Genomic DNA, 72,089 nt, shown 5'->3' on the forward strand with positions numbered 1-72,089 from the left:
ATTAGAAGCTACGTGTGAATGCTACAAAACCAAATGGCAACCAGGAGGCCTATGATTTTTATACTCGCCCACATGCAAGAACTCGAAAAGACTGCCAAAGAGGTCTATCGTCAATGGAAAAGCTGTGTCACTCCAGATAAGACATCCAGGTTCACTTTAAAAAGTTGGAGTTCTGCACCATCCAATTAGTTTCCAGAAAGGCTAACTTAATAGAGGAAAGGATTAAACATGATTTTGAAAGACTAACAAAAATTGCAAATGAAAGCCATCCAGTTCCAACCGTGAAGAATGAAACCAACAGCCCTTCCTAGATTTGCTGGCTGCAAGCGTGAGTTCCATAGGTGGAGAAACGATTGGGAAGCACTACAAAGACAAGGTGAACCGACAGGATCAAAGGAGGTGAAGAAATTCTAGTTCTTGGACAGTCTGGATGACAAAATCATAAGAAGCCTGCAGCTAACAACCTAAAACACAGCAGATGACATCTTCTGTGTCCTGTGAAACCGGCTTGGAAACCAAACATCAATTGCTATTGAAATAGTAGAGCTGCAGAAAATCCCAGCTGTTAGAGGTTATCAACCACACAAAATAGTTGAATTAATTCAAGCGGTGGAGAAGGCACTTCAGGATTTGACTGATCTTGGAGAGACAGGTGCAATTAAAAATCCACTGATGATAGTCAATTGAGAGTAAGCTTCCAGGAAACCTGAAGAAGGAATGGCTGGTCTATGCTGCAGACGAGAGGAACGCTGTGACACTCAAGAATAGATTCTACAGTCTCCTGTTATTGCTCAAAGAGCAGGAGAGCATATATGAGCAGCTGGAGCAGCTGAGTGAGGAAGACCCAAGCAGAAGAGAAGTTAAAACTGAGCCAAGACATGCCAGAACCAGAGCTGCAAGAGCAGGTAATGACTATCCAGATTGTGTAGTCTGTGGTGATGGAAAGTACAAGAGCATTCTCTACTTTTGTAAGCAGTTTCGGACACTAAAACCAGTAGAGAGGAAAGCTGCAGTGAGGAGGCTTGGAGCATGCATGAAATGTCTTGAAGTTCATGATGACCAGTCATACTGCAAACCTGGCTTTCTATGTAGAAACCAAAAGTGCAAAAAAGAGCACATCACGGAGCATCATTAATATCTATGGCCCAACGTAGACGCGAGAAAAAGCAGTGGGTGTCTGGAAAAGAGCAAATTGGTTCTGGATAAATAAAAAGGCAGGGCAAAGTTTACAGAGTTCTTGAGCAAACTCTCACCAGCACTTAGCAAAACAATGTCGAGAAGCATTTTCAAACATTGCATCAAGGGCCTTTAATACTGAAATCGCTTTGACAAACCTTTTGAGCGAAAGTGGAATGCAGGAGCTTCCAGGAATTATGATGCTTCTCAATGTAACTACAAATGCTGGGCAAAAGGTTGTAACATTAATTGAGTTGGCCTCTGACACCAACTACATTACCAATAAAGCTGCAAACAAACCTCAGAAGTGATGAAATTACTCTTGTCGTGCATGGAGTTGGAGGAATGAAGTTCCACGTTGAGACGAGGCAATATCTTCTCAGGATCAGAGTGAATACTTTAAAAGGCACACTCGAATTACACCAGTTGATTTGCTATGGGCTGGACAAGATTGCTGATGTTCACAGACATGTGACCCTAGAACAGCTGCAGGAATTCCATGGGTGCCTCTAGATGAACTCGAAAGGCCAAGAGAAATAAATCTGCTTATAAGCCATAGAGAAGGTCAGCTGGCACCCCAGAAGATCAGGGCTGTTGGAGATCTTGTGCTGTGGGACGATCATCTTGGGAAAACGGTTGGAGGCTCACATCCTGAGCTTTTTGAGAATCTTACTGTGGAAACTCAGAGGTCTAAAACATTTTGCAAGATGAATGAGAGCAGCTGCTTCAAAATATGAGGAGATTTACAACAATGTCCAAAGACTACTTCCTCCAAATAAACAAGTTGAGGCAAGTACAGCAACCACCAACTGGGATTTCTTGGATTGGTGGAAGTGGGAAAGTATTGGGGCTGCATGTGTGCCTAGATGTGGTGGTTGTCGCTGTGGGAACTGTCAGCCGGGTGGCAAGGAGATGACGCTTGCTGAGGAGAGAGAGCTCCAGGTGGTAAGAGGTCTAACCTATGTCAAAGGGGACGACGACCATAGCAAAGAACCACACTGGCACGCAAGATATCCTTTGCTGGATGACCCGACATCCCTGCCAAACAACAGAGGAGCTGTGGAAGCCAGATTCTTCTGAACAAAGGAGTGGCTAGCCAGGCAGCCTGACTGGAAAAGTGCCTACGAAACACAAGTTCATGACATGATTGATCGAAAGGCTCCAGTGAAATTTTCCAAAGACGTTATTGCCAACTGGAAGGGACCAGTCTGATATGTTAGTCACCTCATTGCTCCTAATCCACATTCGGTCACCACTCCAGTTAGACTAGTAAGGAACAGTGGTCAAAAGTGTGGTGGCATATCTTTGAATGATTTGCTCATGAAAGGCCCAGACTTCCTCAACCCGATCACAGCTGTCCTTCTACGATTCAGGGATGGAGTCTTTGCTGCTCTGGGTGATATAAAAGAAAATGTCCATCTCAGTCCGGTTGGAGGATCGAGAAGTGCATCTTCACATTTTTTTTTGGCGAGACTCAGAAGAAGATGAGCTTGGAGAGTATGTGATTACGAGAGTGAATATTGGAGATAAAGCGCAGCTGGCAATGCAAGAAACTGCTAACCTCCCTGGTTTCACCCACCTCAAAGAGGAGAAATGTGTACTCCATAATGATAGCTATGTTGATGACATTCTCGCATCCCACAACAGTCTCGACCAGCTGAAAACCATTACAGTAAATGTGGAACGAATCCTGATAGCTGGGGTTTTGAGCTCAAGCCATGGGTCCTGTCTGGTCAAAGTGGGAGGAAGGAGCTCTGTACAAAGCTCGGGAAGACGGTGGAAAAAAATCCTGGTTTTACCAAACTAAATGCGTGAGGATGACAAGAAAGCACTTGGTCCTGGATACATCGTAGAAGAGGACAAGCTTCATATCATGATTGGCATCAACTTCTCAAACAGGAGGAAGCATATGCGACTTGGGAAAGATCTCCTGGTGGAGCAAATCAGAGCCCACACTCCTAATCCATTGACAAGGAAGGAACTTCTCAGCCGGGTGTCAGGACTTTATGAACCCATCGGCCTGGTGATTTTCAAATTGTCTCAGAGAGGATGCAATTAAACTCTTTGAGGAATATGTCCAACTTGAAAACATTTTATTCACAAGAGCACTGACTCCACCATGTTACACAACAAGCCCTGGACAATCACCTTTTCTGATCGAGCAAGCGTATGGAGCTGTGCTATGTCTGAGGTGGGATTCAGATCAAGGCCCAATTATCAAGCTGGCTGAAGTCAAAGCCAATATTACTCCCTTTGATCACAAAGGTGATGCCATTAAAGCAGAGATGTGTGGAGCGGTGTTGGCCTCAAGCTTAAAAAAGTACTTTGAACTGCACAGCCAAATCCAAGTGGAGCAGTGTACCATCTAGTGGATAGTCAAACAGTTATTGGTGCAGTGCACCGGGAAAGCTACGGATATCAAACGTTTATTGTCAATAGGATTGGGGAGATCCAAGGTGGCACAAGAGTCCAAGACTGGTGCTGGATTCCAGGATCGAGAAACATTGCTGACATAATTACAAGAGGAGCCAGCCTCCAAGACTTAGAAGAGAACCCGGAGTGGCAAAATGGGCCGAAGTTCTTGAGTTTGCCATTAAAGGGTTGGCCAATCAAATCAGCAAAAGAAATAGCAACCGTTACTAGAGAGAATATTAATACATTGCAAAGGAAAGCATTTGTAGTGGCACTTAGAAAATAGAAGAAAAAGAAGAACCAAAATATGCAGAACTACGAAGACCTCAAGCAGGGTCTGCTATATACAGTCTTTTGAATGTCTGCTCCATTTGCACACTGATTGAGGAGTATCTGTAACATTTGCACAACCAACATTGTCCCAGATTATCGCACTACTCGTCACTTTAAACCGCATACACTCCTTGAAGTCTCAGCGCCCTTTGCACAATGGTCATCGCACCGGACTATTGCAATATTAGTCATTCGAACTGCTCTAAGTGCTAGAGGACTCTGCATCTTTTTGCACAATTGTTTTTTTTCAATGTCTTTATGTCTCCAAAGTGTTCTGTAAATTGACTGTCTGTTGTACTAGAGCGGCTCCAACTACCAGAGACAAATTCCTTGTGTGTTTTGGACATACTTGGCAAATAAAGATGATTCTGATTCTGAAAAGGTACAGCCTTCTGTCAAAATTGGTTAAAACGGGAGCCTGGGTTTGGAGAGCCACAAAGCAGTTTCTTGGACAAAAGAGAGCCCTAAACAGCCCAAAGTGGGAGGCAGTGTCGTTAATACGAGACATTTTATTCAAGGAATGAGAGGATCCCTTGAGAGACATTTTCTTGCTGCACAAATGGGCAAATCTGTTCCAAGTACCACAACAGACCGGCTGGTAGTCTTCCAAGATACAGATACTGGGATGATGGTATGTGGTGGCCGATTCCAGAGCTTTGACGAGGACAAAGTTGGTGTCCCCATCTTGCCCTATGATTCCTGGGTATCTGTGCTACTAGCTCGTGAAGCTCATGATAAGAGTAATGATGAAATGGCGGGAAATTTGTTCAAAATGAGAAAGAAGGCGAGAATTGTTAGGGGATGAAGAATTGCTCAACGGATCGTTGATCACTGCATTTGTTGCAGAAAAGTAAGATCTGAAAGATGCCAACAAATAATGAGTCCTCTTCCTCCTGAAAGAACGGCACCTGCTGCACCCTTGCAGTTTACAACAGTTGACCTCTTTGGACCCTATTATGTCAGAGACGATGTCAAGAAAAGAGTTACGCTTAAAGTCGGGGGAGTTGTTTTCAGCTGCATGGCCAGCCGAGCCATCCATGGAGAGCTTGTCAGCACCATATCCACTGAAGGTTGCCTGATGGTTTATTAAAGGTTTACTGCAATCTGTGGACATCCAAGGAAAATCTGGTCAGATGCAGGCACCAATTTTATGGGAGCAAAGCCAGTATTGGAGGAGATGTACAGATTCCTGGACAGCCAAGATAAAGCAGCCCTAGAAGAGGATGCTGCCAAAAACGGAACAATGTGGATATGGAAAATCCACCCAAACAATTCCCCACACCAGAATAGTGCTGCAGAAGCTGCAGTGCGTGTTGTTGAGAGAGCACTGCAGAATCTTGGATGATAACTTTCACTCAGCTTCTGTGAGTTCCAAGCAATTCTCTATATGGCCGCCAACCTGGCAAATGAGCGACCAATTGACGCCAGGATGCAGAGCCGGGAGAATTGCATTCAGGATGTGAACCTCAACAGCCTTTAGCTCAGCTGAGTATCTCAGAATGGAGACTGCAAGGCTTTTAACTTCACGACTTATCCCTATAAAAGACTCAAAGCAGTGCAGACTGAGGTGAACAAGTTCTGGAGGAGTTGGAGCCAACTCGCAGGTCCCAACTTATTCGTCAGGAACAAGTGGCACACAGCCAGGAGAAACGTCACCATTGGGGATGTTGTTTGGTTCAGCGACCAAAATGCACTAAGATGACAATTCCGACATGGCAGGGTCATCAGCACAAATCGAGGCATTGTAAGGGACGTCAATGTGAGAATCTTCCCAAGTTACTGTGTTCCCCTCACAAGAGTTCTGAAAAGGAAGATGGCTCATTGCCAATTTGGCTGGCGACATTCCTTCTGTCTATTAGTCTGTCCTGAGCTCTATGCATTTTCCTGTTCTGGGTGTAATTCAATCATTGGCCCAACTATGTCTTCCTCCATGACACTAGATGGTGGTGTTCCTTTTAGCTCTTTTCGCTGTGGCTCTTTATCAAGGAAATTGGGGTTGGTAGTTGTTGCATATCACACATGTTGAGTGGTTAAAGGAATAACTTTGCAGCTCCTGTATTTACAGCATCTTCGTATCAGCTCTTATGATTATGGTGAAATTAAAAGTTAGATGAAATAAGTCACTGAGAGCTCCTGGAGTGTGTCAGCGCTCCACTTTTGCCAATTTACCATGAAGGGCCTACTGTAAATATTGGATGTTGATCAAAAGTAAAAACTGTTGGGATTAATTGTTTTAAATGAATTCTAATGACTTGCTTTCATTTAATATGCGAAAAATAAACTTCCACAGACAATATTTGAAATGCATTCATCAACTGTACTGTATGTTCATGACATGGACATTATTGTTTCTCTTACTTGACTAATTAAATTTCATTAGATTCACTGATTACTTATTGTGGAGGGTGTGGCACTCAAAACACTGACATTTTTTTTGTGTAACGAGAGGCACAGTTGAATACAATTTCTTTCATGAACAGTAGTAGGGGTAACCCCCTCCTTGAGCCGTCACCTTATCGTGGTGGAGGGGTTTGAGTGTCCCAATGATCCTAGGAGCTAAGTTGTCAGGGGCTTTATGCCCCTGGCAGGGTCACCCATGGCAAACAAGTCCTAGGTGAGGGACCAGACAAAGCATTGTTCCAAAAAAACCCTATGACGAGTAGAATAAATGGATTCAGGTTTCCCTTGCCCGGACGCGGGTCACCGGGGCCCCCCTCTAGAGCCAGGCCGAGAGGTGGGGCTCAAAGGCGAGCGCCTGGTGGCCAGGCCACCACCCATTGGGCCCAGCCGGGCACGGCCCGAAAGGCTAACGTGGGTCACCCTTCCCATGGGCTCACCGCCTGTGGGAGGGGCCATAGGGGTCGGGTGCAGTGCGAGCTGGGCGGTGGCCGAAGGCGGGGACCTTGACGATCAGATCCCCGGCTACAGAAGCTGGCTCTAGGGACGTGGAATGTCACCTCTCTGGCAGGGAAGGAGCCCGAGCTGGTGTGAGGTTGAGAAGTTCCGACTAGATATAGTCGGACTCGCCTCCACGCACAGCTTGGGCTCTGGTACCAGTCCTCTGAAGAGGGGTTGGACTCTCTTCCACTCTGGAGTTGCCCACGGTGAGAGGCGCCGAGCAGGTGTGGGTATACTTACATTATACTAATACTTACTTACGGCTGTACGTTGGGGTTCACACCAGTGGACGAGAGGGTAGCCTCCCTCCGCCTTTGGGTGGGGGGACAGGTCCTGACTGTTGTTTGTGCCTATGCACCAAACAGCAGTTCAGAGTACCCACCCTTTTTGGAGTCCTTTGAGGGGATGCTGGAGAGCGTTCCCGCTGGGGACTCCATCGTTCTGCTGGGGGACTTCAATGCTCACGTGGGCAATGACAGTGAGACCTGGAAGAGCGTGATTGGGAGGAACGGGCCCCCGATCAGAACCCGAGCGGTATTATGTTATTGGACTTCTATGCTCATCACGGATTGTCCATAACAAACACCATATTCAAGCATAAGGGTGTCCACACATGCACTTGATACCCTAAGTCGCAGTTTGATGATCGACTTTGTGGTCGTGTCATCGGACTTGCAGCTGCATGTCTTGGACACTCGGGTAAAGAGAGGGGAGGAGCTGTCAACTGATCACCACCTGGTGGTGAGTTGGCTCCGATGGTGGGGAAGATGCCGGTCCGACGTGACAGGCCCAAACGTATTGTGAGGGTCTCTCCCATCTCCGACAGAACTTTGCTCATGTTCCGGGGGGCGCGGGGGACATCGACCATGTTCCGCGCCTCCATTGCTGAGGCGGCCAACCGGAGCTGTGGCCGCAAAGTGGTTGGTGCCTGTCGTGGCGGCAATCCCTGAACCCGTTGGTGGACACCAACAGTGAGGGATGCCGACAAGCTGAAGAAGGAGTCCTATCGGCCCTTTTTTGCATGCGGGACTCCTGAGGCAGCTGATGGGTACCGGCTAGCCAAGCAGAATGCAGCTTTGGTGGTCGCTGAAGCAAAAACTCGGGCATGGGAGGAGTTCGGCGAGGCCATGGAGAAAGACTTCTGAGCGGCTTCGAGGAAATTCTGGTCCACCTTCCGGCGTCTCAGCAGGGGGAAGCAGTGCACCATCAACACTGTGTATAGTGGGGATGGGGCGCTGCTGACCTCGACTCGGGACGTTGTGAACCGGTGGGAGAATACTTCGAAGACCTCCTCAATCCCACCGACACGCCTTCCCATGAGGGAGCAGAGTTTGGGTTCTCTGAGGCGGGCTCTCCTATCTCTGGTGTTGAGGTCACCGAGGTGGTTAAAAAGCTCCTCGGTGCCAAGGACCCGGGGGTGGATGAAATTCGTTCCTCAAGGCTCTGGATGTTGTAGGGCTGTCCTGGTTGACACGCCTCTGCAACATCACGTGGACTTCGGGGACAGTGCCTCTGGATTGGCAGACTGGGGTGGTGGTCCCCCTTTGTAAGAAGGGGGACCTGAGGGTGTGTTCCAACTACAGGGGGATCACACACCTCAGCCTCCCTCGTAAGGTCTATTCAGGGGAGCTGGAGAGGAGGGTCCGTCGGGAAGTTGAATCTCAGATTCAATTTCCCAATCTCAACTTCAATCTCAGAAGCGGCTGGGATGAGAATCAGCACCTCCAAATCTGAGACCATGGTCCTCAGTCGGAAAAGGGTGGCGTGCCCTCTCCAGGTCGGGGATCAGATCCTGCCCCAAGTTCAAGGAGTTCAAGTATCTTGGGGTCTTGTTCACGAGTGAGGGAAGAATGGAACGGGAGATTGACAGGCGGATCGGTGCAGCGTCTGCAGTGATGCGGACTTTGTATCGATCCGTTGTGGTAAAGAAGGAGCTAAGCCGAAAGGCGAAGCTCTCGATTTACTGGTCGATCTACGTTGCTACCCTCACCTATGGTCACGAGCTGTGGGTCGTGACCGAAAGAACACGATCCAGGATACAGGCGGCCGAAATGAGTCTCCTCCCCAGGGTGTCCGGGCTCTCCCTTAGAGATAGGGTAAGAAGCTCGGTCATCCGGGAGGCTCACAGAGTAGAGCCGCTGCTCCTTCACATCGAGAGGAGCCAGATGAGGTGGCTGGCGCATCTGATTCGGAAGCCTCCCGGACGCCTCTCTGGTGAGGTGTTCCGGGCACGTCCCACCGTCCCACCAAATTACACACACAAACATGACAGTTCACCCCCACCTTAACGGCGGGCTCCTGATAGTCATGTTCTCGGGGGGCAGGAGAGACACTACTGGCGTTACTACGAGTTATGCCTGCAGCCTAGCGCAAGAGCGTTGACCGCAACAAATCTAAAAACAGCAGGGAAAGTTATGAGCGCAACCCCACATGAACCACAATTTTTATTTTTTCATCCCTTTTCTTTTTACTTTATGTGCATCTTCTTCAACTAAACCTGCCTCCTGAGACAACTGAGAAACTCCAGCCCAGGTGATCTACTATTGTGAGTTAAACATTGCAGTGATTACTAGAAAGTACAAATTGGTGCAAAGTAACTTGGGGTTAAGATCGAGAGCTCACACAAGTCCCAACTTTATTCTCCCTCACTATGATTCAACTCATTTCACGCTCACATTATGAGTTCAGCCATTCATCCTATATCTTGTTTTTTAAGTACATTGGTCTGTAATTTTTGTCGTAAAGTCCCTCTGCATTTTTCTAGAAACTCCGCTGTTGTTTTCATAAAAAATTCTCTAAGATTTTCGCTAGAATTCCACTTCCTGTTGTGTGTTTGAGTTTCAACAGTTGACCACTGTATAAATATTATTTCCATTAATGTAGCGAGACTTGTAGATAACAGAGATTGATAGAGGTTTTTCGTCCCGTTTCCTAAAAATTACAAACATAAAAAGAGACGTGGTGCCCTATACGAGACAAGTATAGTTTTATTAGAACCTGTTCAAGTTCGTTGAATTATACCGGACGTCGATGCAGGTGTCTACGTTCCGATTTAAATTTTTCCGAATTAATTGTGGTTTTATCCAAACCCAATATACGCTACACTGCATTGGATGCGCCGACAACAACAATGAGATGAAAGTACTTTTTGAGCGTGAAAACCAAGCCCCTATTTACGAACCAGAGAGGATGTGGGGGCTTGGACGGAGGAACCAGAGGGGACTCTTTGGTGGGCTTGAGCAGACTGATGTGGGGTCGACCTGCATTAACCTTGGAAGCTTAAGCTTAACCATGACTAGGTTGATAACCTTAGAGGTGGGAAAGGGTCTGATGAACCTAGGAGCGAGCTTCTTTGACTCCACCCTGAGGGGAAGCTGTTTAGTGAAGAGCTATTTGCGCTGTCCAACCCTGTAATCAAAAGTCGGTGCTCTCTTGTGATCTGCTGCTGTCTTGTAGCTCTTACATTGGTGTCACAGGCTAGCTCCCAGGTCGTCCTGCTGCATCTCACAAAGGTCAATGCGAATGGGATGGAAGACTGGAAGGTTTCGGGTGGAAAACAGAGGGGGTTGGTAACCATGCATAACATCAACTGGTGACAGACCAGTGGATGATGAGAGAAGAGAGTTGTGAGCATCCCCTACCCAAACCAAATTTCAAGACTGGTTTCCTGGATTCTGGGTTGAGAGACTTTAGAGTACTGTCTCCTATTCTTGGTTGAGTTGCTTCGCCTGTCCATTGGTCTTGGGGATGAAAAGTGAATGACAGACTTACTGTTGCTCCCATCCCCTTCTGGAATTGAGAGATGAACTCTGGACCCCACTGTCTGATAGCACATTCCTGGGGATCCATGGATTCTGAAAACATTGGTAATCATGCCTCAACCATTTATTTGTCAAAGGTGATCTTATGGAGTGGAATGAATCTTATGGAGTGGAATGAAATGAACCAGCTTGCAAAACTTTCCACGAAAGTCATAACTTGTTCTCCCTTCTGCGGGACGAAAACCTTTCACAATGTCCAGAAATATGTCAGACCAGGGACACTGTAGTATCAGCAGCGACTGTAATTTTCCAGGGGTCTCTGATCAGAGGGTTTGTTAGCAGCACAGATTTTGCTTACATTCTCATAATCAATTTTGTTCTTCTTAATACCAGGCCACCAAAAGTGCTGCTCAACTACGAACTGCATCTTGGTAATGCCCTGCTGGCAGACTGATTTACTGGTATAGGCCCAATGAATAACTTCCCCTCTTCGGGAGGGAACCACAAAGAGGCTGTTGTCATGAATAACTTGGGAATGTCATTGTTTTTACCATGTTTTATCAATGTTGCCCGCTTTGACCAGCACAAGAGTGGAACCCACACCTATCCTGTCCTCCCAGAGTGGGATGACACTCCCATCCAGCTCCAGCAGAATCAGAATCAGAATCATCTTTATTTGCCAAGTATATCCAAACACACACAAGGAATTTGTCACCAGTAGTTGGAGCCGCTCTAGTACGACAACAGTCAGTCAGTTGACAGAGAACAGTTTGGAGACAGAAAGACATTGACAAAAAAAAAACAGTCACTGAGCAGTAATGGGTTGCTAGTTATCTGGTAATGCTGGTACATGATTTTTTTTTTTTTTTTTTTTTTTTTTTTTTTACAATTGTGCAAAAAGATGCAGCGTCCTCTAGCACTTAGAGTAGTTCGAATGACTAATATTGCAATAGTCCAATGCAATGACCATTGTGCAAAGGGCGCCAAGACTTCAAGGATTTTATGCGGTTTAAAGTGACGAGTAGTGCGATAATCTGGGACAATATTGGTTGTGCAAATGTTGCAGATACTCCTCAATCAGTGTGCAAATGGAGCAGATGCTACTCTGGCATGAGTGGCCAGTATCTGCAAATAGTGCAGCATGGCGAGACAACTATAGTGAGTGCACGAGTAATACATAATTAGCCCCACAGAAATGTGACAACGAACTCAAGTCAAGCACCAGGTATGAGCCACATTGCACAGTTTACGCGAGGCAAGCAGCGGGTCCAGATGGGGTGACAGGAAGAGTCCTTATGGCATGCGCAGACCAGTGAGGAGAGGTTTTCACTACCATCTTTATCATCTCGCTGCTGCAATCTGTAGTCCCCACTTGCCTTAACTCAACCACCATCGTCCCAGTATCCAAGAAGAAAAAAATATGAACACCTCTGTGAAGTTGCTGTTTGGATTTCAGCTCTTCATTTAATACAGCTGTACCCCACAAACTGGTTACAAAGTTGAGAAACCTGGGCATCTGCAGCTCACTGTGCACCTGGACACTGGACTTCCTCAGCAACAGACCCCAGAATGTCAGAATGAGAAACAACACCTCCTGCACTCTAATCCTGAACACAGGAACGCCAGAATAACATAGGACTCATAGTGTCTAGTAGGTGTGTTAAATACAGTTTTCTATTTATCATTATTCTAACAAGGTGATAAGCATTTCTTAAGTCTAGTTTAAAGATCACTACCCCATACAGGAGTTCAAAGGTGGTAGAAATGCATGGGAAGGGGTACCTGTTGTTCACTCTGAATTAATTGCCAGGGGGATCTTATTTTTTTTTTTTAATGAAATATCCTGCTACAGTAGTAGACAAAGATGGATGAATGATACCTACTGCCAAGGATTCTGCCATGTACTTCTTCATGGCCAGAGTTGAAGGCAAGAACAATCTACCTCTTCGGGGATGTAGATCCAGGCAGCCGGTCAATAGCACAATCATGTGGTCTATGGGGTGGCCAAAGTCTTAGCTCTGGCCTCAAAAAAGACCTCCTTAAAGTCACTATAGCAGGTGGTGAAGGTGAAGGCTCAAGATCTGGTAGCTGGCACGAAGCTTGGATTGGATTGGATTTAATCTATCCATTAATGTTACATTGACCTTTGAAACAGTAACTCTCGCAGTTACTTCCCGATGAAATTACCTATCCCATTGTAGGTGTTGTGTAACAAAACCGGATGCAGGGGCGGCTGAACAACTCTGAAACTGAGGGGGCACATTACAATGTTTTTTTTGGGGGGGGGGTGGTGATTGAACATTTTCTGTCCAAAAACCAATCATCGATGGGGGGTTAGTGGTAATCGGAAAATTTCAGGTGCACTTTTGCCGCTCCGAGGGCACTTTTTTTAGGATAAAAAGTGGGGAGGCATGTGCACCCGCAGGCCTCCCCCGGTTCCGCTGCCTCTGATCAGATCGTAGCTCATGGTGTTGAAAATGTGACAGCTCATTCACTCAGAATGTGGGTAAGGAAATTATATTGTGAGGGATTGAGTGTGGTGGGTTACTTTGCCCAAAAAAACTGCATTAACTTCCAGCAGTTGCCTAATGAGAAAAGAGTTTTGCTTCACAACTGTGACAAACTACTGCCTTGCTTCTCACATGGAGCCGGTGTACCCTCAGTGAAAAATGCATCCCATAGGATGGAGAGGGATGAGAGCCAGCACTAAAGTACAGTAAAGTGAGAGAGGACTGACATTTAGTTGCTGCAGCCAATGAGAGTTCTGTCATGCATGTTGTGATCACTGTGATTGCGAGGTTAAAATTTCAGCATCCTGACACTCTCAGGCTGGTCTGTAGAGACTTTAATTATGTTCTTCTCCTTTATCTACCAACAACTTCATACAACATATGATTCTGTATGCCAATGTGAAGGGAGCATATGACTCTTCTTTGCTCCCTCTGTGGATTCTAACCACAACTTCATACACCTTGAGACCACTAATAGGCTGGCAGGCGAACATTGCAGGAGTGTTTATATGTCACCGACAGGTTTTATGTACGTATTATGAGAATACAATATTTGATCTATTTTTATTGTCTTTTATCTTTTATGTTCAGTCTTTAATATTGAGTTGAGTTGGCCCCAAAACCCAGTCCTAAAACCAACACTGCTTTGTCTTCTGCCCATGTGAATTAAATTGTGTTAGGGAGCGCCATAAGTCCACCACAGAGACTGACAAATCATAGCAGCCCAAGACTGAAATACTGGAGATTTGCTGTAAATGAGACCGTCCTATCTATGGATAAATTAATGAAGAACGACTGAATAAAGACTAAAGAAAAAATTTGATTTTTATTTTTAACTTTTTTATTTAATTGATCACGATAGAGCATGCATGCTGTAAGAGCTGTGCATATTGTGACATTGGTGCAAATGATCAGTAATATAAGTTTTTTTTTAGGCATGCACATGTTAGTGTGTGCTGCATGTATGTCTGTCAGGAGGGTCAAGGTGCAGTGGAGCAGATAGCTCAGGTCTATGCATACAAAACCACCATTGCCACTGGCAGCAAAGATAGAAGCGCAGCGGGGAGGGTGGGGTGCTGGTGGTGTGGGAGGTGGAAGAGGCAAGCAGGGAAGGACATATAACCCTTTCTTATCACACTTCTTACGTGAGTTTATCTCATGACACATGCCTAGGAAGACAGAAGAGAATAAGTAGACAACAAAGAAAAAGACAGAGAACAATGTGGGGCTCCACAACCAAATAAAGCAATGCAGTCTTTGCAAATTTGCAACAATATCCTCTTTCCATTTCTCTCCCTGGTAAAAGAGCACCTACACTTGTAAACAATTCAATGGGAAATGTAGTTATTGCTCTCAATCTTTAGTTTATGTCATTCAATCAATGTTGACACATGTAGAAAACACAATATTGCAGTATTTGAATAATAAAAAGGTACAATATATTAATTATCAGGTCATTAGAGTACATCGAGTAATGATTCACGGCAGTCACTCATGCAGCTGGTTCTGAGTCAATTCCAGGACAATGCCCCATTCACTATTGCCCTGCAATTAACCAGCAATCAGACCAGGGTGTTATCTGCCTTTCATCTGCAGTCTGCGCGAATTGGCTCCAGCTCCCCAATGACCATGAAGTGGATAAGTATACATAGATGGATGAATATAAAATTGCTAACTAAATACTGTAAATACAAAGACAACAAATACAGTACAATTGTAGCTTATTTTATGAGTCTGATAGCCTATTTAGAAAGCAGCTTTTTCTCAGCAAACTAGCATCTGTCTGTCTGTCTGTCTATCTATCTAACTATCTATAGTAACTCAAAATAGCAAGTACAGCCCTTGCATTTTTGTAAGTTATGTATTTTGTTCTATCTTTTCATGGGACAACACTGAAGAAATTACGCTTTGCTACATTGTGAAGTAGTAAATGTACAGCTTGGATTATAGTGTAAGAGTGCAGTATGTATTTGTCTCCTCAAAGTAACTCAACACACAGCCATGTCTAAACCGCTTGCAACAAAAGTGAGTACATCCCTAAGTGAAAATATCGAAATTTTCCCCAAAGTGTCAATATTTTGCATGGCCACCATTATTTTCCACCACTGCCTTAATGCATTGGTTGTCTTGGGGGGGTGTTTGGGTCCATTATCATGTTGGAATACAGCCCTTTGGCCCAGTTTATGATGGGAGGTGATCATGCTCTGCTTCAGTATGTCACAGTACATGTTGGCATTCATAGTTCCCCCAGTGGCCATGTGGGTACCAGATTTCATAGGCGTTTCTAGCCCATATTAGGGGGTGCTGAAGCACGCCTAAATTTAATCCCAGCACTCCTAAAATTTGAGAGATCAAAAAAATTTTAGAACTGTATTTCCTTTATTAACAACCTATAAAAGTGTAAAGCTATCCAGTACTTGGCTGAAATGTAATATTTTGACAACAAAAACAGCACTCTCCTTATTGCCTAAAAATGGTTTGCTCCACCCAATCTCTCCCACCTCTCTCCGACTGGGCTCTGATCACAACACCTGCACACAACAATACACTTTCTTTCCTTCCAGGGATATGATGTAAGTACCCGGCCCTAACCAGGATGTGTGGCACGTTTCTTAACCTCAACCACTAAATATGACACACTATTATCGTTACGAGTCCTCTTTTTTCTGCATTAATCGTAGCTCACTCTTTATGTTGTTAGCTACGATTTAGCTGTTTTTTTTTTCTAGCTCTAAAACATTTTAGGTGGTCACAGACAGCATCACTGTCCTCTGTTTGAATTGGAATGACAGAGGTTAGTTGTTGTGTCATTTATATGTGACAATATTAAACCCGAGGTGCTACTGAATAGCTTACTAACTGAAAACCCATTTACATTTTTACTCCTTTTAGGAGACAGAGAGAGATGAGCAGAGAGGATTTCAAATACAATATTCAAAGTACTCCCAAAATTCTGTTTCTTTCAATGTTGTGCATGGTATTTCAAATAAAAGGCGCAAAATAAGTCCAAGGGCCATTTTTGGTACTCACTACGAGGAGCGGTTGACTCCCGAAAAAATTTAATAATTTAAATCTATATGTAGAGATGCTGCTTTATCAGAAAATAGGGTTACAATATGTTTATTATGTTTATGTTTATAGGTTTATTTAATTATATCGATCCGTTCCTCTTTTGCTGTTGCTTAACATTTAAATAACCTTAATCAGATTTGACAGTTTAGTCGCATACTTGAAATGCGTATTTACCTGAGTAAGAGTAAGAAAGTACTCAGGTAAAAAACTACCCAAGTAAAGAGTAACTGGTGAGTAAGTTCTGATTTTCAAAATCAGAGCGTCAGCTAAATGTCGCTTTTTTTAATCGCTTTATTTCTCCCCACATTGTAATAAGTGTGTGTTTAATGGCGTTGTTCGCTGCAGCGTCAATGATTCCTAACTGACCAGCTGTGTTATACACCCGTATATATATATATATATATATATATATATAGTCTGATTCTGATATATATTTTTTTATATATATGTATATATATTATATTATTATATTTATATATATGTCCACATTAAGGTAGCTTTTCTTCAGTTTAGTACGGTCAGTAGATGTCTTTATATTTGTTTTTAAACTGTCTTGTGTTGTGGCTTTTCTGCACTTCCACACTTATTCTACAATTTACTCCATAAATGCTGATACAACAACTCGATTTGGTAGTGTACATGCGGCGGACTTTGAACTTTAACTGTCCCCTTGAATTACAACCCCCTTCCTTTTTAGAATACATTACCTGTACTGTATATTTTCCAGCAATATATAATTTCTAGCTTTGAAGATTTTTTTGGGCAGTTTTGCGCTTCATCTGATCAGGAAATTTGAAAGTTTTAGGCTGTGTGAATAATTTATTGTGTTTATAAAAATGTACATTATGGACAATTATTAATGTAAATTGAATTATACATTATCTAAATGGGAAATTTTTGAACAAAGCACAAGGGTTGTAAAGCACTTTTGTATGCGTTTTCCCAGATCTCTGAAAAGTAATTTAAATATGGTTATATTAATAAGTTATACAAAAATATGAAGTGCTTTATTATTCAGAAAGTACATGGCTTTGGACAGGACTGATATGCTTCTAGATAGTTTGGATTGTATGTTCTAAATTAGGTTTCCAGTCAATTCTGTCATTTGTAATTACTCCTCGCCCTCTATCTATACCTGGATGTATTCTGATCTTTTTTACTTTCCAAATATCAGGAATTTAGTTTTATTTAGATTTCGAGATAACTTATTTCCGTCAAACCATTCGTCCATCCATCCATTTTCTGAACTGCTTATCCTCACAAGGGCCACGAGTGTCTATCTCAGCTGACTACAGGTGGGAGGCATGATACAGCACTACCCCTTTGGTTTAACAGAGACGATGTCCAAGCATTCTGACATATCCATTTATCATCACATCACTCACTGCCTCTATTTTGAAGAACTGTAAGGAAGTACAGCAAGTGTATATGTAAATACAAAAGATTTTATCCAAAAAAAACTTGCTGTAGTTTAAATATAGCAAGTATAGAGTATCTCTTTCACATTTAATACCGAAGTGTAATTATAGTCAATGAAATCTTAACTGTATTATATTATTAGATTTGTGTAATTTCCAGTAGATGTTGTAATTTCACTGGGAAACTCAACTCCCATTCTGCTGTGTATCTGTTTCACACCACACAGAGAACAGCGAGACCTGGAAGGTCATGATTAGGAGGAACACCTCCCCTACCCACTTTGTCCCCAAGCTGAACCTGAGTACTGGTTTGAGTATATTCTGTGCCAGTCACAGTTCTAGGCAGCAGTATGATGAGCAACTTTGTAGTTGAGTCATCCAGCTTGCCACCACATCTTGGACACTCGGGTGACAAGGGGGCAAAGCTGTCAACTGATCACCACCAGGTGGTGTGTTAGCTCTGATGGTGGGGTAGGATCCTCAGTAGGAGAGGGCCAAATTCCGTGCCTCTATTGTTGAAGTGGCTGATCAGAGTAGTGGCTTTAAGGTGGTCAGTGCCTGTACTAGTCCCTTAACCCATTGGTGGCCACTGACTGGGATTCTGTCAAGCAGAGGAAAACGTCCAATTGGGTCTTTTTGGCCAGTGGCAATGCTAGGTACTGGCAGGCTAAATGGAATGCACGATTTGTAATCACTGACTCAAAATCATAGGTGTGGGAGGAGTTAGGTGAGGCCACAGAGAACAATTTACAGATGGCTTCAAGGAAGTTCTGGTCCACCATCTAGTGCCTCAAGTTGAGGTACCAGTACACCATCAACACTGTGTATAGTGGGGATATAGCTGACCTAACTTGGGACATTCCGAGTGAGTGAGTGAGTGAGAATAGTTCAAAGACCTACAATTCCAACAACATGGGGAACCTAAGGTGGGCTGTCCTATCTGTGGTTAAAAAGCTCCTCAGTGGCAGGCCCCCCGGTGTGGATGAGATCTGCCTGGATGTTATGGGGCTGTCTTTGTTGAAACTCCTCTCAAACATCACTTGGATATCGGCAACAGTGCCTTTTGATTTGAAGACCAGGGCGGTGGTCCAATTTTTTAAGAAGTAGGACCAAAGGGTGTGTTTTATTGGGGGGATCACACTCCTCAGTCTTCCTGGTAAGGTCTATGTAAAGGTTCTGGTGCGAAGGGTCAGTCGGGAAGTTAAACCTCAGACTCAGGAGAATCAAAGTTGTATTTTTTCTGGCTATGGAACTGTGGAACACCTCTACATCCTTGTGTAGGTCCTGGAGGGGGCCTGTAAGTTTGTCCAACCATTCCACATATGCCTTGTGGACTTGGAGAAGACATTCAGTTAGGATCCCTCCTGGATGCCTCAAAGCGGAAGTGTTCTGGGCATGTCCTACTGGTACGAGACCTCAGGGAGGACCCAAGAAATGCTGGAGAGACTATGTCTAGGTCCTGGAGGGTCCATGTGAGTTTGCCAAACCAGTCTACAAATGCTTTGTGGACTTGGAGAAGGCGTTTAGTTAGGATGCCTCCTGGACACCTCCCTGGTGAGGTGTTCTAGGCATGTCCCACTGGTAGGAGACTTCAGGATGACACAAGACACGCTGTCTCCCGCCTGACCTGAGAATGCCTTGGGATTGCCCTGGAAGAGCTGGACGAAGTGTCCAGGGAGAGGGAAGTCCGAGCTTCCCTGCTAAGGCTGCTGCCTACTCGACCCGGCCCCAGATAAGATGAAGAAAACGGATGGCTGGATACATACTGTAATAAAACTATACGGAAATAACCCAAATACACTTAACAGAGAAAGAAACCACATGACCCTAAAATTTAAAAGAATGTTCTCAATGCAAACTCACATTGGCTTGAAAGAGAACATCCATGCACAAGGGATTCTGAAAAAAATGAGAAGAAAAAAACGGTAAGTATAGTTAACAAAAAGTTAACTAACACATTATTGCATTAGTCCATACTATATAAAATATGTTCAATGTATGTGCGTGCACACACACACACGCACACACACACATACGTGCAAGAGTGTGTTTGATCAAATAAGGTCTTGATATCTCACAAAAGATTTTCTGTATGATCGAGCAAGGGTGTGTGTGTGTGTGTGTGTGTGTGCGTGTGTGCGTGTGCGTACGTGTGCTTGAGTGCACGCACATGCACTGGAACATCCTCTTCACTGAGAGGACCCAGGGGACAGCCTAGTCTGCTCAGCCTTCTCATGATGATTGATTCTGGCAGGCCCCACACGCCCCAGCCACCCAGCTAAATTAAAAGCCTATTTTGTAATGTTATAAAGCGAACAAATGGTTGGAGGGTTGGTTTGGTTGTGGGTGTTGTGTGGGTGGGTGGGTCACAGCCGGGGCAGTCTCCAGTGTCTTTAGTATCACCTACCCCTCAGAGGATAGCCAGATGGGGTCTCATCCATGCCTGTTACTCCCGGTGTTTGTCATTGTTTTCACAAATATTCACACTCACACAAATTCACGCAAACATTTTCACAAACAAAAAAATATGTGATATTCCTATAAATGACAGAGACATGGATAATTTATACAAAAATACGTGAATATGTATATGGATCATTTTCATATAATTTGATCAATAACAGTCAAGACATGACCCACTGAATTTCCTTTTGAGAATCAATTACTTTTACTCACATGAGCATTTGAATTATTGGCAGTTGTTATCCATCAAAAGGTCATAATTGTTTCTAAGAAAAACAAATACTCGAAGGTATTATTTTTCAAACTTTAATTGCCAAAATGTCTTTACCATTAAGAAATTCAGTTTCATGATTTGCTACATGTTTTCTGAAGATTTGATTACACTTCTGAAGATACAGGACTTTAACTAATTAACTAACTAACTAAATGAATAAATAAATAAATAACACAAATGCATTTTAGTGTCTTCAGAGTTTTGGGTTACAAATGGTCCTTCTTTATCACTCAAGCCTCTTTACCATTAATGTCACTGGAGAGAGCCTCTGTATGTTGTTGCAACACACCAGAGGGATCTGTGAGCTGAAGTGCCAGGATGAGGCAGCCATTTTGCATTCACACAATAATAGACAGCAAAATAAATGGCATTACAGTATTTCTGAGATATCAATGAATATGTATGAATTTGTGAAAGTGTCTTTACCGTTATTATTAATGCATAAAGACAAGAGTGGAATGGGTTTAATGAGTAGTTAGGACTGTTTATGTACTTGTATCCGCAGAGTCTGAAGGGCAACTCAAACGATTTTTAGGAAGCTGTTTGTCTTTACCATTATAAAAATTAATCTATCCATCCATTTTCTGAGCCGCTTCTCCTCAATAGGGTCGCAGGCGTGCTGGAGCCTATCCCAGCTATCATCGGGCAGGAGGCGGGGTACACCCTGAACTGGTTGCCAGCCAATCGCAGGGCACATACAAACAAACAACCATTCACACTCACATCCACACCTACGGGTAATTTAGAGTCTCTAATTAATGCAAGTTTTTGGGATGTGGGAGGAAACCGGAGTGCCCGGAGAAAACCCACGCAGACACGGGGAGAACATGCAAACTCCACACAGGTGTGGCCGGGAATTTAACCCCAGACCTCAGAATTGTGAGGCAGACGCTCTAACCAGTCGTCCACCGTGCCGCCCATAAAAAGTAATTAATAATAATAATAATTCATTTTATTTATAGTTGCTTTTCCAGCCACTCAAGGTCAACGTACAAACATAGTTAATAAATTAAGCAATAGGATAAAAATAACAACATAAAACAAATTTAAACTCCCAGTGATATGGTAAATGTTAACGTGAGTAAGCAGTTGGGAATACACTAAGTGTGTCTTGAGTTTGGATTTGAAGAGGGTTAAAAGAGTTAATGAGTCTTGACAGGGGGGAGAGTGGCTGAAGGCTCTGTCCCACAAGGTGGACAGATGTCAATGTAGGTGTATCTATGTGGTGAGGTCAAGAGATTGCACAGTTGAATGAAAAAGGGAAAAAGCTAACGTGAGCATTAACAACGAGTATTTATAGCGTTCTCTAGAGATGGGGGGGAAATCAGCCCAGCTCCTTCCTAGCGAAAAAGAGGGAGTCTTAAAAACAAAAGAAAACAAAAATTATGTTTGAAACTTACGCAAGTAGTCGACCAAAAGCAGAGGTGAAAGACAGTGGTCTAGTCTGGTGTCTTTGCATTGGTCATGTCAATTGCCTGAGTTTCTTAAAATTAAATTTGTTCAAGCCTTCTGGGGTCAAATTCAAATTTGTGCTTTTTGAAAAACTTAGAAATCACAATTTGGCTCTCGTAACTGCCAGACGGCAGGTTGTACCCAGTGAAGTCCTCAATATGCCAAGTGGCATCACTGATTGAACGAGCGGCAAGGAAGGCTTTTCCTCGGAACTCAGGTTTGACATGCAGAGCTGTGGTGATTGTAATGAAAACTTCGAGGTGGGCTGGATTAGTGGGGTCTGTCAGGGCCGTAGACCGAATAATTTAAATTAAGCCGAGGGTTCCCAAATGCGGGAGAATTTTATCTATTGTTAAATTGTCTAGAAAGGGAGTGCTTTCATATAGCTTGTCGTTCATCAACATGTTAGCTATCTGCATGTGAGCATAAACCATTAGCAGCACAGACAACAGCGTGGTTATGGCGTGCCTATTTTGGTTTAAAGCTACACAGCAAATGTCGAGAACTAAAATGGCTATCCTTAGTGTGTTGCTTAGCAACCAGGAATCGGTTACTTTGTAAGCCATGGAATGTCCTGTGGTGGGGATTTAGGTCTGCAATTCCCGAATTTGTGTCTCGATAGTAGTAGGGCTACAAACGTCACGGGTGGAGGCGCTGTGGATGCGTTTTATTTTGGTCATTATGTTATTGGTTTGCGTCAGAGCTGCGCCAGACTTTCTTTCACCAACTTTCGCAAATCCGCTCAGTTTCCCCCCTACCCCCGAGTTACTCACCGGGGTAGCGACTGCGGTCTATGCCGCATGGAGGCGAAGACGACGCCACAGAGGGAAGAGAGCCGGCATCCAAGTGAAGCTCCGCAAGAGAGGATACAGATTGGCATTCCCGTCGATCCGCCTCGCGAATCTACGCAACCTACCCAACCAAATGGACGAGCTTCATCTTCTGATAGAGACCAGTGAAGACTTCGGACGTACCGCCACCCTGTCCATTCCGGAGACTTGGTTTATGCTTCCTGTTTCCATCTTCACTGGGCAGATATTGTCATGGAATTATCGGGGAAAACGAAAGGCGGCGTTTGAAATGAAAAATAATGTACGGACATCACGGAACTCAGCACTCGCTGCAGCCTGCATTTAGAGACACTGTTTTTGAACTGTAAGCCATTCTACTTGCCGCGTGAGTTTGCATCTTTCATTCTCACCGGTGTTTACATTCTGCCTCAAGCTAACACAAACGCCGCACTGCCAACGCTCGCTGAACAAGTAAACGAAATTGAAAAAAAAAACACCCAGACTCACCCCTCATTATTCTCGGGGACTTTAACAAAGCTAAACTCAACCACGAACTCCCTAAATACAAGCCGCACATCGACTGTCCAACCAGGGAAAATAAAATTTTCTGTACTGCTGTACTACGCTAAATAACACATATCGTGCCATACCTCGTGCAGCCCTGGGCTCGACTGATCACTGCTTAATTCACTTAATACCAACATACAGGCTAGAACTTAAATGTGCAAAGCCTACAGTGAAAACAGTGAAAAAGTGGACAAATTAAAGATAGAACTTCAAAGCTGTCTAGACTGCACAGACTGGAGTGTCTTTGAAAATTCAGCTTGCAGCCTGTATGAATATACGGACACAGTTAGATCCTATATCAGTTTTTGTAAAGAGGTGTGCGTACCAACAGTCATTTCACACATTCAATAACAACAGACCGTGGTTCACTTCCAAACGTAAGCAACTTCGCCAGGCTAAAGAGGATGCATATCGAAGTGGGGACAGGGCCTGGTATAATCGCACTATAAACCAGCTGACTAAAGAAATTAACAGTGCAAAGAGAAACTATGCAGTAAATTTAGATTTTTTTTTTTTTTTTTTTTTTTTGCGCTAACGACTCTAAATCAGTCTGGCATGCTAACCAATTACAAGCGACGATCCCCCCAGGCTGAGAACAATCGATCAGAACACCTTCTACTGTAGATCTGAAAAGGTCACTTTCACACCCCACACACACCCAACAGCACCACCGACCACAATCACACCTCTGGCTTCTGCGTTGACTCTGCACCTTTTTGCACAATTGTCAAAAATAAATAAATAAAAACAATTGTACCGGCATTACCAGATTACTCGCAACCTTTTCTTGGTCAGTGACTGTTTTTCTCAATGTCTTTATGTCTCAAAAGTATGCTCTGTCAATTGACTGTCTGTCATACTGGAGCGGGTCCAACTACCGGAGACAAATTCCTTGTGTGTTTTTGACATGGCAAAATAAAGATGATTCAGATTCTTTAATACGATACAATCTATTGTCAGTAGTAGCGCAAGGAAAGTCTTTAAGGTACGTGGCTGTGTCGTGTGAGCCGTCAGATTTAGGTTTGAATCTTGGAATGTTGTGTGCAATTCTAAGTCTTTTCCGCTCATACCTGTAGAGACACCAGGGTAAGAGACAAACGCATGGGGGTCATGGAGGCGGGCTGCAGTTCGCGTGTCGGCAGTGCCAGGGTCGGAGAGGGCCGTTGCGAAGTGGCAGGGGCCGTTGACCGTATCTAAGCGAGATCGGAACCAAGCTCTGCTTTGTCGATACTAGGAGGCAGACTGACAGGTGTTCGCTTATTGATTTCATCAGACAGTGTTTGCTGTAGGAAGACTTGTTGTCGGTTGACAACTAATCTGCGGGCTGCCTGTAATTCCCGTCGAAGAAGTGTTATTTCGGCTTCTGTTCTAGCCTTAGCTTTTGAAGACGGTGCATTATAGATTCTAGTACTGTCACTTGTGACATGAATTCACATGAGCACTCAACGCTTTTAGCGCTTTCCTCTTTGAGCATCTCAACGGTCTGCTTGACCTGTCTGATGTCCTCAGTTGCATTACGCAGGGGCCACTCTGCATGCTTGTTAGCCGCTTTGTTTTGGGGTAATTCGGCTTCTGAGGGGTGATCAGTCAACTCTGACAGATCGCTTTTGAGTTGCAAAATTTCGGATGCGGGGGCTTGTAACAGTGTTGTCTGTGTGCGGTTAGTTTGTGTGCACGAAGCACAAGCTTGTTTGAGCACCTTTTCGCGGGGCAGTGCGGCACTGGGGGTGATGCGCACACTGTGTGCCTTTGCATCCTCCAGCTGAGTTTTAACATCAACGACATCTGTTGCTTGCCATTTACTTGGTGGAATGTTATACTCGGAATTAGCTAAAAATGTCACAACCGTAACAAATTGTAACGTTACGGTTGTGACATAATCATTACGGTAGTGACATGTAATGTTCCACATATTTAAGGCAATGTTTAATCATTATATACATACAAACATACATACATAAACATAATAATAATAATATTATTATTATTATATTATATTTGATTTGTAAAGTATATTTCATTCTTAAGAATCTCAGAGTGCTAAATAATGTATGATATGATCAAAGATAATATTGATTTATATTTGACATTATACAGTTACGCTGGGAGAAAGCAAGCAGCAATGCCAAAAGAACATAAAAAGAGTGGAGCAGAGAGGGTGAGAGAATACAGAAAAAGATTGAGGGAAGACCCAGAGAAGTACGAAGAATATTTAAAGAAGGAAAGAGAACAAAACAGGAAATGAAAGGAAGAAGGAAAGGTCAAATCTATCAGTGATTTATCTGACAGGGAGCAAAGGAATGTCAGAAGATCATGGTGTAAAAGACTGCAACATCACAGGGTATGGGTGAAAAGTCAAAGAGAGATGGAAAGATTGTGCACGGCTTCTACGTCACCTCGCACACCTTCTGCCACGCCTTCTGACGTCTTCTCCCACTCCTCCTCACCTTCCACACACTTCTAGTGAGACTGTTACTCCAAGCACTTCTAATGTGACGAATAAGAGACGTTCTGTAATGCGTGTCGACAGAAAAATAAAGACCGTTGAGCTGAGCATTAAAGAACTTGAACGGAAGAAAAAAATAAATAAAACGGTGCCATAGATTGTGCGTGAGGCCACAGAAATCAAAAGTCAGAAAGATGTACTTCTTTGTCCAGATCAGCCCCAGAGTGTTCATATATATGTATATATGTACTGTGTATAGTGGGGATGGGGCACTTCTGACCTCGACTCGGGACGTTTTGGGGAGAATACTTCGAAGACCTCCTCAATTCCACTGACACGCCTTCCCATGAGGAAGCAGAGTGTGGGTTCTCTGAGGCGGGCTCTCCTATCTCTGGGTTTGAGGTCACCGAGGTGGTTAAAAAGCTCCTCGGTGGCAAGACCCCGGGGGTGGATGAGATTCGCCCGGAGTTCGTAAAGGGTCTGGATGTTGTGGGGCTGTCCTGGTTGACACGCCTCTGCAGCATCGCGTGGACAGTGCCTCTGGATTGGCAGACTGGGGTGGTGGTCCCCCTTTTTAAGAAGGGGGACCGGAGGGTGTGTTCCAACTCCAGGGGGATCACACTCCTCAGCCTCCCTGGTAAGGTCTATTCAGGGGTGCTGGAGAGGAGGGCCGAGGCATAGAGGGGGTACGGCTTGGTGGCCTCAGTAAGCTCTCAATTTACCGGTCGATCTACATTCCTACCCTCACCTATGGTCATGAGCTGTGGGTTGTGACCGAAAGAACAAGATCCTGGATACAAGCGGCCGAAATGAGTTTCCTCCGCAGGGTGTCCGGGCTCCGCAGGGTGTCCAGGCTATCCCTTAGAGATAGGGTGAGAAGCTCGGTCATCCGGTCGCTGCTGTGATGTGTTAAAACAGAAGTGTTTAAGAAAAAAAGTAAATATTCCGTTGAAATATTTCGTTTTTACTGGTAAATGCCGTTTTAAACCGTATCGCTATGTATATTAGTCTTATTGCAAACTTGTTTGACTTCTTAATCTTAATGCCGATCGGAATATTAGGCGTCCTAACCTATCCTTCTTCATGCTGATATGGTAAGATCTGTTTTGTCCCTTCATCAATACTGGAGAACCCTTTTAATGTTGATAAGATGCAATGAAAAAATGTTTCATTAGTAGATGTGAGTTGTAAAACGCTATTTCAAAAACCTCAAAGGAGATTTTACAACATACTTTTCTGCTAAAAGCTGGTAGACTCCTCTCACTGACCCTTGTTCCCTGACCAAACATGTCACGTGTGACCTTGCATGACCTTTGCCATAATTACACCATGTGACCTCACGTAACCCTGTCTGACCTCGCGTGATCCTTTGAAGTTAACCAGACTGTGTTTGATAACCCTTTTGAAATAACAGTTTTATTGTGTAACCCCTTTGAAGTGCCAGCTGGCAGCTCATGACCCTTTGAAGTACTGTTTTTATTGTGTTATGACTGGTAGAGGCAGCCATAATGTTGTCACGTGTTCAAAACAAACCCCCTAAAGGTCAAAGGTCAAAGTCATAAACCTGTCAAAACAAGGCCCGAGGCCAAGGGTCATAAATCATTACCAGTGACGACACTTCCGGTAACAACTGAAGACACCACTTCCAGTTGGGGATGTCACTTCCGACCATCCATCATTTTGACATTTGCTGGATAATGTACTTTTTTTTAAACCTTAAACCACTCAAACAGTGGGCTACTGCCATACCCCCTTTTATACCAGAAGCATCAGGCCAAGGCAGTCAGCGGAGTGAGGGTTCCAAAGCTGTACTGCTCCCCATGCTTTAGCACTGTACCAACATCCCTTTCAACAGTGGCATGGATGAAAAGTCGCAGGCTTTCTCTTCTTATGATGAAGTCAATAGGCCTGCACTTTGTCTAGGAACCGCCACCTCTGATTTCTTCAACAAAGCCAGGGGGTTCTATTACATCAAAAGTCAATCCTCTCTCAGGTCCTGCTGGCAATAGTGGCATTAAAGTCTAGCATCTTGCCAACGTTTTCTGGCGATGTCATGGGCCACATGGAACCAAACCTTTTACCAGGCCTATGTCAGAGATAGCGGTCCTTGTCCCTTCAGAGCTATGGAGACTGATTAAAGAACATTGTTTTGTGTTTCATGAAAGAATGACGTCAATGTCGCCAGATGGGGAGTGTTCGTTTTTTTTTGGTCATTTTTTTATCTTTTGGTGTTTGTTGTCCCTCGTGTGGACTCACGGTGGACTTTACAGCAGCAGTGGGACATTAATTGGAGGAGAATATCGATGTTTGTGCCTGGATGCGCCCTCTCTGCACCAGGTTTGTAACACCACCGTTACTTATGAGGGGAATGTCAGCGCTGTTCGACTGTCGCCATTTGTTTTTCCGCCCTACTAGCCAGAACTCTTGAAACAGCCGCATAAAGGTCAGAGCTGGCTATCATATGTATTAAAATAGGCAGTTAAAAATTTTGCATTTCTCCGCAGGGCGTCTGTGGCTCAATAGGTAGACTGGGTCGTCCAGTGACTGAACGGTAGCTCCTTCGAATCCTGGTTCCAACTGTCCACATGTCGAAGTGTCCTTGGGTCAGACACTCCACCCTAATTTGCTCCTAGTGGGCCTGGCAGCGGCTTGCATGGCAGCAGTGGTGTATGAATGTGTGTGTGAGTGGGTCAATGTGAGGCTTTGTAAAGCGCTTTGGGCACTGTGATAGTGTAGATAAAGTGCGATATAAGTGCAGTCCATTTACCATTTCTCTTGAATGTGATGCACTTTTGCTGAATGTTTATGGTGGCTTAAGGTTGGTAAAGGATTGATGCACCTGAGTCACTGATGATGTAGTGGTGCATTCGCCTGACTTTGGTGCAGGCAGCGTGGGTTCAGTTCCCACTCAGTGACAGTGTGAATGTCAGTGCGAGTTGTTGTCCATGTCTATATGTGCCCTGCGACTAACTGGCGACCTGTTCAGGGTGTATTCCGCCTTTCACCCGAAGTCAGCTGGGATAGGCTCCAGCACCCTGCGACCGTGAACAGGATAAGCGGTATTGAAGATGAACAGATGAATGATTGCACTTGTGGCAATGTGCATTTTCACCATCAACCTTGGAAAATGCAACCACACATTTGACCGTTTCACTCTCTCTGCCATGATTGTCATTTACTCAGAGCTCTGGTCAGCGGTGGTATGCTAAATGTGAGAGATTTGCTTGGGATGTAATCGTTTCTATCATGCAATGAAAATTGTTGCGGTCGTGCCAACTTGCTTTGGAAAAAAGTGTTGAAAAGAAAAGACGTCATCGCTCAATCCTTCTCCAGGCATGAACAATTAAACCAAGAATAACCAAATGTTTACAGTGTAATGGCTGGATTGCTTGTAAAACAATGAGTCATGCTTGGAGATTGAGATGCAGTGATAACGGCTGTTGTGTTGTGTAAATGTTCGGATGCTACGTTAGTGTAGCAAGAGCGATAACCCAATACTAAACCCACACATCAAAATAACAATATGGACACTATGGGGTTAAATGGCATGATGGACGATTTTATATAATACTTTGAATCATATCGTAATATGATCGCTGCACAACACTACACAAGCACGGAAAGGAGCCAGCCGCGCCTCTGGAACGGGGCGAGATGGCTCCCCGCCGATTATTGAACATGCGTCTTAGATCCATCCTTCCATTTTCTGTTCCCTTATCCTCACTACGGTCATGGGCGAGCTGAAGCCTATCCCAGTTGACTCTGGGCGAGAGGTGGTGTACACCCTGAACTGGTCGCCAGCTAATCGCAGCCTCATCTTTTCATTGTTAGCTATTGTGGCTTTATATTTTTGCTGTGTGCTCGAGACATAATTTGAGGTGCTTCAGCCCGTCAACCCCCAACAAAAGTTCAATGCTCATTGCTTGGGTCTGTTTCTATTTTGAATAATATTGATTGGGCCATGTGTAAGCCATTTATCTCCTTCAAAAGACCAATAAAGTAGTCCTCCCCACCTCTTATGCCCCCCACCACTGTTTCCCTGACAGAGAGAATATACAAAACCATACAACAGACACATGTTCCCGCAAGTTTGATTAATACACCAATTATTACCAAATATTTAAACCCCAGACACAAACAATTAACAACAGTAGAAGCAGCTGGGGTCCTGTGATTTGGGATATGAAAAAAATAAACACAAGCCTATTGCAGGCACATTGATCGAATTTTATCCTACTTCAGAAACCAAACACTGTCTGGTGCGTCCTTTAAAACACTTGAATTATTATTAAATAATACAACTAATTTTTCATTCATATGGTCCTCAGTCGGAAAAGGGTGGCGTGCCCTCTCCAGGCCGGGGATAAGATCCTTCCCCAAGTGGAGGAGTTCAAGTATCTTGTCTTGTTCACGAGTGAGGGAAGAATGGAACGGGAGATCGACAGCTGGATCGATGCAGCGTCTGCAGTGATGCGGACTTTGTATCGGTCCGTTGTGGTGAAGAAGGAGCTAAGCCGAAAGGCGAAGCACTCAATTTACCAGTCGATCTACGTTCCAACCCTCACCTATGGTCACGAGCTGTGGGTCGTGACCAAAAGAACAAGAACAAGCGGCCGAAATGAATTTGAAAAAAAAATAATTAACTGTCACGTATGGGGAGTAGCTGGATCTTTGTACAGGAGGCAGGGTGGCTCAGAGGCTGCGGGCTCGGAAGGCGTACTTACAGGTGGAAGTTTGGATATCATCGTCGAGGAAAGGAGGGATACTTGTTGTGTGAGAGAGTGTAGGGATTCCATGAGTTCTTGGAGAGTCTTTTCTTGTCTTCCTATGTGGGCTCGTTGGAGAGTGAGTGCGTTCATTACTGCCTCCGGAGTTGCTGGGTCCATAATGGCCAAAGTATTCTGTCACGTATGGGGAGTAGCTGGATCCAAGAGCAGGTGGAGGCAGATGTAAAATGATGAACAGTTTATTGAGGAAAGGAAATGGTGGTGGTCCTAGGTGTGTTGGCAGGCGGTGGTGAGGACAGGCGGCTGGTTTGGTGGCAGGAATGACGTGGATGAGGAACACGGGGGGAAACATTGAGAACAAGGAGACACAGGAGTAAAAAAAATAAAAGGAAACGAGGAATAGAGTTGCTTACGTGAGGTAAATGGGCCGTGGTACCGCTGGAAGTAACTGCAATACTTTGGCGAGGATTTCCTGGAACAGGCAGGCTTATATACCATTGGTGATGAGGCTGATTGGAGACAGGTGCTGAAAACAGAGAGGGGAGGGGGGAGAGAGAGAGGACGCAAAGCGCCCTCCCGGCTGCAATAATGGAACTGTAGGGCAGTCTATGACATTAACATTTTACAAAAGTACATCTGCATATATTAACCCTCCTGCTGTGACACGACACAAACTATTCTTCTAACACCATAGAATTTTTAATGAGTCCAGATCACTTGCTGCTTCATAATAACTAAAATAAACCAGTAATCTGGATTTTACCAGATTTTTACATACCAGAGCTGATCCAACAACTCAACATTTAGGTTTTCCTTCATTTTTTTTGCCTGGCCTTAAGCAAAATTTAAAAGCTGACACACTGTTATTTGAAAGCACAAACAAAGACCTCCTGAATAAATCTTTTATTAAAACTGGTAAAAACAACTTGTAAAAACTAGAGAGAGAGTGGGAGAGAGAGAGCGCGCACGTGAGAGAGAGAGAGAGAGAGAGAGAGAGAGAGAGAGAGTTTTGGCAAATCTGCAAGCACAAGACATTTGGGGAACACTGTGTTTGATCAGCACAGTGTATGTATTATCATGACTGCCTTAAAGGATTACCCTCTGGTCTTGGACTGCTGCCCATGAGACACTTGAACACACATACGTATACAACAAAGCAAATCCAACAGGCGTATATGTGTCTTTGTTTCCATCTTTTACTGACTCGGTTTTCTCTTGAAACTATAGGCAAGATGCAATTTTCAAGACAAAGCAAGAGTGTTGATGGTAATGCAGAAATGCAAAGAAATTAAAGAAAACTGTCAGAATTAGAAAACAAGCAATATAGGAAATTTGTAACTTTCTTCCAACAACAATAAGGTGAAGGGTGGCGGTCACTCTGCAGTGAAGATCTTGCCTCTCCATGTAAGGGTAAGACTTGAGCAGATGGTAAAGTATTGGCATTGGTGCTCTACCATACGGTGCATACTGCACATGGAAAAGTTTGCCTAGACATGGGACACAAGCTTACGTCCTGTCCCAACTATGCCTGACTTAAAACAAAAGAAAGTAAAATTGGTGCTGGTGTGACAAAAATGCACCTAAGGTTCTCTGAACACCGCAATGCTTACAGTATTTCTCACTGGTCAGCTGAATCATGCACAATTTTCTGCTCCATTCACACATTTTGTGAAAAGAGCTTTACATTTCATTGTGATGAGTAACACATTTACTGTAAACTTGTAAAAAATTAACTGCTTGAACTCTCTTTACTGTTCTGTATCTTCTTTCCAAATACCATTTTGGTGTTGACTATGTTTTGTTTGTGCTTCATTTCACAATCGATACTGTGGACCGCAACATACAGCATTGTAGTCTCAAATAAACAGTGATGAACATAAATGCTTTGCACACGCATTCATTTATTCATCTTCCATACCGCTTATCCTTCACTAGGTTCATGGGCGTGCTGGAGGCGGGATACACCCTTGAACTGGTCGTCAGCCAATCACAGGGCACATATAAACAAACAACCATTCACACTCACATTCACACTTACGGGCAATTTAGAGTCTTCAATTAACCTACCATGCATGTTTGTGGGATGTGGGAGGAAACCGAAGTACCCGGAGAAAACCCACGCAGTCACGGGGAGAACAAGCAAACTCCACACAGGCGAGGCCGGATTTGAACCTGGGTCCTCAGAACTGAGAGGCGGATGTGCTAACCAGTCTACACCGTGCCGCCTTGCTCTGCGCATGAGCACTGAAAATAAAAGAGCATGAGACTCAAGTATGTCACTGAACATTTACGTACCAAGCATTGTGCATTTAAGTTTATTTTTTGGAGTGGAGAGGTAGACGGGTCCTGAGTGGTATTGTGTCTTTTGAGTGAATGTACTCAATAGAATCACTTAATGCACTGGTCCCCAACCACCGGTCCGCGGACCGGTACCGGGCCGTGAGGCATTTGTTACCGGGCCGCAGAGAAAGAATGACCAATTTATATCATTTCTGTTGTATTGCAATTCACATGTCAATGTGTTTTATTTTGAAAATTGACCGGATCTTCTCCGTCGCAACAGCTTCGCGTCTCAATTGACACGTCAAGACTGCACAGAACGTTTCTGTTTCCGGTCCCAGCCGGCTCGAACACTTCTGTTTCTGGTCCGAGCGGGCTGGGTAATGGCGGCAGAGCTCAAAGAACGAAATCATTTCATAAACTAATTCAGCTCATTACGTTAACTGAAAAGATTTGTTCTTTTGAACAAAACGTTCATGAATGAAACAACACTATATCAGGAGTCCTACTTAAAATATGGGTTTATCGCAACAGTTAACTCTCACGCACCAAGTCCGCTCTGATACAGATACAGTCGTAGGCTTCTGCTCGACACAGGCAGAACTACTTTTACGGAGTTAAAAGTCTACTCTCATTGAGGAGCTATGGAACTGCAGTCTGGTCTGGCTCCCTACAACAACTCCGACCCCCACTCCTGCATCGCGCCCACAGTGGACCACGCCACGAACGGCGAAGGAGGAAGCAGAAGCGAGGCAAGCATGTGTGTGTGTGGGTGTGTGTCTGTATATATACATATATATGCACGCCACCACAGTTGGTCCGTGAGAAAAAAATGTCGAATCCTAACCGGTCCACGGTGCAAAGAAGGTTGGGGAACACTGACTTAATGAACGGATTAATTCCTTCATCAGTTTAGTTGAGCTCAGCCGTGAGCATGTGCTGCATGAGAAACTCACCTGCAAACGGCGCAACTCACAGAGCAGCGAAAATGCAAGTCAAAATACAACTCCAATTCCAATAAAGTTGAGACATTGTGTTAAACATAAATAAAAAAAGAATACAATGATTTGCAAATCATGTTCGACCTATATTTAATTGCATACACTACAAAGACAAGATATTTGATGTTCAAACTGATAAACTTTATTGTTTTCAGCAAATAATCATTAACTTAGAATTTTATGGCTGCAACACGTTCCAAAAAAGCTGGGACAGGATCATATTTACCACTGTGTTACATCACCTTTTCTTTTAACAACATTCAATAAACGTTTGGGAACTGAGGACACTAATTGTTGAAGCTTTGTGGAATTCTTTCCCATTCGTGCTTGATGGACAGCTTCAGCTGTTCAACAGTCCGGTGTCTCCGTTGTCGTATTTTACGCTTCATAATGCGCCACACATTTTCATTGGGAGACAGGTCTGGACTGCAGGCAGGCCAGTCTAGTACCTGCACTCTTTTACAACGAAGCCACGCTGTTGTACCACGTGCAGAATGTGGTTTGGCATTGTCTTGCTGAAATAAGCAGGCGCGTCCATGAAAAAGACGTTGCTTGGATGGCAGCATATGTTTCTCCAAAACCTGTATGTATATTTCAGCATTAATGGTGCCTTCACATATGTGTAAGTTACCCATGCCATTGGCACTAACACAGCCCCATACCATCACAGATACTGGCTGACTTTGCGTCAATAACAGTCCGGATGATTCTTTTCCTCTTTGGCCCGGAGGACACGACGTCCACAATTTACAAAAACAATTTGAAATGTGGACTCGTCGGACCACAGAAGACTTTTCCACTTTGCATCAGTCCATCTAAGATGAGCTCGGGCCCAGAGAAGCCGGCGGCGTTTATGGATGTTGATAAATGGCTTCTGCTTTGCGTAGTAGAGTTTCAAGTTGCACTTACGGATGTAGCGCCGAACTGTATTTACTGACATTAGTTTTCTGAAGGGTTCCTGAGCCCATGTGGTGATATCCTTTACACACTGATGTCGGTTTTTGATGCAGTGCCGCCTGAGGGATCGAAAGTCACGGCATTCAATGTTGGTTTTCGGAAATGCCGCTTGCATGCAGTGATTTCACCAGATTCTCTGAACCTTTCGATGATATTAGGGACCGTAGATGATGTAATCCCTAAATTCCTTGCAATTGTACATTGAGGAACATTATACTTGAACTGTTCGACTATTTTCTCATGTACCTGTTCACAAAGAGGTGAACCTTGCCCCATCTTTGATTGTGAATGACTGAGCAATTCAGGGAAGCTCCTTTTATACCCAATCATGGCACCCACCTGTTCCCAATTAGCCTGTTCACCTGTGGGATGTTCCAAACAGTTGTTTGATAAGCATTCCTCAACTTTCTCAGTCTTTTTTGCCACCTGACCCAGCTTTTTTCGAACGTGTTGCAGCCATAAAATTCGAAGTTAATGATTATTTGCTAAAGACAATAAAGTTAATCAGTTTGAACATTAAATATCTTGTCTTTGTAATGTATTCAATTAAATATAGGTTGAACATGATTTGAAAATCATTGTATTCTCTTTTTATTTATGTTTAACACAACATCCCAACTTCATTGAAATTGGGGCTGTATAAAAATAAAATAGCTTTTTCGATAAAACGATAAAGATATATCGTGAAATAACTTTTACCCAATAGACATGACAGACTTCGATTCATTGAAGATTTTGACAGACAATCCGCACTGAACCAATCATGTGGCTGGAATACAGCCATGACAAGTTAGGCTGACAAACAGCGCAGTAGCAGCCTGTCGCAACAGGCGTTTCTGTTGCTGCAGGCGTGGCACTCACGAGTACGAGAGCAAGAATAAAAATAAAATATTTAAAAAAATAAAAATAAACTACAAATTATGTCGAGTGTATTTTCACACAGACACGGTATACAACCAAAACTTTTTAGCACCTGAAGCAGTGCCAAATGCCAATGCCAAAGTGGGGATGGGGAATTGGGGGCCCACACTCTGAGTGGCCCCTCGATTAATACAAAAAAAAAAAAAATCATTAAAAAAATTAAAAAATTAAAAATTATTTTGGGTGGAAATTATATATATGTTTCCTCTACTATACCGGATCAGTTTTTAATTGTAATAGCACCAGTCACCACTAGATGGCAGACATCCCATAGTAGCACTTCCACCGGGTCTTCGCCGTCACGAATATCATCACGAATAGGACGCAGTTTATGTGTTCAACAAATTTAAAGGCAAGCCTATGTACCTAGGATTCTTAGAGACGTCAGACATCATTGTTTTGTAGCACTGGTAAGTCATACAAGACAAAGTGAGGGTCAAGAGTTACTAATATTTGTGTCCTCCAAAAACATGGACATATTTAACACTGTTAATAGTGTTGCCAACGTGTATGGTTGGGTAAGACAGAGGACTGGCCCAATAATTTCAGGATTTTGAATGACATGCACAACAAACACTATAACAGTAAAACTTTGAGTGAGCTATTTTTGTGGGAGAAACAATGGACAAAACTATCTATTGCACTTAATGTTGGTTTGCTTTTCAGCAATTTTCTGCCATCTTTGAATAGGAATTTTTATGTGAGATCCCTTTGCACTGAAAACAATCATTGTAGTATGTGGTTATTTTTTAATGCTTTAAACCTTTTGTTGTTGTTGAAGAGTGGATTTTTTTTATCTATGCATTTGAGCGTGAAATATATGAAGATATTGTGACGTAAATTGGTTTAATAATTTAAAAAAAAAGACCACATATTTTGACCATATTTAAAAAGGCATTTTTGTCATACATCTGGTTAGGAAGTGCACGGTCCTATGTGGCCCCCTGGTAGAGGTGATGAAAAACTGTCATCATTTAAAAAAGTTGCCCATCCCTGTGCTAGAGCATGCTCAATGCAAGACTGAGTCCCTTCGTCCACTTCTCTTCACCCTGTTGACCCACGACTGCACCTGCCTCACTTGCAAAACACCAGCGAGATATTTTTACGCCTGCCATCAGAGAGATGGTATTGGAGTCTCTAGGCCTGCTCAAAACCCTTGAACAGCTTAATCTACCAAGCTGCAAGGAAACTGATATATTTAGTCTTAATAACATCGCTTCTCATACTTCTGCTCACCCAAAAAGTTGGCGTTCTGTGCTGTCTCCTAAGTTGTGCGTCAGATCCAGAACCTGCAAATAAAAGCTGTGTATCTCTTGTCTCATATTTAAACCATATTCAAACCCAAACGTTTTCAGAGGAAGGCATTTCAGTGACTTTTATTATACGTATAGATTTTAGTGTGGTCAATGCAATGATATGAATGTAATGGGTGTGCCCTGTGACTGAGTTATGGCTGTGGGACAGGACTTTTATTCATGCAATTTTCATGTTCTGACATGACAGATAAGTGGCTTTTTATTTTCTGCAATTTATTCATGTTATATTAAATTTTACCAAATTCCTTAGTTCGTTAATATTGTGCTATGAAATGTATTTTGCACTTTTGTTTAAAAAAATATGTTTAATACGACTTGAAAAAACTTGAAAATGATGCACAACGAGTAATACAACAAACAACAGCTAACATTAACAAAATATAATAATAAATAATAAATTGCCTGGAGGTGTGAATGTGAGTGTGAATAATTGTAATATCCATCGATCCATCCATTCATCTTCTACCGCTTATCCGAGGTCGGGTCGCGGGGGAAGTAGCTTGAGCAGGGACACCCAGACTTCCCTTTCCCCAGCCACTTCATCCATCTCTTCCGGGGGGATCCCGAGGCGTTCCCAGGCCAGCCGAAGGATGTAGTCTCTCCAGCGTGTCCTGGGTCGTCCCCGGGGTCTCCTCCCGGTGGTCGTCACCATAGGTGAGGGTAGGAACGAAGATCGACCGGTAAATAGAGAGCTTCGTCTTTCGGCTTAGCTCCTTCTTTACCACAACGGATCGATACAAAGTCCGCATAACTGCAGACGCTGCACCGATCCGCCTGTCAATCTCCCGTTCCATTCTTCCCTCACTTGTGAACAAGACCCCAAAATACTTGAACTCCTCTACTTGGGGCAGGATCTCATCCCCAACCTGGAGAGGGCACGCCACCCTTTTTCGACTGAGGACCATGGTCTCAGATTTGGAGGTGCTGATTCTTATCTCAGCTGCTTCATACTTGGCTGCGAACTACTCCAATGAGAGTTGGAGGTCATGGTTTGATGAATCCAACAGAACCACATCATCTGCAAAAAGCAGATATGCAATACGGAGGCCACCAAACCGGACCCCCTATACGCCTCGGCTGCGCCTAGAAATTCTGTCCATAAATGTTATGAACAGAATCAGTGACAAAGGGCAGCCTTGGCGGAGTCAAACCCTCACCGGAAACGAGTCCGACTTACTGCCGAATATGTGAACCAAACTGACTCCGGTCGTACAGGGACTGAAGAGCCCATATCAGGGGGTTCGGTACCCCATACTCCCGAAGCACCCCCCACAGGACCACCCGAGGGACACAGTCGAATGCCTTCTCCAAGTCCACAAAACACATGTAGACTGGTCGAACTCCCATGCACCCTCAAGGACCCTGCCAAGGGTGTAGAGCTGGTCCACTGTTCCACGGCCAGGACGAAATGAGTGTGATCCCCCTGTAGTTGGAACACACCCTCCAGGCCCCCTTCTTAAAAAGGGGGACCACCACCCCAGTCTGCCAATCCAGAGGCACTGTCCCCGATGTCCACATGATGTTGCAGAGGCGTGTCAACCAGGACAGCCCTACAACATCCAGAGCCTTGAGGAACTACGGGCGAATCTCATCCACCCGTGGGGCCTTGCCACCGAGCAGCTTTTTAACCACCTCAACCCCATAGATAGGAGAGCCCGCCTCAGAGAACCCAGACTCTGCTACCTCATGGAAAGGCGTGTCGGTGGAATTGAGGAGGTCTACGAAGTATTCTTCCCACTGGCTGACAACGTCCCGAGTCGAGGTCAGCAGCGCCCCATCCCCACTATACACAGTGTTGATGGTGCAGTGCTTTCCCCTCCTGAGACGTTGGCTGGTGGACCAGAATTTCCTCGAAGCCGTCCGAAGTCTTTCTCCATGGCCTCACCGAACTCCTCCCATGCCCGAGTTTTTACTTCAGCGACCACCAAAGCTGCATTCCGCTTGGCCAGACGGTACCCATCAGCTGCCTCAGGAGTCCAACAGGCCAAAAAGGCCCGATAGGACTCGTTCTTCAGCTTGACGGCATCCCTCACCATTGGTGTCCACCAACGGGTTCGGGGATTGGCGCCACGACAGACACCAACCACCTTACAGCCACAGCTCCAGTTGGCCGCCACAGCAATGGAGGCGCGGAACATGGTCAGCTCGGACTCGATGTCCCCCGCCTCCCCCGGAACATGAGCAAAGTTCTGTCGGAGGTGGGAGTTGAAACTCCTTCTGACAGGGGATTCCGCCAGACGTTCCCAGCAGACCCTCACAATATATTTGGGCCTGCCACGTCGGACCGGCATCTTCCCCCACCATCGGAGCCAACACACCACCAGGTGGTGATCAGTTGACAGCTCTGCCCCTCTCTTTACCCGAGTGTCCAAGACATGCGGCCGCAAGTCCGATGACACGACCACAAAGTCGATCATCGAACTGCGACCTAGGGTGTCCTGGTGCCAAGTGCACGTGTGGACACCCTTATGCTTGAACATGGTGTTTGTTACGGACAATCCGTGACGAGCACAGACGTCCAACAACAAAACACCGCTCGGGTTCTGATCGGGGGGGCGTTCCTCCCAATCACGCCCTTCCATGTCTCACTGTCATTGCCCACGTGAGCATTGAAGTCTCCCAGCAGAACGATGGCGTCCCCAGCGGGAGCGCTCTCCAGCAGCCCCTCCAAGCACTCCAAAAAGGGTGGGTACTCTGAACTGGTGCTTGATGCGTAGGCACAAACAACAGTCAGGACCCGTCCCCCCACCTGAAGGCAGAGGGAGGCTACCCTCTCGTCCACCGGGGTGAACCCCAACGTACAGGCGCCAAGCCGGGGAGCAATAAGTATACCCACACCTGCTCGGCGACTCTCACCGTGGGCAACTCCAGAGTGGAAGAGAGTCCAACCCCTCTCGAGAGAACTGGTACCAGAGCCCAAGCTGTGCGTGGAGGCGAGTCCAACTATCTCGTCGGAACTTCTCGACTGCACACACCAGCTCGGGCTCCTTCCCTGCCAGAGAGGTGACATTCCACGTCCCAAGAGCCAGCTTCTGGAGCCGGGATCGGATTGCCAAGGTCCCCGCCTTCGGCCACCTCCCAGCTCGCACTGCACCCGAACCCTATGGCCCCTCCCACAGGTGGTGAGCCCATAGGAAGGGGGACACACGTTACCCTTTTAAGAATAAGAATCATCTTTTATTGCCATGAACATGCATGCATGCACACAAAATTTGTTCTCTGCATTTAACCCATCACAGTTAACACATACACATTAGTGGAACACACTGGAGCAGGGGGCAGCTGAAGCGCCCGGGGAGCATTTCGGGGTATCAGTGAGGACACTGCAGCCGTGAGTCCGGGGGATGTTGGCGGATGGTCCGGTCGGGGTCTTGAACCTAGGTCCTCCTAGGTGGCAGGCAATGACCTTAACCATTGGGCCACGGCTGCCTTAACCATTGGGCTGTGCCTGGGTGCAGGCCCGGCCACCAGGCACTCTCCTTCGAGCCCCAACTCCAGGCCTGGCTCCAGAGGGAGACCGTCTGGTTCGCACCTAGGACCTGTTTGCCATGGGTGACCCTGTCAGGAGCATAAAGCCCCAGACAACTTAGCTCCTAGGATCATTGGGACACACAAACCCCTCCACCACGATAAGGTGACGGCTCAAGGCGGGGTAATTGTAATATAATAATTGTAATTTTTACAGTATATGTGTCATATACTGCCCTGCAGTTCCATTATAGTAGCCTGGAGGGCTCTTTGCGTCCTCTCTCTCTCCCCTCTCTGTTTTCAGCACCTGTCTCCAATCAGCCTCATCACCACCGGTATTTAAGCCTGCCTGTTCCAGGAAATCCTCGCCAAAGTATTGTAACAATAGTTACAGTAGTAAAGTATTGTAACAATAGTTACAATACTTTGGTTAAATAGTAACAATAGTAACGTTGGTGTTTTTTATGCCACTGATAAAATGATATTAGAGCATAATAATTCAACTTCATCCTTTTTTAGAACAATTCACTTTTAATTCTAATTTTAAGAATAATGAACATTGGCATTTAATATAGAACAATAAATAAAATATCTTAGATAAAAAATATATAAAGCAGACTCAAGCTCTCTTCCCAAAAAGTGTACTTCTACGAATATTAACTATTGGCACAGCAGTATAAACAGTCATTAATCCCTTAACAGGCAATATACTGCCAATCAAGTTTTCAGTTGATTAAGAAAAAGTGCCAAGTAGCAACATTAATGACAACAAGTCGATCAAAGCAACCTGTTTTGATTCACAACGGTACTACTTTTTAAAACTCTGCAGCTTTTCTTTGAACGCTGCTTTGTCAACATATTCAATAGCTACATCTCTTTACAATAGTTATGCTATATTGTATATAATATGAGCTCGTTGGTGTTTGCGGGATGGCCGCATTCATCTGGCTTGACTCCAAAATGTTCCCACATCGTCACGGTGCCCTTAGGCTTTGGAACTACTGTAATTTCTTGTGTATAATGCGCACCAATGTATAATGCGCAGCCCCAAAGTTGACCTCGAAATTCTGGGAAAACCCTTCTACCTATGTATAATGCATTTTTACAATGTATGATTTTGCTTCGACCCATATGATCAAAAATAAGTATTTTTTCAAAGAATTATTCTGAAGTTAAGCACTTTATTAGAACATGTAATACTTTTTTATTTACTTGCTCTTATTATGAAATTCACAGCCTTACTTTTATTTAGTAAATGAGAAAACACACAGTTGTTCTCATATGTTTGATTACCCAGGCGGAATTTGTATGATGGATAAATTTTTTTAAAGAAAACATGAAGGGCTAGCGAAACACTTTTAATTTTATTTTAATGGGATTCAAATTAAACTGTCAAGCATTCAGAAAAGCATTATCATTAAACAAAGCATAACCATAAAGAAATGAATGATGGTTGTTGTTAAAAAAAACAATATTTCACAAATTCTGCTAGGGTATGTAAACTTATGAGCACAACTGTACATACAGTTTATGCTGTCATATGTACCCCTGTCATATTGGAATGAAAGTGTAGTCTACACCTTTTTCATAACCTCAAGGTGGCAGTGACATTGGAATAAAAGTGGACAGCTTTTTCATAACCTCTAGATGGTGTCTTTTTCATTTCTCCTATACCTATGTATAATGCGCACTATTGACTTTTAAAAAATTTTTGGGGAAAAGAATGCACATTATACACGAGAAATTAGGGTAATTCCATTTATGCCGCTCAACTACGTCGGATTGGTTTCGAGACCACAATGAAACCCATTGTGTGTCCGCTTTCAAGTCGCGGAAATTTTTTTTATTACTAAAATGACTGGGCAGCTGCACCCACCCGAAGTCTCCGCCCCCCTTCAGTTTAATTTGCTTCTTCGTCTTTTGGTAGGGCCGGCCCACTGGCACATCGGCCCACGTGGGATATCCCCGGTCTCCCTGTACACCAGTCCGCCCTTGCCTCTACTCATGTGAAAAGTAAAAAGTAATAACATAAATTGAAGTTCATAGGTTTGATACTAATACTGGATAAAGATAGCCCTGTGAAAAATAAATAGCAAAGTTTATAAAAAGTAACAAGTTTATAGAATCAATATTCATAGAGAAGTTGAGACAATTAAAGGAAATTCACAAATAAGTGGTTGGCGTCTTCATTTAAACCAGGGTTGCCGAAACATTTTCTTCCAAGCACCACAAACCCCTTTTATTTAACACAATAAACCAATCCATCAGTGTAGGTAAATGATACTATATACTTATTTTTATTTCCTGTATAGTAAAAAAAAAAAAAAAAAAAAAAACAGCAAAGTAATAGAGATTTGGCCAGTGGCCTTACCAAATGATCTGTGACTAGTTGAAAACAAGGTAAATTTATCTTTTCCTGCCTTGCAACCCAGTGTGTGATGCCCCGATGCTCTTACAAAAATTTACTTCTGCAATGTCAGCCTTTTCTAATAGTGCTTCCTGGTCTAGAAATGATAGACGTACTGTATATCTCAGTCCACTGTGTGTTTACCAAATGATGTCCTTGTGATGTCTACCTTTCAGTCGTAATGCGAATATGATGGACAATATTTGGTTTGATCAAAAAGAGGTGGACAGTGCTTATAACACTGAGGTATTTGGAGGGAGTGGATGCCCGAGTGGATCCTGATTAGCATTAGATGTCATCTATCCGTTATGGCAGAGCCCTGTCATCACAGATATGCAACAGAGGAATTTGTAATAGAAGTATGCACAACAGTATGTGCTGCATATCCGTTCACAAGACATACCAAGTCATACAAACCAAATAGCAACCACACACACTTACATAAGGAAGCCATTATTTCTGCCTTGTCCTGTCTTCCAAGTCACCGCTCCATCACACCTTCCAAAAAATAAACAAAAGCTGTCCCCCTCCCACCACACACACGTACAGCCCATTATTTCTAAAAGTGTCTGTACACGACTCCCTGGCCACAAATCCTTCAGTGGGATGGATGAGTGTCTCCAGCCCATTCATCATCTACCTTATCTACTACCCTCATCACTGTTTTTATATCAGCCAGCAGTCAGACTGACAACTTATGGCCCTATCTTTCTAAGAATTTCTCTCCATTTCTCTTTTTTTCTCATTCCCAAGTGCCCTACTTCCTTTGCATCTGCACTTGACAGTGTACACGCTTGTGGGCATTCAGGCACACTTTACCTCCCTTGTCTCCCTTGTTTCGCACAGGCCTTTGCCCCAACACTCTTTATTCTTTCGCTCAGTCGACACCCATCTTTCTTTTTTCTGTGTACCAGTGGGACCAAAATGGCACCTTCAGACTAGGCCATAAAAAGGCCCTATAAAAAGCCACAACACAAGGAAGAAAGGGTAATGATGAAATTTAACTGCTCCTCTTGGTGCACCTGGGGTCTGGCCCTGAGTGTGTGGATATATGTGCATGTGTTTCTTCAGCAACCATGAGGCCTGGTCAGTGAACCTGAACTGCCCTGCTGCGAAGGGGGGAGGGTCAGTGTCACAGTTCTAGGGTGAGAGTTATCGCTTTTTAAAGATGCACTATAGATTTTGTGGGGAAAGTCATTTACCCCAGCATAAAATGGATGGTGGCAGGGGAAGTTTAAAATCTAAAAGGGCTGGGGAACCGGGATACCAGGAGAGAAATAGGTTTGATGGCTTCACTGGCCTAACTGGTGTAATAGCAGTTTAATCCTTTGTGAAAAATGGATACTGATTTCAGTTAGTTGTAATTTCGCCAGAAAAAAAAATAAACAAAGAAACTAAGACGACACTCAAAATATTGTTTTTACATTTGTTGGTAGTGAAATCATGAATCACGAGACCCTTTTTTTGTTAATGTTTTACAAATGCCACAGTGCCATATTTCCAATGAATAGATCGAACGTTATATTGTCCAATTGTGTGTGGGGTTGAATCCACGTGGACCTACCGACCTGTGTGTGAAGGCAGGACTATTTTCTGTTCAGTTATTGGCCTGATCCCAGCACTCTCTGGGCTCAGATGCTGGCTCACCAGCCTCCACAGTTTCCCCCGCCTCCCACCTGTTCCTGGCTGTGCGCCTCCCTGCCTGACCCGCTAGCGTGGAAAATCAGCCTTTGATGGGTCTGTGGGGACCAACGAAGAGAGAGTGAGAATCTGCGCACAGAATGAAAGACATGGGATAAGCAGAATGCACTGATTGACAAGGTTTGACACGGGCATGGCACATTTCCTGCAGCACCAGGCCTCATTGACTGGCCTGCCAACATTAAAAGCAAGCTATTTTTCATGCCGTTAATCAAAAACAAATATAATTCAATGTTATTATGTACTTTTCATATTGACCACCAATATCATGAATAATCATCATATTATTCTTAACTCTGTAACTATTCTTAACTATATATTGTTTAACCAAACTTAAACAATACAATTTTATTTAATTAAATAATCCTCAAAGAGATGCAGAAACCTTGATAGGAACAGGATTCCATGTAGGGTCGCCTTTTTCACAGGAAAAAAAAACAAAAACAACAGACAAGAACAGATCTGCCATGTTCGAAGTCCTGTCTGCAGCCAATTTTAATCAGCCTTGCATACCCTAAAAAGTCACTGAAGTCAAAATGAAGTTCCACTGTTTAATATGCAAGGCTTTTATTGAAGTAATGAAAGACCATCATGTTCAAAGACACTATGGAAACAAACATAGTGGACAACAAAGAGTTACGCATACCACCAGTAGCCTGTTAACAAAAGAACACAACAACTTCAAGTCAAGTCATGTTATTGTCCGGTTGTAGGACAACCTTAATTTGAGTGAAAATTCATAATAAAGAATGTCGTTAAAGTCACAGGAATAATACACTGTTAGGCATTTCATAGAATTTAGAGTTAAACTTGAATAGACCTTTTTTATTCTATGTGGTGCTAGTGTTGTGCATCGTTTGAATTTGAGCGAATCTGGTCCCGATTCCGGTTTCAAACAATTCTCGATTCCGATTATTTTAGGAGGCTGGGTCAAAAAGGTTTGCATGGTTTAAATAAAGGGTGTCCAAATTATGAACATCCATTTTCTTTGCAGCCCGCAGCATAGACTAAAATGGACATTATTTATCACCAGAATCAATATCAAACCTATGAACTAAAAGGCAATGTGTGTGGAAATAACCTAATTGACTTAATATTCATTAATTATTCAGCTAAAAGTTAAATATAGCATTGGTTTCTATAGTTACTGACTGTTTTATCACTACAAATGGTTTATATGTGCAAGTTTTAACTTGACTTCCTGTTTTAAGCTTGTAGCCTTTTATTTTGAAGGGTACGCAACAGAACTCAGCATTTTGGCACGAAAAGTAACTTCACAAGACTGGTGAATTTCAAAAACAAAAGTAAACCTAGACGGCAAAAAAAAAAAAAAAAGAGTAATAAATGGAACTAAATACTATAAAACGATTCCTTCACCTACCCACCGATGAGGCACAAGGTTAGTGTTTGTGATTCTGTGAGACAATGTTATGTCAATTTTGTCCCAATTCATTGTGATGTAAAGTGGATAGTTTGACGTTTGGTAAAGTTTTAGCTCAACGTTAAGCTTTTTTTTTTTTCCCTATCATTGGCTCTTACATTAGTTTGAAGATTAAAATAAACGCTAAAAACCATCAGTGCAAATGTGCAACCCACCGTTTAACTTGTTAGCTGCCTCAACATTGGCATAGAAATATTTTATTGTTTCACTCATCAAAATTTGACTTGACTGAAGTTCCGCACAGTGTAGGCTGAGGCTTGGAGCGGGAGGGAGTGCGTCAGACTTCTACATATCGTGAAAGCCTCCTTTGGACAATATAATTGCACTGAGGCGACTAGCCATTTATTTTACCAAAGTTAAGACACTCTTTTGTTCGCCGTCGTTGGGCACAAGCACATCTTCGTATACATTCTTTATTGGTTTTCGCCACTTTTTGCTTCGGAGTCGGTTGACTGTCGCCATCTAAACTAGGAACCGCAATTTTTTTTATTTGAACAATTCCGGGAGAACCAGAATGGTAGTCCCGGTTCCAATCGGTTCTTGATGCCCAACCAATGCTCCTCCCAATGCTGATGAGTCACAAAGAAAACAGAAGCTCTTTTGGCTTGACAACAGTTCAACATGTTATGGTGCAATGCATGGTGGGAGCCACACGGCATCAAAATTCTGCTACATGCGAAACACAGTCAATCTCTGTGTGACATCAAAAATCACATTGTAGTGGACAATATAGTTAATTAATGTATAATCACTTTAAGGTATTTTACTGTTAGGTATGTGGTAAATAATTAGAATTTACAGGAACGTCTAACAGTGTATGCACCAATACAACACTGTATTTCAAGAATGTTAGCTTGTCCACAAACACATACGCCTGTTGTAGGAGTCTCTACTTTTTGTTTTTGGTCCATTATGTTTCAAGAGAGCAATTAAAGCGACAAGGTGATGCATTTTGTCACAAGGAGGATATGCCTGAGCTGACAAGTCTGAACAACAGTTTGTGACTCTCAGTATTTATGTGCATTAGCATCAGTTTGTTTTAATTTAGTAACTTTGCATTCACATTAGTATTGCAAGTAGCTCATGTGGTAATCACTGCTGACAAATTGAACAAATGATGGTACACTTTCTCAGGAGTGTGAAACTGACTTTTCTTTTTTCAGTGAGTAGTACCACTCCTAAACAGGAGTGGTACTACTCACTGAAAAAAGATAACAGAAAAACAGAAACCAACAGACATAAATAATAACAGAAACCAACAGACAGGAAGATTTTTTTTTTTTTTTTTTCAGGAACAGGACACCATGGAAAAAATGCAAAGGCCAGGTCAAGTTATCAAGTATATATATTCTATTGTATAATATATTATCACAGCATTGCAGATTTAATCATTAGATCTGATTACACAGTATATTTAACTGATTAGATCACAGACACAATGTTAACACAACCATTGTTTGAGGAATTTACCATGCTGCCAAATAAATAATAAATCAAAGCACATCTCCCTCACACTTCTGAGGACCCGGGTTCAAATCCGGCCTCGCCTGTGTGTCGTTTCCATGTTCTCCCCGTGCTTACGTGGGTTTTCTGCAAGTTCTCCAGTTTCCTCCCACATTCCAAAGACATGCATCCATCCATCCATCCATCCATTTTCTGAGCCGCTTCTCCTCACTAGGGTCGCGGGCGTGCTGGAGCCTATCCCAGCTATCATCGGGCAGGAGGCGGGGTACACCCTGAACTGGTTGCCAGCCAATCGCAGGGCACATACAAACAAACAACCATTGGCACTCACATTCGCACCTACGGGCAATTTAGAGTTGTAAATTAACCTACCACGCATGTTTTTGGGATGTGGAAGGAAACCGGAGTTCCCGGAGAAAACCCACACAGGCACGGGGAGAACATGCAAACTCCACACAGGGATTGAACCCCGGTCCTCAGAACTGTGAGCCAGACGCTCTAACCAGTCTTGCACTGTGCCACCCCAAAAACATGCATTGTAGGTTAATTGGAGACTAAATTGTCCGTAGGTGTGAATGTGTTTGTGAATGATTGTTTGTTTATATGTGCTCTGTGTTTGGCTGGTGGCCAGTTCAAGGTGCCCAATGTTAACTGGGATAGGCTCCAGTACGCCCGCAACCCTGGTTTGGAAAATGGATGGATAGATGAAACATTTGACTTGCATATACTGTATTATTCCATACTAAGAGACGTACTGTTAAAAGGCTTAGTGGGACAAAGATAGACAACAAACATCCAATTCCCATTTAGCACTACGCATAGTTTGGAAAATGAGGGATTTAGAGGCATGTACTGTAGAAAGAAAAAGTAGTGGGTGATTGTTGGTGTCAGAGACATGAATGGAAATAGAACTGGAATCTATACACAAACACATGAACACGCACACATGCACACACGCATGCACACATCCACACACGTTTTTTTTTTCGGACATTAGCCAAGACCATTGGAAAATTGCTTGACTTCAATATTTCCAGTATAAAAGCAGATAAATAGAGACCATGTTGCACCATAAAAGCAATCAGATTGAGCGTGTCAAAGAAAACAGAGGGAGTCAATGTTATGAGGTCTGTGTATGTATTTGCATGTAGAGAGAGAAGAGAAAGGGAGCTAATGACTGACATCTGGCATTGGTCTCCCCTGTCTGAGTCCTGCGCTCCAGCCCCATACTGTCATGGTGAATCATAAAGCAGAAAGATTACCTCTTAATAGGCACACGTGTCGAACCCCAAGCTCACCCTGAAGGCTTGGGCTGAAGAGCTTCTTCCAGCTATTCGCCAGTTAATGTGCCGATTTGTTTGTATAAATATAAAATGATATTTTTCTAAAATATATTTATTCCTCCAATATATTGAAGAAGGAAATAAATAAAAGGGCTTTGGAAAGAGATATGGCCTCGAAAAAAAGGCTTCAGTATAGACTGAATTCAGTGATCCAGTTTATTATGCTGCTTTTAATAATCTTTCAATTGCCATTTATTCTCAAGGCTAGGAATCCATAGCAACTGGACTGTTCAGTTTGTCGTTGAAGACGTTTCACCTCTCATCCAAGCAGGCTTCATCAGTCAATGCTCAAAGGCTAGATTGGTGGTGTCGAACCCAAATGGAAAGCTGATGAACGCCTCAATTGGTGGCGTTGTTTTAGGCCTATTTCAGGGGGGCTTCAGCCTGTTCATTGATGCTTCTACCCACCAAATAGTTGGCGTTTGTGGCTGTAAATTTTATATTGATTACATTGTAAATTCCTTAAAGGGAAATTATAATTATATAATAATATATGTAATTTTTTTGTTAATTGAAAATCTTGGGCTTGGCTGACTTTGTGACAACACTGACCTTTTTCGTATGCAGTTCTGCTTACACTGCAATAATGTGTCCATACAGTGTGTATATATATATATATATATATATATATATATATATATATATATTTATATATATATATATATATATATATATTTATATATATATATATATTATTTTTTTATTTATTTTTATTTTTTTTTGTTGTGGTTAATGCTGTAAAGATACTCCCTGTGTTTGTTTACTGTATTAAAAAACAGAATGAAATAACACTACAAATCTAACAGTGACTTTGAACTTTTACCCAGTATTGTATTGTTTGAAAATCTGTCCCAAAACGTTAAAAAGCAATTTGTCAGTTTTCATTAGGTGTTAGTGAAATTTTGTGCTAGCGCGCTACATTCGCTCACATCATGTGCATTTCCTGGGGGCTAAGCCTTCCCCATCCATAAAACCTAGTGACACCGCTGGCCTCTATGTTCGAACTATTCCATTCACGAACCACAAAAGAAACATAAATATTGCCCCAAGGGCGAACCTTATTGCTGTTGGCGAACCTTATCGCACTGTGCAGACATTTCATTCGTCCACTTTGTGCCGGGCAGCGCAGCTATTTTGTGCCAGGCAGTGCGCCCATTGTGGGGATGGGGATCACTCTCAGCCGCTCCACTGTCGCGGTTGGTCACTACTTTGCTCAATGCATCATTGTGTGCCTTTTCTGTGTTTTCCACCTTTATTTACACATTTTGCTATTTCTATACGGGTCCAAGAAAAGCAACAGGCAAGTGTGGGAGGAAGGAAGGACTCACTGTGGACTGGAAAACACTGTTTATCAGGATTATATCAATGGCGCACGTATTGCTGAGCTTGCTAGCAAGTATGGAAGAACCAATTCCACAGTTGCTACTATTGTGGAAAAAAAGGAAAGTTTTGTTGCTGCTGACATGGCCAAGAGAGTGAATTATCTTCGAAAGGACCAAGAGAAATTTCAGGATCAAGTCGAAAAGCTGTTACTCGTTGGGATAGTCGGAATACAGCTAGCAAGTGACAGCATTTTCAAGACTATTATTTGCAAGAAAGCGAGGCACTTATATGCCGACTGGTTGCCAAGAGAAGAAGCTGCTAGCCAAGAAATCAAAGTAAATCGGATTTTATTTTCTGTTCTTCATGATGGCAGCAACCTGGTTGTTAAAACTTAACTTTAACAACCAGGTTGCTGCTTTTGTGATTTCCGACTGGCTGTGACTCGTGACTCTTCACATTAAACTGTCTGGGTGTGTGTCGGCAGGGCAGCTGCATTTGAATGAGGAGGACAGTTACGATTGTTGTTGTTAACTTGGTTCATAGAGATTTTTGATTGATCACTCCTGGTCATGTTTGATATACACTACTGTGTATAGTGCAAACTTGTACTAAAATGGGAAATTTTGTCAAGGCTGGTACCAACTATTCATTTTTACATCACACATTACATACACCAAGAGGTTCAATAATTTAGCCTCTAATGCGCCACAGCCACTTTTGGACTTCAAGTGTGTCCATGACCTTTGTTACAACTAAAAGGAATGCTAAACAGGGAGATTCCACCCAAACTGTCGTTGACTCGCAGAGGCCTCTCTCCACTGAATCTTACCGACTGTCGTTTTGCAGCCCAAGAGTGAAACAATTTTGGTGGGGTCATGCCACCTTAGAGGATAAATACTTGGGTTGTACACCACTACTCAGGCTATTGCTGGTCTCGTTAGGCTATTACTGGTCTCGTTAGCCTTTGAACATGAGCTTGAAGTCTGCCCAGATGAGAGGTGAAACATCTTTGAAAACAACCTGAACAGTGTAGTTGCTAGCGCTTCAATACGCTGAGAATTTTGTACAATGACCTGGATGAATGAGAATGTTCACAGAATTACCATTTATATATTTGCTGAAAGGGTAAAAAAAAAATAACTCTGCAATGCTTGATAATAATAGCTAATTGAAACATAACAAAACAATGTCCTGTCAGATAAACATTTATTTTTTGTCTTTTTTTATGGCAATTTGATCATTACCTCAAACTAACCTGACCAAGTGCACAACACTTAAAGACACACAATTAAAGACACTTTAGTGTCTTGATCTGTGCCATGCAGTTCCTCTTTTGAAGCTTGGGTGTCACCCTGTGCCCCGCTCCCCCCCTGTTCCCAATCAGCACTCATCACTGCCTGCCTTTAAGCCTGCCAGATCCAGGAATCCAGCGCCAGAGTACTGACGCTCGTTTGTGTGCTCCTTCCGTGTCTGCCGCTTCGCTTCCTGCTCCTGCCACGCTGTCAAGCTCTTCCACCTGCCCACCCTCCCGCTACCTGCACTTTCTTGTTGCAACAGACCATCATCACTCCTCGGATACCCTCCTACCCTTCGAGCTTCTACCAAATAAACCATTCTCATCTACTTCCTCCGCCTCCGCCTGCTTTTCGGTCCTGTCCGATATTATACGATTACCAATAGTGATAGAATACTCTGGCCAACATGGACCCAACAACCCCGGAAGCATTGAGGAAAGCGCTCGCCCACATAGATAGACAGGACAAGGCCCTCCGCAAGATCATGGACTCCTTAAACACCCTTTCACAACAAGTATCTCTTCTTTCCGCCCAGATGCACTCCGGCAACCCTCCCGATTCTCAATTAATTATCAAATTAATTGGAAAATATTTGTTCTTTAATAGCATTGATATGCTTATTTAGCTTTTTATTTATTTTATTTGGTACAAAATAGGTCTCAAAAATGAGTGCAGCTGCAGATAGAAAGGTCTACTCTATCTACACAAAATGACAAGCCCAGTAGCCAGACACAATTAATGACCCATGGCTACATTCAGGATGAAAAATTCCCCCTGCCCCTGTGTGGCTCCTTCTTCATCTGCTGTGACTGTGGGCCTCACATTTCAGACAAAAACATCTTATTTTACCCAAGTTGTCCCAAGGTGGAAAACAAAATATTTGACTAGATAACAACAAATTGCAAAAATCTGACAAGCCTATTAAACTCAAATTATTTGCTTTGTTCAGACCGAACAATTTAACTTAAACTGTGATATTAAGATTCAGTATTTGAGTTACAACTTCTATTTGTTCCCAACCACTTGTCAATGCATCTAATAAGGGGTTGTTGTTTTTCTTGGCCAGCTGTTGCCACTGTGCCATAAATCAGTCTTTTAATGCCTGTAATCTCATTTTATAACATGAAATATTTTGGTGCTGGACACAGTAGTGGCCGTGGCAGTAGACAAACAAGTATATTATATCCATAGGCAAGGCTGAAAAAGTCAAATGAATGATGACGATCATTAAACCAGAAAAAGCTGTGTTGGGCTCTATGACAAACAAAACATTTGGCATGAGACTAGTTTTTTTTTTCGAGGCGTGAGAAAAAAAAGATGCACCATGTACAAAAGAAAAAAGACAACACACATTATTATATATAATTGAAATATTTCATTGCTGGTTTATAGTTAGCGGCCAACTGGTTACCACATCTGGCTCACAGTTCTGAGGACCGGGGTTCAAATCCCGGCCCCGCCTGTGTGGAGTTGCATGTTCTCCCTTTGCCTGCGTGGTTTTTCTCCAGGCACTCCCACATCCCAAAAACATGCACGGTAGGTTAACTGACAACTCAAAATTGCCCATAGGTGTGAATGTGAGTGCGAATGGTTGTTGTGCCCTGTGATTGGCTGGCAACCAGTTCAGGGTGTACGCCGCCTCCTGCCCGATGATAGCTGGGATGGGCTCCTGCGTGCCCGCGACCCTGGTGAGGAGAAGCGGCTCAGAAAATGGATGGATGGATGGATGCATGTTTTTGGAATGTGGGAGGGGCCATAGGCGTCGGGTGCAGTATGAGCTGGGCGGTGGCTTTGGCGATCCGATCCCCGGCTACAGAAGCTGGCTCTAGGGACATGGAATGTCACCTCTCTGGCAGGAAAGGAGCCCGAGCTGGTGTGCGAGGTCGAGAAGTTCTGAATAGATATAGTCCGGCTCGCCTCAACACACAGCTTGGGTTCTGGTACCAGTCCTCTCGAGAGGGGTTGGACTCTTCCACTCTGGAGTTGACCACGGTGAGAGGCGCCGAGCAGGTGTGGGTATACTTATTGCCCCCCGGCTTGGCACCTGTACATTGGGGTTTACCCCGGTGGACGAGAGGGTAGCCTCCCTCCGCCTTGGGTGGTGGGACGGGTCCTGGCTGTTGTTTGTGCCTATACATCAAACAGCAGTTCAGAGTACCCACCCTTTTTGGAGTCCTTAGACGGGGTGCTGGAGAGCGCTCCCGCTGGAAACTCCATCGTTCTGCTGCGGGTCTTCAATGCTCACGTGGACAATGACAATGACAGTGAGACCTGGAAGGGTGTGATTGGGAGGAACGCCCCCCCCCCATCCGAACCCGAGTGGTGTTCTGTAATTGGACTTCAGTGCTCATCACGGATTGTCCATAAAGAACACCATGTTCAGGCATAACGGTGTCCACACGTGCACTTGGCTCAAGGACACCCTAGGTCGCAGTTCGATGATCGACTTTGTGGTCGTGTCATCGGACTTGCGGCTCCATGTCTTGGACACTCGGGTGAAGAGAGGGGCGGAGCTGTCACCTGATCACCACCTGGTGGTGAGTTGGCTCCGATGGTGGAGGAAGACGCCAGTCCGACCTGCCAGGCCCAAATGTATTGTGAGGGTCTGCTGGGAATGTCTGGCAGAATCCCCTTTCAGAAGGAGTTTCAACTCCCACCTCTGACAGAACTTTGCTCATGTTCCACAGGATGCGGGGGACATAGAGTCTGAGTGGACCATGTTCCGCGCCTCCATTGCTGAGGGGGCCTGTCGTGGCGACAATCCCAGAACCCGTTGGTGGACACCAACGGTGAGGAATGCCGTCAAACTGAAGAAGGAATCCTATCTGGCTTTTTTGGCCTGTGGGACTCCTGAGGCAGCCGAAGGGTACAGGCTGGCCAAGCAGAATGCAGCTATGGTGGTCGTTGAAGCAAAAACTCGGGCATGGGAGGAGTTCGGTGAGGCCATGGAAAAGACTTCCGAATGGCTTAAAGGAAAAAATATCTTGCGTCTCAGGAGGGGGAAGCAGTGCACCATCAACACTGTGTATAGTGGGGATGGGGCACTGCTGACCTTGACTCGGGACGTTGTGTCTCGGTGGGGAGAATACTTCGAAGACCTCCTCAATTCCACTGACACGGCTTCCCATGGGGAAGGCGTTCATCCTCTGGGGGGGTGCTTCGAGAGTATGGGGTACCAAACCCCCTGATACCCTCCCTGGTCCCTGTACGACCGGTGTCCTAGTTTGGTCCGTATTGCTGGCAGTAAGTCGGAGTCGTTTTGGATGAGGGTTGGACTCCGCCAAGGCTGCCCTTTGTCACCGATTCTGTTCATAACTTTTATGGACAGAATTTCTAGGCACAGACGAAGCATAGAGGGGGTGTAGTTTGGTGGCCTCAGTATTGCATCTCTGCTTTTTGCAGATTATGTGGTTCTCTTAGCTTCATCAAGCCGTGATCTCCAACTCTCACTGGAGTGGTTCGCAGCCGTGTGTGAAGCGGCTGGGATGAGAATCAGCACTTCCAAATCTGAGACCATGGTCCTCAGTCGGAAAAGGGTGGCGTGCCCTCTCCAGGTCGGGGATGAGATCCTGCCCCAAGTGGAGGAGTTCAAATATCTTGGGGTCTTGTTCACAAGTAAGGGAAGAATGGAACGGTAGATCGACAGGCCGATCGGTGCACCGTCTTCAGTGATGCTGACTTTGTATCGGTCTGTTGTGGTAAAGACGGAGCTAAGCCGAAAGACGAAGCTCTCAGTTTACAGGTCGATCTAGGTTCCTACCATCACCTATAGTCACAAGCTGTGGGTCATGACCGAAAGAACAAGATCCCGGATACAAGCGGCCAAAATGAGTTTCCTCCGCAGGGTCTCCGGGCTCTCCCTGAGAGATAGGGTGAGAAGCGCCACTTGTCCACCAAGGCACCCACATCAGCCGACAGGATAAGATTATACAGCAAATCATGGACTCTATTAGTACCCTCACATAGCAAGTATCCCTCATTTCCACTCAGATGCACTCTGGCAACCCCCGCCTCACCGAATCCCTCGTGAGTAGTCCTCCCGAACCCGCTGCCTCCAACCATCCCCCCCTCCCTTACAAGGAACCTCATGTTTCCCCTCCCGAACTGTTCTCTGGAGATTTGGCTTCCTTTGGCCAGTTTTTATTGAACTGCTCGCTAGTCTTCGACCTGCAGCCTCTGAGTTACCGATAAAGCGAAAATTGCTTTTGTGATAAATCTCCGGCGCAGAAGACCTGCTTTGTGGCATAATTCTTCACCGGTGTTAGTCTCCCTTGAATTATTCTCCGCCGAATTGAAGAAAGGTTTTGACCACCCTGTTAAGGGCAGGGAGGCCTCTCGGCGGATCCTGGCTCTTATTAAAGGCTCCAAATCTGCTGTCTCATATTCCATCGAGTTTCAGATTCTAGCAGGTGAATGTGGGTGGGATGAGGCAGCCCGGATGGGAATTTTTTTCTAAGGGGCTGTGCGAACAACTGAAGGACTAAAGAGGAGGCCACTTTCCTAGAGTAGCTAATTTCCCTTGCCATTAAAATGGGCAATTGTCTTCATGAGAGGGATAGAGAAAAAGAGAGCCGGTCCAGCAGTCTAGCACCCTCTGCGGGCACAACGTCCCTAGCAAACCCGCTGTCTACGTAAGCCCCAGCAGACAATGTACGCTCCCTACCCAACAAAATGGACGAGCTTCATCTTCTGTTAAAGACCAGTAAAGACTTCGGACGTTCCGCGGCCATGTGCTTCACGGAGACCTGGCTTTGCAACGCTGTACCCGATGGCGCCGTCATGCTTCCCGGCTTCAACATTCATCGAGCGGACCGCGACATGGAATCATCGGGGAAAACAAAGGGCGGCGGGATATGCCTCCATATCAACGAAAAATGGTGTACGGACGTCACGGTGCTCAGCACACACTGCACCCCGCATTTGGAGTCGCTATTCTTAAACTGTAAACCATTCTACTCGCCACGTGAGTTTGCATCGTTCATACTGGCTGGAGTCTATATTATGCCTCAAACTAACACGAGTGCCGCATTGCTAACCCTCGCCGAACAAGTCAACGAAATTGAAAAAAAAACACCCGGACTCACCCCTCATTATTCTCGGGGACTTTAACAAAGCTAAACTCAACCACGGACTCCCTAAATACAAGCAGTACATCGACTGTCCTACCAGGGAAAATAATACTTTAGACCACTGCTACACTACGGTAAAAAACGCATACCGTGCTATACCTCGTGCAGCCCTGGGCTCGTCTGATCACTGCTTAATTCACTTAATACCGACGTACAGGCAAGAACTTAAATGTGCGAAGCCTACAGTGAAAACAGTCAAAAAGTGACACACATACAACGTGTTTTTTCACCAACAAGATTGAAAAAAACTTTATTGGCCATCAGATAGTTACAGTACGACACAAGACAACAAAGCTAAAAATAAAGTAGCTTTTGGATTCATCAGCGACAGCGACGCGGAGTAAATGTCTTTTGCGGACCCGATCGATGACGTCATTGATCGGATCGGCGAATTACGTTATGAAAGCTGATCGACCGATCAGCATAAAAGGCTAATTATCGGCCAATACCGATCAGGCCGTTCAGATTGGTGTAAAGTCTACAAGCGACCATCCCCCCAAGCTGAGAACAATAAAGGACTCGCTGACAATTTGAACACCTTCTAATCCAGATTTGAATAGGACACTTTCACACCCGACACACACCCAGCCGCACCACCGACCACCATCACACCTCTGACTCCCCCTCCTGCATCCACGAACAGGATGTGAGACGTATCTTCAAACAACAAAAGATCAACAAAGCGGCAGGCCCAGATCTTGTGTCCTAATCATGCCTCAAAGTCTGCGCGGACCATCCTCAAAAAGGCCCAGCAGAGGATGTACTTCTTGCGGTTTCTCAGGAAGCACGGCCTGCCCCAGGAGCTGCTTAGGCAGTTCTACACAGCAGTCATCAAATCAGTCCTGTGTTCATCCATCACAGTCTTGTTTGGTGCTGCCACAAAAAAGAACAAACTCCGACTGCAACGGACAACTAAAACTGCTGGAAAAACTGTTGGTACCCCCCTATCTACCCTTGAGGACTTGCACGCTGCCAGAATTAAGACAAGAGTATGCAAAATCCTCTTGGACCCTCCACATTCTGGTCACCACTTGTGAACAGCTCCTTTCCTCAGATAGGCGCTTTTGAACAATGCAAACTAAAACGAGCAAACATTCCAACAGCTTCTTCCCTCTTGCCATGAACTTCTTCAACAGTTAACTTACAATTCCAATGTAACATGCTGCCAATTTTGTCTTGAGATTGTTGTCACATCTATGTCGGGCCAATTATACATTATTCGTGCACTCACTGTAGTAGTCTCGCCACTCTGCACTACTTGTATATCTGTTGTTAAATGGTAAATGGACTGTACTTATATAGCGCTTTATCTACACCATCACAATGCCCAAAGCGCTTTACACAAAGCCTCACATTCACCCACTCACACACACATTCATACACCAATGGGCGACGGCTGCCATACAAAGCGCTGCCAGGCCCACTGGGACCAAATTAGGTTACAGTGTTATGCCCAAGGACACTTCAACATGCAAACAGTCATAGCCAGGATTCAAACTAGGGACCCTTCAGTTGCTGGACGACCGGCTTTACTTACTGATCCACAGCCACCCAATACTGACACATAATGGCCACTCTTGTGCTTGAGAAGTATCTGCACTAGTTGCACAATTGACACTGTTCTAGATGATCGCACTACTAGTCACTTTAAACTGCAAACATTTCTTCAAGTCTCTGTGCCATTTGCACAATGGTCACTGTAGCAGACTGTTGTTCTATTAGTCATTTAAAACTGCTCTAAATTGCTATAGGAGTCTGTATCATTCCCACAATTGTCAAAAAATGTATTGCCATTACCACATTACTGGTAACCTTATATTGCTCAGTGACTTTTTTTGTTTTTATGTCTCAAAAGTGACATAAAATCAATTGACTGTCTGTTGTACTAGAGCGGCTCCAACTACCGCAGACAAATTCCTTGTGTGTTTTTGACATACTTGGGCCAATAAATATGATTCTGATCACTTTGATTGGCCCACGAAGGGTTTGTGTGCAGTCATGTGACTGCCCTGTGCAGTCTGATTGGTAAATTGGAGTCAAATGACACTCGTGATCACGTTGGATTGAAGCAACAGTGCTCTATGCGGAAGTCGAAGATGAAGTCTAAAAATATATTGCGCACGCAATAATGGTTAAATAAAAGTAGCGAGCGGCATATCGATCATTGTAACGGAGTAAAAGTGTCGATTCTTCACATAAATACTCAAGTAAAAAGTATGGTTATTTCAGACTACTCTCACAAATAGAATTTTTCCAAAATGTTACTTGAGTAAATGTAACGGAGTAAATGTAGTTAGTCAAGTCTCGTCTACCCCAGGCTCCCCTCCTCCTTGGAACTAAGGGAGTCCTGACTGGCTCGCCGTTTAAAGAGTTTGAGCTCCCCATTGTCCCTGCGTATTACACAGTGGAATGAAACTGGTGAAGGTTCTCTGACGCGTCAGCCCTGCTTCAGTTAGGCCTCACAGAGTAACCTCAGCAGATGTTGGGTGAAACTCTAACCACCCTTCTTTAAAGCTGTTCTCTCCTCTTTGACCTGTTGCACTTGGAATGACCTAGTTAAAATAGACAATCTTTGTACAACAGTAAATTTCTCCTCCAAACATGGTGTGCATTATTGCATCCAAACAGTTAAATTTTTACCTGCTAATTCCAGGTCTTTTTGAAGCTCTCCACAGGTGGTCCTTGGCTCTGAAACAACTCTTCTGATTATTCTTTGCACTCCTCTGTCAGAAATCTTGCGAGAAGTGATAGGATAAATGTACATAAATTATCTCATGTTTACACTAATCCTATTGCAAAGCATTCATTCAACAGTATAATGTTCAAGGTATCATGAAAGTTGAAGTTGTCTGTGAAGAGGACTGTGCCCTCATCAAAAGATAGCGGCTGAAACATTTTGCGGTCGAAGGGTGAAACAATCAGCGCTGATGAAGAACACATCTGCATTATCATCTGCACAATGAGTTATATCTGTGATTGTTTCACGTTGCTGCTGTGTGTGCCCTTATCTCAAGATAGCAGCAGCAACAGCTGTGTAACTAGGAACCACCCTAAGGAAATAAAGAGAGGGATCGGCAGAGTGTGCTAAGAGCGATAGGAGGTTGTAACTGCGTACAACTCTGTCCGTTCTCCTCACGAGTAAAAGAACCAGTATCTTGTCTTCCTTCCTTGTTTATTGTTTTTTAAATGTTCTAGGTTGTTTGAACCTGACAGGAGCACCTGATCAAGATACATTTATGGTGGTATGATTGGCTTTCCACTTACGTATTATGGCTCCAACCATGCTCGTTGGAATGTTCAGAAGCTTAGATATGTGCCTGTAACAAATGCCTTCGTTATGTTTTGCAACAATTTGTTTGCGATGGTCTGGAGACAGCTCTTTGCTCTTAACCGTCATGAGATGTGTCTTCTCTCACACCTTGGCAATGAGAACTTTTTTGTAGGCCATCAATTAGGACTGGACCAGCTGATATTCATTTGCACTGACAAGGGGATGGATTGCTGTTTGATAATTGAAGGATTTGAGGTGTTGTCTTGGCTTTGCATGCCTTTTTGCACCTCCCTTTCTTCATGTGTTAAATACTTTTTCCGTGTGTCATTTCATATTATTACATACAACTTTATTTCTGATCTTATTTGTTCTACTTTCTTTGTATGTATGGATTACATGGGTTGTTCCCAACATCTGGTGAAAATGTCATGTCAATAGCACCTTTTGAAATATTTTTACAGTGGGTACGGAAAGTATTCAGACCCCTTTTTTCACTCTTTGTTATATTGCAGTCATTTGCTAAAATCATTTAAGTTATTTTTTTTCCTCATTAATGTACACAGATCCTGCAGATGCAGATCCTCTCCAGTTCTGTCAGGTTGGATGGTGAACGTTAGTGGAAAGCCATTTTCATTTCTCTCCAGAGATGGCCAATTGGGTTTAAGTCAGGGGTCTGGCTTGGCCATTCAAGAACAGTCACAGAGTTCTTCTGAAGCCACTCCTTCATTATTTTAGCTGTGTGCTTAGTGTCATTGTCTTGTTGGAAGGTGAACCTTCGGCCCAGTCTGAGGTCCTGAGCACTCTGGAGAAGGTTTTCGTCCAGGATATCCCTGTACTTGGCCGCATTCATCTTTCCTTCGATTGCAACCAGTCGTCCTGTCCCTGCAACTGAAAAATACCACCACAGCATGATGCTGCCACCAACATGCTTCACTGTTGGGACTGTATTGGACAGGTGATGAGCAGTGCCTGGTGTTCTCCACGCATACCAATTAGATTTAAGGCCAAAAAGATCTATCTTGGTCTCATCATACCAGAGAATCTTATTTCTCACCATCTTGGAGTCCTTCAGGTGTTTCTTTTTTTAGCAAACTTCATGTGGGCTTGCACTAAGGAGAGGCTTCCGTCGGGCCACTCTGCCATAAAGCCCCGACTGGTCGAGGGCTGCAGTGATTGTTGACTTTCTAGAATTTTCTCCCATCTCCCGACTGCATCTCTGGAGCTCACCCACAGTGATCTTTGGGTTCTTCTTTGCCTCTCTCACCAATGCTCTTCTACCTCGATTGCTCAGTTTGGCCGGATGGCCAGCTCTAGGAAGGGTTCTGGTCATCCCAAACATCTTCAATTTAAGGATTATGTAGGCCACTGTGCTCTTAGGAACCTTGAGCACAGTATAAATGTTTTTGTAACCTTGGCCAGATCTGCGCCTTGCCACAATTCTGTCTCTGAGCTCTTCAGGCAGTTCCTTTTACCTCATGATTCTCATTTGCTCTGACATGCACTGTGAGCTGTAAGGTCTTATATAGACAGGTGTGTAGCTTTCCGAATAAAGTCCAATCAATATAATCAAACACAGCTGGACTCCAATGAAGGTGTAGAACCAGCTCAAGGATGATCAGAAGAAATGGACAGCACCCGAGTTAAATATATGAGTGTCACAGCAAAGGGTCTGAATACTTATGGCTGTGTGATATTTAAATTTGTCTTTTTTTCATAAATCCGCAAAAATTTCAACAATTCCATTTTTTTTTTTGTCAATATGGGGTGCTGTGTGTACATTAATGAGGGGGGGGGGGACTTAAAATATTTTAGCAATTGGCTGCAATATAACAAAGAGTGAAAAGCCATTTTAAGGGGGTCTGAATACTTTCTGTACCCACTGTAGTGAGAAAAATGGTTATGTGTTCAATACTTATTTCACCCTTTGTATGTAACACAGTACAACATAACATTGTAGGGACCACAGGCAAGCTGTTGTGCCTCCTCCTCTATTTTCACTATTTTGTACGTAGTTTAATCAATTTATTACAGATTGTCTCATATGTATGCTGGACTTTAAACCCATTTGTTAGACTCAGCTTGCTCGACCTTACACTCTGCGGCCTGAAAAAGTAGTTTAACAGCCTTTAGCTTTCTGCTGCTCACTGGATTGCCACTCGTTAGCCAAAAGCTAGCTACACCAGTCTGCGGGGCTCTTGTGTGGCTACCGTGTGCGCTGTGTGGCTCATCAGCCTCCCCCTGCTTGGACCCCAGTTTGTTTTATGTATGTTACTAAAATATTCAAACCACCTGTATATCAAAATAGAGGATATCAGACACAAATAAAATGAGCCGTAGTTTGTAAGAATCTGATAAGGAAATATTTTATGCCACTTTGTATGTCGCATATCGGCCCAAATTGACAAATGTAAATCAATAGGAAATGTGTGATCGAAAAATTATTCTTTGGTAGAAAAACACCCGAATGCGTCTTATTAGCTGAGATGCAAATCTGAAATTTAAAGAGGCCATTGTAGAGTATATTGGTTTGCATAAAAGCGTAATTAATTAGGAAAAGGAATAAGTTGGAAAGTAAACGCCTGCATTTTCTTCCGCTGTAATTCAAAGTAGGTCAGAAGGTTACAATCAAACTATCTTTGTCACGGACTGGGCACCATGTCTCTTTTTATATTTGTAAATTTTAGGAGAAGTGACAAAAATCTCTATCAATCTCTGTCATCGAGAAGGCTCGCTACATTAATAGAATAATTAGTTATCGATTTCAGCGGTGAACTGTTGAAACTCAAGCATACATAGTACACAACAGGAACTGGAATTTTAGAGGAAATTTCACAAAAACTACAGGGGAATTCAGGGACAAATGAACAGGGACTATGCGAATATCTGTAATCGTTAGTCTAATCCCAAATTATTATGCACTAATTTGTATTTGGCAATCAGCAAGTGGTACTCACGCAATGAAGATCACGTGAGGCAGGTGGCTCTGTTCTGCCAGTCACTCGACAGGAGGTCGACAGGTTGAGTTGAAGAAAAAGACAAAAAAATAAAAAAATAGGGGAAAATAAACACAATATCAGAAGCGCCTGGGTGACGATGTTTTCCACGCGCACGCAAATTCTTCCTGCCTGATTACTCTCGCTGGTGACTCACCCTCATACAAAAGTGTAGTTGGCAGAATGTCTCTGTCATGAACGGAACAGAGGATAGGACCCAAAAATGCACGAGTCCAAAACAAATGGACAGTTTCCAAAAAGAGAGGTTTAATAGACGGGCATAGGTCGGTACACAGGCAGGCAATCCAAGAAAGGCAACAGTATCCAAAAACATGAAGCAAGGAGGCAAGGTCGATAATCGGAACAGGGTCAAATTTTACTGTGAGTCTGTGACGTGGAAACAAGGAATGCTGGAACGCGACGACAAGGTACAACGAACTGGGAAGAGGGAAAGAGACACTAGGTTAAATACAAGGGGTAATTAGGGTGAACGAGGCACAGGTGGTGAAGATGCTCACAGGAGCAGGTGTGTGTGAAACAGGGGGGAGGACAAAACCCGGAACACACACACATGACAGTACCCCCCCCCCCCCCCCCCTTAACGGCTGGCCCCAGACGGCCCTGGAGCCCCTGGATGCGCAACGTGGAAGTCCCGAATGAGCGAATCATCCATGATAAATGCAGACGGTACCCATGAACGTTCCTCAGGCCCATAGCCCTCCCAGTCCACCAGATATTGAAACCCCCTCCCCCTCCGACGAGACGACAACAGCCGCTTCACAGAGAAGACAGGGCCCCCATCCACAAACCGGGGGGGAGGAGGGAGCCTGGAAGGCGGGACCAGAGGGGACTCCCGGGCTGGCTTGAGTAGGCTGACGTGAAAAGCAGGGTGGACCCGCATCGACCTTGGGAGCCTCAGCTTCACGGTGACAGGGTTGATGATCTTTGTGATGGGGAAGGGCCCAACGAACCTGGGAGCGAGCTTCTTGGACTCCACCCGGAGTGGAATATGTTGTGTTGAGAGCCAAACTCGCTGACCCACTTTGTAGTTCGGGGCCGGTCTCCTCCGACGGTCAGCAGCGGCTTTGTAGGACCGTCCCTGGCGCAGCAGCATCTGGCGGGCTCGCTCCCAGGTCTTCCTGCAGCGTCTCACCAAGGTTAATGCCGCTGGAACTGTGGACTCTGGGGCTATGGCAGGAAACAGAGATGGTTGGTAACCATGCACAACGTGAAAAGGCGATAGACCAGTGGATGCAGAGAGGAGGGAATTGTGGGAGAATTCGACCCAAACCAGTTTCTGAGACCAGGATCGCGGCTCCTGTGAAGTGAGACATCGGAGCCCAGTCTCCAGGTCCTGGTTCAGCCTCTCGGTTTGGCCGTTGGTTTCAGGATGAAACCCAGATGACAGACTGACGTCAGCACCTATGAGATTGCAAAACTCCTTCCAAAATTGCGAAATGAATTGGGGACCCCTATCAGACATCACATTCTTGGGGAAACCATGGAACTTGAAAACGTGATTAATCATTAGCTCGGCAGTGTCTTTCGCTGAGGGGAGTTTTGGAAGTGCAATGAAGTGTGCCATCTTAGAGAACCTGTCAACAACTGTAAGAATGGTGATATTGCCTTTAGAGGCCGGTAATCCTGTCACAAAGTCTACGGAAATGTCTGACCAAGGACGTTGTGGTATTGGCAGGGGTCGCAACTCCCCAGGAGGACGTTGATGAGAGGGCTTGTTAGCAGCACATACCTGGCAAACATTGACGTAATCGATAACATCCCTCCTAACATTAGGCCACCAAAAGCGCTGTTCGACCACTGATTGCGTCTTGGCAATGCCTGGGTGACATACAGTTCGGTTCGTGTGAGCCCAGTGGATGACTCTTCCCCTTAAGGTCGGAACCACATAAAGCCTGTTTTCAGGGCAATCTTCAGGGCTAGGAGTGTTTTTCAGAGCACCCTTTAACCGCAGTTTCAATGTCCCGAACAAAAGCGGAAATTAAACATGACTTCGGCAAAATAGTCTTAGTGTCGGACAAAGAATTCTCTTCGGAGAAAATACTTGACAAAGCATCTGGCTTACCATTTTTAGAACCAGGTCGGTAGGATAACGTGAAATTAAATCTAGTGAAGAACAGAGCCCATCTAGCCTGCCTCGCATTTAATCTTTTAGCAGTCTTAATATACTCAAGGTTCTTGTGATCTGTCCATACTAAAAACAGAGTCTGTGCCCCCTCTAGCCAGTGCCTCCACTCCATCAAAGCCACCTTGACTGCCAACAGTTCACGGTCACCAATGTCATAATTTTTCTCAGCTGGGGTCAGTTTTTTGGAGAGAAAAGCACAAGGATGTAATTTATCATCCTTGAGAGATTTCTGGGAGAGCACTGCTCCTATTCCGGCATCAGAGGCATCGACTTCTACCACAAACTGCTGTTTGAGATCTGGCAAAGTAAGGATGGGAGCCGAGGTAAAGCTCGACTTAAGTTTTTGAAAAGCTGCCTGACAAAGCGGGTTCCATACAAAAGGTTTGTGTGGCGAGGTAAGATCATGCAAAGGAGAGGCTATAGAACTGAAATTTCTGATTAATTTTCTGTAGAGGTTTGCGAACCCTAAGAACCTTTGCACATCTTTGCGTGACGTGGGAGTAGACCAATTAATAACTGCATCGACTTTGCAAGGGTCCATCTTGACTTCACCTTGAGCCAGGACGAAACCCAGAAAAGAAACGGACGCCTTGTGGAACTCACATTTCTCAGCCTTGACATATAGTTGATTCTGCAGTAACTGCTGCAAAACAGAGCGGACATGAATAATGTGAGTCTCCTCATCCGGGGAGAATATAAAAATGTCATCTAAATAAACAAAAACATAAACATTCAACATGTCATGCAGGACATCATTGACAAGGTTCCGGAAAACAGCTGGAGCGTTAGTAAGCCCAAAAGGCATTACCAAATATTCATAATGTCCTGTTGGTGTGTTGAATGCTATTTTCCATTCACCCCCCTCCCTTATCGTCACTAGATGATATGCATTTCTTAAGTCCAGTTTGGTGAAAATCTTGGCTCCCTCCAGGAACTCAAAGGCGGTGGAGATGAGAGGAAGAGGGTACCTGTTTTTTACCGTGATCTCGTTGAGACCCCGGTAATCGATACAGGGTCGCAGGGTCTTGTCTTTCTTGTCCACAAAGAAAGATCCTGCTCCCGCAGGGGATGAAGATGGGCGAATGATCCCGGCTGCCAGTGATTCCTCCACGTACTCCTTCATGGCCTTGTGTTCCGGCCCTGAAAGAGAGAACGGCCTCCCTCGTGGGGGTGTGGTTCCAGGCAGCAAGTCAACAGCACAGTCATTAGGTCTGTGGGGTGGAAGGGATTTGGCCTTGGACTTGGAAAAAACATCTTTAATATCCTGGTAACAGGTGGGCGCTTGAGATAAATCAGGATCCCCAGATGGGGTCTGTGGATTGTCCTTAGAAACATGACCCTGAACATCACATGGCGGCTTGAAACAGTTCCGGGCGCAATTGCTGCCCCATGACATAACCTGCCCAGAGGACCAGTCAATGTGGGGGTTATGTAATTTCAACCATGGGTTCCCTAAGATAAGGTCATGATTCATGGCGTCAAAAACATGAAAACTAATGCGTTCCGAGTGAGAATCAGGAAATGTCAATGTGAGTGTTTGGGTGCGGTGAGTGATCTTGCCCATAAAACTGCCGTCTGCAGCATAGGTGTTGTGGTGGCGTTTTATTTCAAAGGTTCCAAGGTGCATATGTCTAACGAGGATGGAGTTGAGTAAGTTTGCGTCAGAACCAGAGTCAATTAATACAGGGGATTATTCCAATGACTCTCAGCTGCTAGAATGCGAAACTCAATCGCGTAATCTGACACCCTGCGCTTGCCTTGTTGTAAGGTGACAAGGGAGCGAGCTGCCTCAGGATCTGGAGCGGAAAATAAAAAAATTTGCTCCATAGTCTTTACGAAAAAAGCCCATGAATGACACGCGGCGGAATTGCGGTTCCACTCAGCAGTAGCCCACGCCTCCCCACGACCAGTCAGGTGGGTCGAGAGAGCTGTGGGCAGACAGCAGCGGAGGTGGCAGGTGGCTGCATGGTGACTATTTCACATGGAAATGCCGTGGCGGTATTGGGTGTGGTGCCAACTGGTTCCTTCTCTTGAATAATTTTCATAAGAAGTTCAAACTGCGAGGCCACCTGTTTCATCATATTGTCCTGATGCCTTGACAGTCCCTCTTGGTGGAGGGCAGCAATCTGCTCAGCCGACCAAGAGCCAACCCCATCGAAGCCCCGGGCAGCGCAGGCCAAGGCCCAGAGCCCGCCAGACACCACACCCTGCAGGAGCCCTCCCACACAACATAATCCTACGCCAAGTGCCGTACCGAGGCGAATGGTCACCAATTTCAACAAAGTCAAGACACACCCCTGCCCGCTGCCGCCTGGCAAAACCACGTCCCCACGCGAAAAAAATATTCATACTCTTTGTCGATGTGGGATGGCATGGTGAACGACTGGTTAGCACATCTGGCTCATCGTTCTGTGGACCCTGGTTCAAATCCAGCCTTGTCTGTGTGGAGTTTGCATTTCTCCCCGTGCTGCGTGGGTTTTCTCTGTGTACTCCAGTTTCCTCCCACATAAAAAAAACAAAAACATTCATAATAGAAGACTCCAAAATTGCCCGTAGATGTGAATGTGAGTGTGAGTGGTTGTTTGTCTATATGTGCCCTGTGATTGGCTGGTGACCAGTTCAGGGTGTGCCCCACCTCTCGCCCAGAGTTGACTGAGATAGGCTCCCGCACGCTCATGACCCTAGTGAGGATAAACGGTACGGAAAATGGATGGATGGGTGGATGTATCTGTGTGTACAGATTATTGAGAATTACTACACACACACACACATGCACACGTGTATACACACAGACACCAGTACGTGAGATTATTGTTGTGTGTGTTATGGCCTTTGGTTCAATAAAGGTTGGGGACCACTGCTTTAAATGGTCCCACACTATTACTCGGGTACACTGTGCTCACCCACAAGCACGACCTACCTCCCAGGCCCCATTGCGACCTCACCACCTTACACACAGACACACACACACACACGCACGCACACACATGCACACAATCACACACACACAAACACATACACACACAGTTACTAGGCAACAAATTCTTTGTGTTGACACCCACCTGCCTTCAGGCTTCAGTGCTCTAAATTTTGTCTTGATTGCAAATTGAGTGGGAGAGCAGCCCCACGCCAGCTGAATGAGAAGTAGTCTGGAGAGGCTCTGACCACACAACAGAACAATGCCATTGTACATAAACGTTATCATCATAATCTCAAAATTAATCATGTTTAGGCTGTATGTAAAAACAAACTGAATACTCCAACAAATCTTACAGGCAGTACTTGCAGACAAATTTAATCATATTTTCAATGTGTCAAACATTGACTAGCATTTTAAAAAGGTAATATTTTCAATACAACTTTTCCTTGTTAGGATTGCAGGTGATCGGGAGCCTATTGCAGCTGATTTTTAGAAAGAGGTGGGGTACACGCTAGACTGGTCACTTGCCAATCGCAAGGCACATATACTACCCAGTCACACTTACATTCACACCTTTGGACAACTTGGGAGGAGCTCAAGGAGAAACCCTGCTGAGCCCAAATCCCAGTTTAACATCACACCACCCAGGTGGGCCAAGATCAAGCAGGTGGTAGACAAGACAAGATCAGCCTTAACACCAAGTCTGGTAATCATTACAGTATATATAAGAGCTTCCCAATGGTGGTAAAGGTCCTGTTGAACATGATGAGTGCAAGACGCAGGTGGAGACAGGCTTCAGCAAAGAGACGTGGAATGTGGGATGAATTTTCAGGGACTGTGGAAGCTTCAATTGGACGGAAGTGGGATTGATGATCTTGGTAATGGGGAAGGGACCAATGAAGCGTGGAGTGAGTTTCCGGAACTGTGTGTGAAGTGGAAGGTCATGGGAAGAGAGCCAGACGGACTGACCCACCTTGTATTCGGCCGTTGAGGAGGGATGAATGTCCGCAAGCAGTTTTTTGTGAGTCGCGGACCGGGTCAACGCCACCCGGACATTCTCCCTGGACTCTCCGGAGGTGATCCTGTACGGAGGGAACCGCCACTGCCTGCTCCTGTATTTTGAACAGTGGGGGTTGGAAGCCATGAATGGGGGCATACCGGTAGCGGAGCTGGTGAAAGAGTTGTGGCCGTACTCAATCCATGTGAGGAATGAGCTCCAGGATAAGGGGTTGCGTGCCGCAACACAACGGAGGTCTGATTCTAGGGATTGATTGGCCCGCTCCGTCCGGCCACTGGTCTGCGGATGATACCGTGAGGACAAGCTAGCTGCTGCACCCACTGCTTTACAAAATTCCTTCCAAACCTGGGAGGAGAACTGAGGACCCCTGTCAGAGACGATGTCGATGGGGATAGTGTGGAGTCTGAAGACATGCTGGACAAGGAGGTTAGGTTTCGAAGGCAGATGGTAGTTTGGGGAGGGGAACGTAATGGCCATATTTAGAAAAGCGATCAACAATAGTGAGAATGATAGAGTTACCTTCAGAGGGGGGTAGGCCGGTAACGAAGTCCAGAGCGATATGGGACCAAGTGGGGCTTGGGCGAGGCAATGAACGCAGCAGCCCAGCTGGGGGCAGGTGTGAAGACTTCCCTCGGGCACAGACAGAGCAGGTTGGTGTTGGTAGTTGATGGACCAACTAGGCTGGTCCACCAGAAGTGCTGCCGGATGAAGTGATTGGTGCGGGTGATGCCAGGATGACAGGTAAGTTTGGAGTTGTGGGCCCACTGAAGGACATCAGAGCGTGCAGAATCGGGTACAAACAGGCGGTTTGGAGGTCCAGTCTTGGCATTGGGGTGAGTCTTCTGGGCCTCCCTAACCACCTGTTCGATCTGCCAAGTGGCTGCTTGGAGCAGCCACTTGGCAGAAGGAAGGATGGGTTCCGGTTTGTCAGGGCTGGAGGAGGTTAAGTAAATTTGAGACAGGGCATCTGGTTTGCTGTTTTTGGAGCCAGGACGGAAGGAGAGACTGAAATTAAACCTGCTTAAGAAGAAAGCCCAGCGAGCTTGTCGAGGGTTAAGGTGTTTGGGGGAGCGCAGGTAAGAGAGATTCTTGTGGTCTGACCAAATGATAAATGGTAGTTCAGTCCCCTCCAGCCAATGTCTCCACTCTTCCAAGGCCCAATAAATGGCCAGCGGATCTCGGTTGCTGACGTTGTAGTTGGCAGGGGACAAACGACGGGAAAAAAAGGCACAGGGGTGAAGTTTCTGGGTCGTTGAGTCCCGCTGCATGAGGACACCTCCTGCTCCCATGTCCGAGGCATCAAACCCGACCACAAACTGGAGGGAGGGATCGGGGTGACGAAGAATGGGCGCACTGGTGAACAGGGTCTTAAATTGACTAAATGCTTGGGATGCTGCTGGGGTCCACTGAAAGGGGGAGCTGGTGGATGTGTGGAAAGTGAGGGGAATTGCGACCTTGCTGTAATTACAGATGAATCGACGGTAGATATTGGCGAATCCAAGGAAACGTTGCAGTTCTTTGCGGGTGGTGGGAATGGGCTGGTTAACGACGGCTTGGATCTTGGAAGGGTCGGGTTGTAGTTGTGCTTTCGAGATAATGTAGCCCAGGAAGTGTACGAAAGAGAGGTCGAATTCACATTTTTCGGGTTTAACATACAGGCGGTTTTCAAGGAGGCGTTGGAGGACTTGGCTTGGCGTACATGACGGTGATGTTCTTTAAGGGAGCAGGAGAAAATTAGAATGTCATCCAAATAGACAAAAACAAACCGGTTCAGCATATCACGGAGGACGTCATTAATGAAGGTCGGGAAGACAGTGGGGGTATTAGTCAATCCAAACGGCATGACCTGGTATTCGAAGTGTCCGAGAGGGGGATGAATGGAAAACCACTTTCAATGCCCCTCTCGGACTCTGATGAGGTGGTAGGCGTTCCGTAGATCAAACTTGGTGAATATCTGGGCGTCGCAGATGGGTTCAAACGAGGGGTCGATGAGGGGAAGCGGAGATTTATTTTTGACGGTGATGTCATTGAGACCACGGTAGTCGATACATGGGTGGAGAGTGGTGTCTTTCTTTTCAACAAAAAAGAAGAGGTCCTACTGGAGAAGAGGAAGGTTGTATGAGTTCGGAAGCCAGAGAGTCATGGATATAGTCCTCCATTGCTTTTTTCTCAGGTCGGGAAAGGTTGTCGAGATGGCTGGAGGGAAGAAGGGCCCCCGGCAGCAGATTAATTGCGCAGTCATACGGGCGGTGGGGGGGGTGGAGAAATGGCCAGGTCTTTGCTGAACACCGAAGAGAGACTTCAGGGACACGGGAGAGGTCAAAAGGCGTCGAAGAGGGTGGCGATTTATCAGAGGGCGGTATAGCTGAGAACAGGCAGTGTGAGTGGCAGTGAGGGATCCATCCGTTGATGGCTAAGTGTGTCCAGTTGATGGTGGGGTTGTGTTTTTGAGCCAGGGAATTCTGAGGATTAATGGGGCATCAGGGGAAGGGATAACAAAAAGTGAGATGTTCTCACGGTGCTTACCCGAAATGAGCAAGGTGAATGGTTTGGTGGGTGACAGGGGAGATGATTCGGCCATCAAGGGCTGTGACCTTCTTCGGGGACAGAAGTGGTTGGAGAGGGATTTGGAGCTGGGGAATTATTGCTTCATGAATGAAGTTGTCATCGGCACTGGTATTTATAAGGGCAGTAACGGGGGTGTTCTGAGCAGAAACTATAATCCAAGCGGGAACGGTCATGCTCTCGGATTGCGGTGAGCCTGGTCTCTTGAATGGGCATAAAATAAAGTGACCGGATTGATCGCAGTAGATACACAGCCGCTGGATGACTCGACGCTGACGCTCCTGTGGATCTAGATGCGTTTTACCAATTTGCTTGGGCTCTTCGGTGGCTACGGGGAGTGAAAGAAGTGAGGAAGATGGTGTGGGAGGCGGGTGTGAAGCTGACGCTCGGAGTGGGAGGGCTTTTGTGCAAGTGAACCCCCCTCTCTCGTCTTCGCTCTCGCAGTCTGTTATCCAGACGGATGGAAAGGCCGATGAGATCCTCGAGAGAGGAGGGCTCATCCCGGACCGCTAACTTGTCCTTGAGCTGCCGCGTCATCCCACCCACATTTACCCGCCAATATCCAGAACTCTATGGCATATTCCGCTACTGATTTAGCACCCTGCGTGAGCGTGAGGAGACGACGGGTGGCTTCTTTGCCCTGAACGGGGTGATCGAACACTTTACAGAGTTCGTTGGAAAGCGAATTGAATGAGTGGAGTACCGGGGAGGAGTTTTGCCATAAGGAAGTGGACCATTTTGCTGCTTTGCCGCGGAGGAGGTTAGTGACATAAGCTGCTTTGGATTGTTCGATGGGATAACTGTATGGTTGAAGGTTGAAAACGAGTGAG

The sequence above is a fragment of the Phycodurus eques genome, chromosome 7, assembly GCF_024500275.1.
Source record: "Phycodurus eques isolate BA_2022a chromosome 7, UOR_Pequ_1.1, whole genome shotgun sequence".
In the NCBI taxonomy this organism is placed as follows: domain Eukaryota; kingdom Metazoa; phylum Chordata; class Actinopteri; order Syngnathiformes; family Syngnathidae; genus Phycodurus; species Phycodurus eques.